The sequence below is a fragment of the Peromyscus maniculatus genome, chromosome 2 (assembly GCF_049852395.1).
Source record: "Peromyscus maniculatus bairdii isolate BWxNUB_F1_BW_parent chromosome 2, HU_Pman_BW_mat_3.1, whole genome shotgun sequence".
Lineage (NCBI taxonomy): Eukaryota > Metazoa > Chordata > Mammalia > Rodentia > Cricetidae > Peromyscus > Peromyscus maniculatus.
This window is the reverse complement of record NC_134853.1, coordinates 12,783,847-12,855,935: the sequence shown is the minus strand read 5'-3', so window position 1 is coordinate 12,855,935 and position 72,089 is coordinate 12,783,847. Positions and strand designations below refer to the sequence as shown.

The 72,089-nt window shown below is 38.6% G+C and overlaps 1 protein-coding gene across 3 annotated transcripts; it reads left to right on the top strand.

Moving 5' to 3' along the window:
• Nucleotides 1-23,512: 23,512 nt before the first annotated feature.
• Pex2 (peroxisomal biogenesis factor 2) lies at nucleotides 23,513-37,702 on the top strand. Of its 3 annotated transcripts, none has more exons than XM_006977897.4 (3): nucleotides 23,513-23,719; nucleotides 34,498-34,608; nucleotides 36,436-37,702. In XM_006977897.4, the coding sequence occupies exon 3, from the start codon at nucleotides 36,453-36,455 to the stop codon at nucleotides 37,368-37,370; it is 918 nt and encodes a 305-aa protein (XP_006977959.1). In that variant the 5' UTR covers nucleotides 23,513-23,719; nucleotides 34,498-34,608; nucleotides 36,436-36,452; the 3' UTR covers nucleotides 37,371-37,702. The 3 variants fall into 3 exon arrangements, with proteins under 3 accessions (XP_006977959.1, XP_015852070.1, XP_076419894.1); XM_015996584.3 differs by lacking the exon at nucleotides 23,513-23,719 and adding an exon at nucleotides 24,028-24,160; XM_076563779.1 differs by lacking the exon at nucleotides 23,513-23,719 and adding an exon at nucleotides 32,108-34,187.
• The last annotated feature ends 34,387 nt before the right edge of the window (nucleotides 37,703-72,089 follow it).

The following is a 72,089-nucleotide window of genomic DNA, read 5'->3' as shown; positions in this document are numbered from 1 at the left end:
GTATTAGGTAAATCTAGATAAAATTCAGGATAAAATCGGGATAAAAATCAGGGAAAATAGCAAGAGAATGAGCAGCGAATGAGAAGAGGTAATAAAATATAGATCCAAAGCTCTCATTCATATAGAAGAATGATATATATTTGGATATATATGAATGATATATATCTTTGGATTAACACCACCATTTTTTGTACTCAGATGCCAAGGAATAGAAAGCTGTTCATTCATAAGCAACAAGTTACTGTCCTGGAACTCAATTTCTCAACTGGGAACACAAAATGTTGGACATTGATCACGGAAAAATGATTCAGATATAAGCCAAGTACCTACCACAGAAAAAGTACATCACTGGCCCATCTGTCCTTTTTCTCAGTTCGATTGTTTGGAGACCAGAGATGAAGAAAATAAGTATAAATAGGATGCCCACTATACGTTCAGCAACATATAGCCTGTCCCACCAGGATCCGACCATTGAGAACTACTTTACATTGGTACTTCCACTGTTGCTTTTACCACTGACTATAGCATCATGCTATGATGCATTACTGGATACGATGGACAGACAGTAAGTATGCAATTGGTGGCCTTGGGCAATAATGGGCAGGCCTGATGACAGGAAGAAAGAAGCAGGAGAAGCTGACTTGAAGAATCATGGCAAGGCAGCACTTCGCTCTCTCAGACCCCTGAGTATATAGTTGGGAAGGAGAGAGTTCACTACTCCTTCTCATCTCATGTATTCCACGAACATCGCTCAAGGTGGTCAGCGGAGGTGAGGGTCTCAGGTTTTCATTAAGAATAACCTGTTACAGTGCACATGTACAGATAGAGAAGGAGAATGCTGTGTGCATGTATGTATGTATGTATGTATGTATGTATGTATATACATAAACATATATATATATATGTATCATATTAGTATTTTCATTGTCATTATTTCACAACAAAACTCCCCCTTCAGTCATGTTGTCCGGTTATTCCATTTTAGGCCAGGTAAACACAGCACTCAAATCTTGTCACCTGGCATTAGTGACCAGAAAACAGGAAGGAGTACTATTTTGGTTCAAAGAACACATGAAGATGGAAATAAGAGTTTTCAGGTTTGGCAGACTAACAGTGACATTACAATATATTGGCAACTAATTTGAATTCTTTAAAGTAGAGACAATAATTATTCCCTGCAACATTTTTTTTCTGACATTGCCAATTAATTATAGACTAACAAGTTTTCCATTACTTACAAAGTTCTATCCACCCACAGCAACCGTCACATAATCACTGACATTTTAGCATTTCAAGTAAAAAAAAAATCCGCATGAAATAGTGTTCTTCAATTATACCATGACTTGTTTATACAGTGTATAAAGATACCAGTATAACAACATTTTAAATGTGATTATCTTAATTCTTTCTTTATTAAGACATGATAATGTCAGCAGGCTTGGATTTGGTTAAAATTCTTATAGCATTCATTTTACAATCTAATTTCTACAATTAATCTAGAAGTTTAAATCCACATTAAAAGTATAGGTTAAACTGAGGATAAAAGGAAATGCCAAATTCTACATAAAAAATATCTATCCCAAACAACTATGACTATTTTTTTAATATAGGGTGTTGCAACAATTACTATTTTCTTCTGTCAATGGATTTCTTTCTTTATTTATGATTTTAGGTTTTCAGGTCGGCAATAGCTGATCTGGGCACAAAATAAACTACAAATGTTTTACCAGCCCTATAAACATAAATGCAGATATATTTCTCATTAGTTCAGAACAACAAGGCAGTCTGTTAGGTAGCTAAGTAGTGAGTTCATTGGAATTGGGCCATAGGTTTTTCAAAGAAACACGTGATGTAACTAAGGACATTCCCTTAATTTGTTAGCTGTCTTCTGTGAAGACATGTGTGAGCTCTTGGTTATTTTATTCTGTGACATATTTGATGCAATTAAACTTCCTGTTCTCTTCCCCTTTCCTTCAATTCCTAGAAGAAAGTATAATCAGTCAGTGGAAGTGTTCTAGGGTCACCAGATTCATACGGTTTTCTTTTTAGTCTATTAGTCTATTATTTTAAAGTGTAGATTTTGAACAAGAAAATAAATGAAGTCATTTAGTGTACTTACTCTATGTACATTTTCATATTTGTGCTTCCTTTTTAGCCAGTTTTTATATTGGAAGTTTATAGAAACTAATAAAATGTCTCCTACTGCTGTAGTAATTTGACCATTTAAAAACAGTTACATTTTATCAGATCAAACAAACTACTGGAATTCCAAAATAAAATTAGAGCTTGAGGGAACAAATAAGCAATGGCTAGACATTTCAAAAGCCAGTGGTAAACCCCAATACAGAATGGAAAAGTAAATGCTTTGTATCATCAGTGAACACTTATTTAATAAATATTTGTATATGCTAAAGAAAGTTAAAGCAGTTCATTTAGATAGCAACAGTCAATGCTTTCTACAATCCACAGAGCAAATTTAGAACTTGTCAGCATTTTGCCATCAGACATACTGAACCTCAGGACGTAAGTCATTGTCCAAGTAGTCCTTCACAGAGCAATGAATGAAATGTAGGCCCTGTGGCTCTATAATTTGAAACTCTAAATTATTCTTCTTTTCCTCAACATTAAAACATAATAAGTGACCTGCATTTTCTTAAAGTCCCTCCTAAATCTCTAAAACATAAAAGAAATTATCTACTGCTTCAGACATCTGGGAAATACTGTGTGTGTGTGTGTGTGTGTGTGTGTGTGTGTGTGTGTGTGTGTGTGTGTGTAATATATTTACTATTGTAATTATATACACATATAAATGTGAATGGCTGATGTTTGGTAAGGCAAACTTTTGTAGAACCTGGGAGTCAAGAGGCTCTGGAATTGCAGAGATGATACTTTACATTGCTGAGAGTTGTTGCTGCTGAGAACATTCACTGAATCATCTAGTTGCATTAGAATAGGTAAAACACTCAAAAGACCCATTAACTATATTCTTCTTACAACTATCAAAGAAGAAGAAGAGAAGGAGGAGGAGGAAGAGTGAGAAGAAGAGGTAGAAGAAGAAGAAAGAGGAGGAGGAGGAGCAGGAGGAGGAAGAGACCTATAATTCTGGCTTCTAATTTCCAGTTTGAGCTGGCAATTGATTCGATAGGAATAAAAATAATACGAATTAGAATAATAACACAAGATGGTAAAACTGCTTGGTGCTCATCTTGATGCTGAGGGAGGTGAAAGGTAATCAGGCTTTTAAATGGTCTTTAATTTGACTAAACTAAAGGGTGAGATGTGTACACAGTATTAAAAGAGGTGTGAAAAGTCCACCTCTCCCACTTTTTAAGGAAGAATGATCCTGTAGTGTCCTGGCTACTGACATCATTTAGTTTTGGTTGTGGTGATGATGGAGATGATACTTGCATGCTGGGGAGTTCCCAGTTGCCGTCCTTTTCTTCTTTTCTATATGTCATAGCAAATGTGGGAAAATGAGAATGTGTTCCTGTCAGGGTTTAGCAAAACAAGTACATGGAAGTTTGACACTGGCCCAGATTTCACTGGTATTTATGTAATGTTGAAAATGTATGAGACAAAAAATAGACTTTCAATCTCAAAAGTGCAAATGTTCAGCTGACAGGACACTGATATTTTGAACCTAGACAAAATGGTCTCCTGAAAGTAGGATGATAAAAAGTCAAAGGGGATAGAGAATTCTATAGCACAAAGCTGATTAAACAAGAACACCAAATAAGGATCAACATGTTAGTGTATTTTCTATACCAAAGTGATGTAAAAACTTCCCAGTCGTCAAAATGGCTTGGTGAGAGACATCTGACCAAGTAGAGTGGCTCTCTCATTGAAGACTGTCCATCTAAGTTAGCAGCAATCACGTCTACAGGCAGAAGTCTGTCTTAAAATATTCAAAGACAGAGCTGCTGTCAAATTGAGCCAATCAGAATTTAAAAGCTACAGAGATAATTTTAGTTTGGCACATCCTGTGGGAGGCCAGCTCCCACTTTTTCCCAGAGTACTCTTGAGGAGAGAGGGATAAGAAATATTTATATAGAAAGATAGTGTGGAGAAGACAGACAGAAACACAGGATAGCTTCGAGAGGACCTGGATCAATGTCTACCGGCCCCTTCTGTCTCTTCAAAGGGGCTGGCTTTTTATAGGAATGCCAAGGGGTGGGGCAAAAGACCTCCCCCCAATATACCCAAATGCAGACCCTTCAAATCACCTGGTCACCATGCACTGTGGTCAAGCTATCCCCTAAGGCAGCCCTGTTGGGTAAAGCAAGCTCAGATCTCACTAGGAAACCTCTGTGGGCCCACACAACATGCCTCACCTCCCACATCATGTCCTTAATATTGGCGCTGAAGTCTGTCATCTCCACTGGAGTGAAATACTATTAGAATTTACTACCTGAGCTAGGACTAATAATTTTATTGATTCCATTGGTCCTTCCCCATTGTTACAGCATTGTTCCAAGAACCCATGGTGGAAATTTAACAAATTCCCTAGTAGCAGAACATTTCTAATTTATACATCAAACACAAACTAACTGGCCATTGGATGTGTTCTTGAACAAGTGTACTCATGGTGGATTGGATGTCAGTCAGGATTCCATATATTCCTATCTCCAGGTAATAGGAAGACATGAATCACTTGAAGGATGAGGAAATTTGACCTCTATTTGGAAAGAGCAGGATTCAGCAGAATGTTAAGGAAGGGGAGTCCTAGTTAGAAAGAGTAGGAACAGTGACAGTTCTTGGTGAGAAAGAGAAGCCCTTTTGGTATTTTCCCTGTAGTAAGGCCTTTCACGGGTCAATGTTAACCATAGCACTAGGTTTTGTAACAACTCAAAACATTGTGCTCACATTTTTTCTTGTTTTTCTGAGGTAATGGCTTTCTTTGTGACTAACCCTGGGTGCTACTAAAATATTATATATACGAATGTAAAAAGTCTTTATGCTTGAAAAAAGGATGAAATGAAGGGAATATAGCTAATATTGAAAGAAGCAAAGGCATAAGAAAGATACTTCAATACTTGCAGGATTTTTTGTATTTAATCTAAGAATGAGAAAGCATAGAAAGGGTTGTCAGGGAAATGACATGGTCATAATTACTTTTTTAAACTATGTCAAGTGGCTGTGTACAGTGGATTGCAGTAAATAAGAATGGATATAGAAAGGCCAGTCAAGAAGTTCTTATGATGCTTTTGAGAATAAAGCAGGCTTGGTATAAGAGGAAGTATAGGAAATAAGAACGACTCAGTGATACACAGTCCTCAAGGGTTTAAGAAAATATAATAATAATAATAATAATAATAATAATAATAATAATAATAATATTGTTTGCAAGCTTTGCCTGAGTTGCTCCTAACACATCATTTTAGCTGATGATAACTGGCAGTAGGAGAAGACTGGAGCAACTAGTGATAGTTAAATTGATATTAGTGATTTGGATGGAAAAAATGGAATCTTGGGTAAATTATATAGTGACTAAGTGGTGTTTTTGGTTTTTATAAGAATGTAAATACCTACCCTTCTAGTATTTGATTAATATTGAGTGGTAGATGGTAAACATTACAAGGAACACCAAAGATCATGGTAAGCTTTGAATCTAGCTTTTAGAAATCTGATTGGAGACAACACAGTTTTGTAAAGGCAGACTGGAAACTAAGCTTCTGCCCCTTGTTCTTATGTCTCACAAAAATTTATGAACAAATAAAGAGATCATCTGAAAGAACATAATGACATTCATATGAGTCATAGCAGGATTCAGAAGTGATCATATTATCCCGAGATTTATTATCTTCATTGTGTGGTGATGGAGTGACCAATGATATTAGACAGGATTTCTCAGAGTAGGCATTGTCTCCAAACAGATAAAGGGTTAAATAGGCCTTCACAGAATAGAGCCAGGATCACAAGATGGGTTTTAACCTACTCCTATAACATAGAGTCACAGAAAATAAGTATCCAAACTATCTTTTGAGTTATTGGAATACAAATCCAAGAGAACAAAGGTATTAGGCAGTGAAGTAAGTTATCACTGTGGGATTAGTTAAGAGCCTGGCTTTGTCAGTCTTCCTAGAGGCAGCAGGCAGGCAGATGGCAAAAGTGTCTGCCTAGGAGCTTGGTCACAGAGTTCTAAATCAGTCTCTGGTTCAGGCAAACTGGTGAGGAAATGTGTTCAGAAGTACAATCAATCACATGTATGCCTTCAAAACACATTGTCTGGTACTACTGCCACTAGCCATGTGTGGTAGCTTGAATGTAATAAGCTCATAGGGAGTGGCATTATTAGGGGGTGTGGCTTTCTTGAAGTAAGTGTGGCCTTGTTGGAGGAAGTATGTCCTTGTGGGAGTAGGCTTTGAGATCTCCTATGCTCAAGCTATGTTCAGTGTAGGGACAGTTCTTTTCCTGTTGCATGTGGATTAAGATGTAGAACTCACAGCTCCTTCGCCAGCACCATGTCTGCCAGCCATGACGATAATGGACTGAACCTCTGACACTGTAAGCCAGCCCCATTTAAATGTTTTTCTTTATAAGAGTTGCTGTGGTCATGGTGTCTATTCACAGTAGTAGAAACCCTAACTAAAAAACCATATATGGCTACTTAAATTTGCAAGTTAATCACTGGTCTGGAGAGAATAGGTAAGTGTGCTTAATGTGATAGCAAGAAGACCCCAGCTCACTTTCCTGACACTCATGTACCTTTAACCCCAATATAAGGGAAGACAGTGGATGGATCCATGCAGCCCATGGAGAGAGCCACAAATCATATGCCAAAAAGTTAGCTGGAACAGGTAAAGGCACCCTGATGATGATCTGCTAGATCTTACTCTAAAAGATACTAACACCTAAAAGTTGTTCTCTGGCCTCTACATGTATGGGTACATACATGTGGTCTTAAAGACATCACACACACACAGAGAGAGAGAGAGAGAGAGAGAGAGAGAGAGAGAGAGAGAGAGAGTCCACCAAATAAAAAACAAAGAAAAATAAAAGTCAATCATTTAAAAATTCAGCTGTTCAGTCACTTAGCCACACTTTAAGTGCTTGATAAGCTACATATGGCTAATAATAATATAAAGGAGCACACAGGCAGAGGATTTCAATCATCAGATAACAGTAAGTGGTATCCTTCCTAAGCTTTCTGTTGTATAAAATATGAAAGTATTTCTTCCCTGTATCATGGAGTTGTGAACTCAAATGTGGTAATGTAGTGTGAAATATGGCTTGAAAAATTATTGCATACTTCCTGAGGTAGGTAGTATATTCATTGCTTAATTTCTGAGCAAATGTGTTTATCAAATACTGTCAAACCAGCACCAACAGTTTATCCAGCAGAAACAAACAATTCCATAGAAATCCTGGCTTTTCTGAAGAAATGCTGTAATGCTGTGGAAGGTGTGAACTGGACAGGGCCTCATGGGACAAAGTGGCATCTATGGGTTCTTAGCAAAGCTGTTGCCTAGAACTCACATCCAAGATGGTAAAGCTACTTTAAAGTCACTTACCACACAACAGAAAGGTGGTCCTGGGCTCCTGGCTTGTCTCTGTGAACAGTGAGGCATCTTGGCCATTTCTGGTCACTATCAACTATTTCTGAACCTCCATGGCCAATCCCTGGCACTTTGGAACAATGTTTGAAGATGACTAAAGGAGTGACTTCAGGGCAGCCTCACTTCTAAATCATCTAATGATCCCAAAGAGTGTCTTATTCAGAGGCACTGGACCTAGGCATTCAATCTTATATTCAAAAAGATTGTGAAAATCATCTTGCATTTTCAATATTTTCCTATTTGAGATTAGTGAAATCCAATAAAAACAATGGAACACACAACATAATCATGGGCAGACATACAAAATGCATGACAACCTCTCCTGTACCCTATTTGCCATTCAGTGTTCATGATGCTCATGAATGTTGTGTGTAGGAGTTCAGATCCTCAAATTAATAACAAGGCAAATATGTTATATCCATACCTTAGTAATCCAAACAGGCTATGCCATGTGTATCAAAATTGGCCTAGCTACTTGACATCTCATCTCATTCCCGCTTTTTTAAAAAAGGGTATCTTATTCTTTGAAAGTTTTAAAAATTTATAACATATATTTAGGTTATATCCTTCTACCATTACCTTCCTCCAATCCTCCCAGTGATCTCACCTCTCCTCTGCTATGGGTTGGTCTGTATGTCAAATAAAACACTGATTGGCCAGTGGCCAGGCAGGAAGTAGGTGCGACAAGGAGAGAAGAGAATTCTGGGAAACGGAAGGCTGAGGCAGAGAGACACTGCCAGCTGCCGCCATGACCAGCAGTATGTGAAGATGCCGGTAAGCCACCAGCCACATGGCAAGGTATAGATTTATGGAAATGGATTAATTTAAGCTATAAGAACAGTTAGCAAGAAGCCTGCCACGGCCATACAGTTTGTATGCAATATAAGTCTCTGTGTTTACTTGGTTGGGTCTGAGCGGCTGTGGGACTGGCGGGTGACAAAGATTTGTCCTGACTGTGGGCAAGGCAGGAAAACTCTAGCTACACTCCTCCCTTGCAGCTTCAAGTCCTCTACCTTTTCTATAATTAATAAGCCCAAATCCAATTAATATTTATGATATGCACAGATGTAGGGCCATTCACTAAGGCATGTGCAACCTACCAGCAGCCATGTCTCCAAAAGAGAATGACTCTCTCACTCTCAGTGATCAACTGTCTGAGCACAGTCCAAGAACAAAGTCTTCTGAGGGGAATTCTAAGTGCTTGTGAGAAAACTTCAAGAAAACAAGACAAGAGTCAAGAAACTCTACGAAAACAACAAGAGTCTTGTGACTTCAGTTTCTTCAAAAAACTCAACTGTTCTTGGAATGTGTTTTCATGCTCCTCCCAGGTGTAGCCGATAGGAGTGAGTTGACTTCAGCTGGTGTTACTCAGGTGCCCCTATAGAAAAACTTGGTTTTGCCACATGTGGCTTGTCCTTGTGATTGAACTCCTTCTTAACCCTCAGTGTATGAATTGCCTGATGCTCTGAATAAAGTTGGCTAGTGCATGAGACTTTAGTTCACTCATTTTTAGACCCTGCTCTCCCAAGTGCATGCTGCCAATCGGGCAGTAAACAACCAACTGCCAATAGCTTCTTCCTCATTCATGTTGCAATTCTGACTGGCTCAATACTGTGTAGCTTTCAGGAACATAAGCTGTGGTGCTGAAAGTTTATGAGTGAGACAGACATGTCATGTCCGGAAGGCAATATCAAACACACACACACACACACACACACACACACACACACACACACACACACACACACACCTTATTCCATCTCTTACATCCTTCCTAACCATCTTCCTTGATGTTCTCTAAACCTTAAACTGAGAAAGTTGATCTACATAAATCAATCACAACTGGGCATTCATGATTACTAACAACTGAGGCCAGCTGTTAATCTCTGCTTTAAACATTTTCCACCATAAAAGAAGATTCTGTGACCAAAGATGAGAGAAACACAAATAGATGGACATAAACATAAATATTTCATTCTGTTAATGCTGAATATTAAAAGGGGATACACACACAGGCAGCAGATCTAAAATTTTAAGACTGTGGACCCACCTCTCCAAAAATGGCAAAACTGTGGCATAGCCTGTTTTTTGAAAGAGCACATAGCTTAGTTAAGGAGAAGATGAATATCAGATTCATGATGCTGGAAATATTTGTGACCTTTTTAACTTCATGATCAGGATAATTTACTTAACCAATATGTGCCTGAGTTTCTTCATATGGAAAAGAGAATTTGGGTAATAATTCTTTTTCCATAGGTGTGTTGTTAAAATTCAATGTAATGATAAATATAGAATACCAACAATAGTCCCTGGCATATTGATACCATATTTGGTACTATAAAATATATGCAACCCTGTGATTTCACAAGAGACAGAGAAATAGTATAATTTTAATTACCTCTGAGTTACTAGTACTATTCTAGTATATATTAGTAGTTTTTAATTATAAATAATAAACTTTTTTTTTTTTTTGGTTTTTCGAGACAGGGTTTCTCTGCATAGCTTTGCGCCTTTCCTGGAGCTCACTTGGTAGCCCAGGCTGGCCTCGAACTCACAGAGATCCGCCTGGCTCTGCCTCCCGAGTGCTGGGATTAAAGGCGTGCGCCACCACCGCCCGGCTATAAATAATAATCTTAGGAATATTTACATTCAACAATTACTATTTAAATATTGATTGACGGGTAAAGGCTTTTTTTTCATTTTACATACCAATCACAGCTCCCCCTCCCTTTCTCCTGCCCCCCCCTTCCCACCCCCATCTACTCCTCAGAGATGGTAAGGCCTCCTATGGAAGTCAACAAAGTCTGGCCTATCAAGTTGAAGGGGGCCCAAGCCTTCACACACACACTTCAAGACTGAGTAAAAGTATCCCTCCATAGGCAACAGGCTCCAAAACGTCAGTTCATGCATCAGGGATAAATCTTGGTCCCACTGCCAGAGGCTCCACAAACAAACCAAGCTACATAACTGTCACCCACATTCAGAGGGCCTAGGTCTCATGCAGGTTCCCCAGCTGTTACTCCAGAGTCCATGAACTCCCAGTAGCTTGGGTCCAGACAGGGGAAGAGGTTTTGATAAGTAAGTATTCATCATGATTTTGATAAAATGTTAAATTTCTGATTATTTTTAGCTGCGACAGCTAAACATTTCCAGACAGTACTTCTGGTAATTGGTCCACCTGTAGATAAGCCTTGTTGCTGCTTTGTGCTTGAATTACAAATACTTGGGGAACAAGAGAAAGTTATAAAATTGTAATCCCTTTTTATTTGCTAATCTATAAATAATATAAAATAATTCATAACAAAGCTAGCTGAAACAGACTTGCCCTGATGCATCTTAGAGATTATGTTTGGACATTCAAATACAAATCACAGTTTATATTGGTATAATTAGAAATTTCAATGCAACAGAGAATATAGCTGGAACTTGAGTAGAACTGTGAAGTAATAATGTCCATAGTAATAAAGTCCTTGCTTATTTCTCTGAATAGCTATGAAACTACCCTATGCTCCAAATCCCCTATGAGTTTTGAATGTAAGATGGAACAGTTCAGCTTCCATAACTAAAAGTAGCACTGCAAGATTTATCTCTAATGAGGGCTTTGTGGGGTGGGAAACAACTATTTCTACATTCTTTAAGAAAGGCAAATTCCCCAAATCACTGCACTAGAAAACCAAAGAATATTGGGTCTCTTCTAGAGTAACTCCCTGATTTTCCAAAATGTGCTGGACACTTGTGTTTGTTTGTTTGTTTGTTTGTTTGTTTGTTTTACTCTTGTTTTCATTTGTTATTTTACTTTATTTCTTCTTCGCATTTTCCTTCTCTCATTGTATGAACTGAGGACAAGCACCTTCTCATTCTGTTTGGATCCTCTCCAAGTGACTAACATGGTGTCGTGTACTTGGGGGCAGAACAAACAAACTCAAAACTCCTCTCATTTTCATCGAATTAAAGCAGTTTAGTTACGCTGTTTTCAATAAATTGATGGTTTTAAGATAGTAGGACTTATAAGTAGATAAACCATGGATTTTTATAATTTTTCTACTCAAAAACTTAGAAATGATTAAATCTTCACATAAGATTAATCTTCACCTAAGAAGTTATGGAACTCTATGTATTATAAGCTTATAGATACCTCTAGTACTTCGTATAAAGTCAGTGTAGAAAACGGCATTATTCTTTGACATACACCATAGTGTCTAATCAATCCAAACCCTCAATAGACATCTGAAAACTTACTCCTAAAAAGCATTAAAGCTTGAAGGCAAAGCTTCCCAATATGTCCAGCCACGTTTCATTTTCTACTTTCTGTATCAATGCATGTGTATGTGTGGTGGTTTGAGAGAAAATGGTCCTCAAAGGGAGTGCCACTATTAGGAGGTGTGGCCTTGTTGGAGGAAGGGTGTCACTGAGGGGGTGGGCTTCAAGATCTCTTTTTCTCACGCTTCCCTCAGTGTGACAATCAGTTGACTTCCTGTTGCCTGCAAGATGTAGCATTCTCAGCTCCAACACCACATCTGCCTGCATGCTGCCATGCTCCCGGCCGTGATGATAACGGACTGAACCTTTGAAGCTGTGATAGGGCCACCCCTCAATTAAATGTTTCATTTATAAGAGTTACCATGGTCATAGCGTCTTTTCACAGCAATAGTAAACCCTAACTAAGACAGTGTGCCCGTTTGTCTTACTTTTTTTTATTATACTAACGAAACCCCTTGACCAAGGCAACTTACAAAAGAAAGCATTTAATTTGAGGGATCATGATTCCAACAGGTTCAAGGTTACAGTCTAAGACCATCATGACAAGGAGCATGGTAGCAGGCAGGCATGGGGCTGGCACAACAACTACAAGCTCATATCTGATCCAGAGACACTAGGCAGAGAAAGGTAACTGGGAATGTCTGGATTTTTGAACCTCAAAACCTACTTCCAGGACACATCTCCTCATACAAGAGCCCACCTCCTAATCCTTCACCAACAGTTTCACCAAGTGGTGAGCAAGTATACAAACATATGAGCTTATGGAGGCCACTCTCATCCAAACCACCACAAGGTTCATACATGTGCACAGTTGTACATGCATATTTATGGAGCTCAGAGGCCAACCTCGGGTGTCCTCCCTCAGATTTCCCTCTTGCATCTCTCACTGGTCTGGAATTGCTAAGCAGGCAAAACTGGCTACCCAGCAAGCCCCAAGAATCTGTTTGTCTCTGCCTCCTAGGCTCTGGGATGATAGGTGTACACCAGCACACACAGCCTTCTGTCATGAATTCTGGGGATTGAACTTAGGTCCTCAGGCACGTGTGGGAAATTACTTACTGAGATGCCTCTATAACTCACCGCATGTACTTCATTTTCATAGAAGATACTGAAACCCCCAAACTATCTAGCTTTTGTTCAGGGGCTCTCCTCTCGGGTTGCATGGTGGGTAAAATTGGTCACATCTTCATGGTAAGCACAGTTCTGACAAATCTACAGCATTATCTTCTTCGACCTTTAGGCCATTTATGTTACCTATTGTGTTATTCTTCTCATTGTAACAAAACAGCTCACAAATAATTTGATAGGGAACTCCCCCCCCCCGCCTTTTTTTTTTCCTTACAGTTTCAGGGAAGTTTCTGTCAACATGGCAGGAATAGAAAGCTTACTATTGGTGCATCTTAGCCTGCCTTGGCAGGATTATGGGGTAGACCACATAGCAGCCAGCCAGGAAAAAGAGGCAGCTAGTCTGTATCTGAGGTAAATAGATACAGCCCTCAAGGTCATCCTTAATGACCAACAGGACCCCCATAATCCAAAAGTTCAACTTCCATAAGCAGCAATAATTGGGTAACAACTATTCATATGCACAAGGCATTTCACATACAAATCATAACACCTGGAGATACTGAGAGGCAATTCTTAGTCCTTACATTTTTCAAAATGAGGAGAAACATACATTTATTAGACACTCAAGTATAGTTCATGCTTCTGGATACTTTTAGACTACTTCAGAAATAAGATGAAATTCAGCTTTACAGTTTTTTATTCTTCTCACTCGTTTTTTATTTTTTATATAATGTATTTTGATCATGTTTCTTCCCTCCCCCCACTCCTCCAAGATCCTCCCCACCTTCCTACCTATTCAACTTTATGCTCTTTCTCTTTCAAAATGAAGCAAAATGAAAACAAAATACAAAAAATAAACCAGATCCTCAGTTTTGGAGGGATATCAGAATAATGATTTAACAGCAGTCCTGAAGCTCTGAAATAATGAGTGACGAGGCCTTGCTGAGAATGTCTCATCCAGGGTTTTTCCTGTCTTTCAGAGGCTTCCTTTTGAAAAAATTCCCTGCCATTTAGAGAGCCTCTAGTCTTCCTGAGTTAGGGGCTCTAGGGGTGTGGACAATGCTAAGCACTGGATGCTGAAGCTGTAAAAGTTAATGGTGTCAGGTTGAAATATTGCAATAGATATGTATATGAATACACACTCATATATATATATATATATATATATATATATATATACTTTATTTCGGTGACTTCTTTTGTTATGCAAGTTAAGATAAGTACAAATAGACACATGCAGAAAGAGAAATGTTCTATGATGAAATTATTTCACACTTATTCTTCTAGAGCAATACAGAATCTACCTGCCTGAGATGAGGAAGGAGTATCCTCTTCTCAATTATTGGACCAAAACTAGCAACGATAGCCAAACTGGAGCTGAGTTAAGGATGAAGAACTTACTAGCTTCTCATATAGTTGTAATTATGTTACTGTAGAAAACCCGCAGACATAAAAAACATGACTTCAAATAATAGGTGCAGACAGCTAAGAGGCCTGCATATTTAAGTACAGACTTGGGTTGAAATGGCAGCCACAAAAAAAAAAAAAAAAAAAAAATGGCCTTTAGAATCCTAATCCATTAAAACAAAAAGGAATCTTAGAGGACATGTCAAACAGATGAGAGATTAAGAAACAAAGGCCCCTGACAGTTAAGAGACCTTTCAAAGGTCACAGAACTGTCAAAGTCAAATCACAGTCAGTCAGGCCTCTTCATGGATTTCATATCTGCAATTGCCTGCTTAGTACTGTTGTGAAGCAGAAGTCCAATCCTTACATTTAAGGTTACAAAAGTCGCTTACATCTACACAGACTAGAATTTTGAGATATAGTAAAGAGACAGCAAGACTAGAGACAACAGGAAAAATACTGTATTTCCTTTGTCCTTGTTCAGTGAGCTCTCCCTTCTTTTGGCTAGACATGAAGCTGTGGAGAGTTTTCCCTGGCTTCATCTATTCCCTAGGAAGGCAGTTCAGTATAGCTTAAGAGAAAAATAACTCCTCTCCAAATAATGATGAATTGTCTAGATTGAAAGCTCACACCATGAACAAATTTGAAAAGCACAGACATCTTACAAAACTAAATTTCCATCTAGTAAATTTGAAATTATTCCTTAGAGAAAAATAGAGCCAAATATTTTAAACACTGTTTCTGTGATCTGCAGTTCTTGTTCCATGTTTAAAGCTCCCTCATTGGTATCTGAAAACACACTCATAATGGTTTTTCTTTATTGTTTTACCATAGTGAAATGTATAATGTTTTGAGTGTAACTACTGGTGCTCCTCTTTCATAAAACACAAAATACCCTTAAGGTTTGGGACTTACTGCATTATATAGACTTTGCTGAAATTAAACACAAACTGATTGTCTTAGTTAGAGTCGTTACAGGTGATTGGTTGTATGTGATGACAAAACACCATGATCAAAACAAATTGAGAGGAAAGAGTTTACTTGGCCAATGTTTCCTCATCATAGCTCAACATCAAGCGAAATTGGGGCAGAAACTCAAGCCATGCAGGAATCTGGAGGAAGGAGCTGAAGGGAGGACATGGAGAAATGCTGCTTCCTGGTTTGCTCAGTCTGCTTTCTTATAAAACCAGGACCATCAGTCCAGGGATGGCCCTACCCACAATGGGCTAGGCCTTCTCCCATCAATCACTATGGTGGTTTGAATAGGAATGGCCCCCATAAACTCATGTGTCTGATGCTCAGCCATAGGGAATTGTCACTATTAGGAGGTGTGGCCTTGTTGGAGTCTGTGTGGCCTTGTTGGAGGAAGTGTGTCACTGTGGAGGCAAGTATCCTCAAGCTATGCCCAGTGAAGCAATTCACTTCCATGTATGCTGCCTTGCCTCCTACCATGATGATAATGGACTAAGCCTTTGAAACTGTAAGTCAGCCCCAGTTAAATGGTTTCCTTTATAAGAGTTACCATGGTCATGGTATCGCTTCATAGCAATAAACCCTAAGTGAATCACTAATTAAAATGTTCAACAGGCTTGCAGGCAAACCCATCTTACAGAGGCATTTTCTTAACTTAGGTTCCCTCCTTTCATATCACTTTAGCTTGTGTCAAGTTGACATAAAACTAGCCAGCACACATATATCTTTAACAAGGTTAGCCTCACAAAATGTCTTGTGTACATTCACACTTTTCTTCTGCACCCCACAGAAACTAAATTTCCTATTTTCAAATAATTGATATGAATGGATTCTCTGAGTATTTCAAACTCATCTGAATGTTATCTTTACAAGTGTCAACTGTACCAGTTAAACTAAGATGTTTGAGAAGCCCAATAACTTGAATTCCAATCTTTTAAATAAAAGTATAATTGAAAATACATTTTTAAACAAGTATAACCAAGCCGAAACTATCTTCTGAGTCTATCTCTTACTTGTTTTCATCCGGTCCCTCTATAGACTCTGCAGTGCTTTCCCATATTTCTTAGGCCCCCAATTTCCACCCAGGTTCTGCTATTTGTTATACACATAGACACATATTTTGCCTTATACATGCTAGGCAAGTACTACACCATCAAACTGCATCCCCAACCCTCTCTGTTTTTTAATAGCTACACCAAATTCCACACCACATTCCAGAAATAGACCAGATGCATTCCAAGTGTCCAATACTAACTTTCCCACCATACCTACCACATTTTGCCTTGTGCTATATGAATTCTGGGAGCAATGAAGTACAATGGTCTTAAGTAAGGGTTCAAGTCATACAACCCGAGATCAAAATCTGTCTGCCATCTATTGACTATAATTCGCTGTCTTTTATCCTTTCTTAGCTGAGTTCATTGTTTTTAATACCTACCAGAATTGCTATAACAACCTAAAGTTATTGTCCAAAGGCAACCTGAAAGAGGAAAGTCATTATTTCATCTTACAGTTTACACTCACAATGAAGAGGAGTCAGAGTAGGAGCTCAAAGGAAGAACCTGGAGGCAGGAACTGAGGTTGAGACAGTAGAAAAATGTTAACTACTGGATTGCTCTCCATGGCTTGCTGAACTTGTTTTGTTTTGTTTTTACAACCCAGGAGAGAGGCTACACTGCTCCTAGTGGGCTCGGATCTAAATTAATCAAGAAAATGATCCCACAGACTTGCATACAGGCCAATCTTATGGAATCATTTCTTCAACCTGAAGTTTCCTCTTCCCCAATGATCTTAGATGATATTAAGCTATCCAAAACTAACCAGCAGTTATAGATTATCTAATATATGCAGTATATCTACATATATGTGTATGTATTTGTCTATTTCTTTGGAAACCCAGCAAGTCTCAATAAATGTAAGTTAATGCCAATATCTAATTTCATCATTATTATCTATAGTCAAAAGAGCTTTCGTTCAGCAAGATGACACAGGAAGTTGATTTATCTTTCAAGTTACTATCCTTTTATTGAAAAAAATAGTATTTTCCTTGGTATTATTTATTGTTGTATATAAAATAAACTCCAAATGTAGTATATTTGAAAAACTTTATTTCATAATTCCAACAGGTTATTAATATGGGTATGGCACATGGCACCCCATCATTTGGGAGACTGCATTTAACATACCCATGGCTAAGAACAGACAAGGATCAAACAAGGGAGGATATGCTTTCATATTATGTTTTGCTGGCTTCTATTTCTTACAAGTTGTTGATCTGTGGACTTTGGTTCATTTACCTTCTATTATTATGATATGCTGATCTATTTATATCATATGGTGGCTTCCTTTGTCAAAGAAAAATGGAAGTCGCAGCTGTTTAGTACCCAATCAGGGATGATCATCTATCACTCTTCTTCCATTAACTGAAAAAGTCAGTCAACCTCACATTTAAAGGAATGAAATTGTACAAGAGTGTGACTGTTGTGGTGAGAGGGTCATCAAGAGTTCTCTTTAAATGCCTCCAAAACCTCATAAGCTTACTCTAGTAATTAAATGGGATTAATGTATCAAAAGTTTAAGAGTATCTTGCCTAGCAGATTATCAACAACAACAAGTTCATATTCCACTTTACGAAAAGTTCTATAAAATGAACACACTGATCATTGTCTCTCAGGAATGGTAGTTCTCTAGTAAGCAGATTTGGCTCTCACCAAACACTGAAGGTTCAAATGATACTAATTACATTTATTCACAATCTATATATTATACCCACTCTCCAAAAGTTCAAATTATATACCTTTCATCTGTGTAAATGTAAAAATAGTGGCCCCCAAAGTTGTCCATATTCCAACCTTTAGAACTTGCACAATTTTTGTAATAACAAAAACAAAACAAACAAAAATAATTTCATAGTTTAAGAAGCACAGAAGATGTAGTCAAGGGTCATGAAATAGAAAACTAGGACTGGAATATCCAGGAGGTTCCAATGAGTACTTAAAAGCAGAGAGGATATCCTAACTATAGTCAGAGAAAGAAGCATAAGGACAGAAGAATGATTAGAGAGATGCAACACTGCAAGCTTGGAAGAAGGAAGGAAGGGACCACGAGTCCATGGACTTCAGACAGCTTCTTGAAGGTAGAAAGCCAGCAAACCAGATTCTAGCCTTGAGGCTCCAAAGCCTCACATTGTTGACAACTTGATGGGATCAGTGTAAGACTCCTGACCTAAAGAACATGCTATTGAACTGATATTGTTTTAAGTCACTATGTTTGTGTCAACTTATTACAACAGCAACATAAAAATAGAACAAAGGGAGAGTATGTCAACTCCTAGTTAAAAAGATTATACACAAATACTTAAAGAGTATACAGGGTCATTATATGTATTAGAGATCATTAAACGTAAACAAATTCTACTTCAACAATCCATTTGTAAATCATGGATCTATTTTAAAAAACAGACTGTACCATAAAAATCATTACTTATCATCAAAAGCAGTAGGAATAGAAAATACCGTTTTTTAATTACAATTATTAATAGAACATTCACTATGTGAAATACAGTTTCAAACATTTTATTAAATCTCTCATTTACTTATTTAACTATAAAAGGAAGTTATTATTATCATTCTGTTTTAAGGTGACAGGGTCAAGGAACTTGCTTAAGATCACACAGATTTTGTAAGGGACAGGGGAAGGATTCAAATGCTCTAGTTCTATAATTTATACATCAAACTACCAGTTATATTTCTTCAACAATCTAAAAATTTATAATAATAAAATAATTATATTTTTCTCCAAAAATCACTTCATAAACTTTTCAGACTTAAGCAACTGAATGATGCTAAGAATTCTGTATTATTTTTCCCAATTTATTTATTCACCAATTACTTACTTTTTCTCGTGCCAATAGGCACATAGGGAAAGAGAAAGAGTTCACAGATTCACAGATTAGTGATGAGACAAAAAGAATAAATAATTTATAGTATGACAAAATAATATGAATAAATATTAATATATTATAAATAAAATAGACTCAAGCAAAACCACTCAAATGAATTCATGATTTATATAAGGAAATAACATGTATAAATAAACACTTGCTTGACATCTTACACACTATACTACCAGTATGTAACTGGTGCCAAAAGGCAGAGAAAGGCTTAATTGACAATGCGAACACTACATGGTTTGGAGGGGTTTATGGAGTTTAGTATTTAGGAAAGACTACTCTGGCAAACAAGTGTGGTGAAGGTAAAGGTAAAGGCCATCAACTTAGTAGTACACATCTGAAAGTATGGGGACAAGAATAAAGGCAAAGACAGCAAGTAGTCAATGAGAAAGTAAGTTTTTAAAAGTGGTATCAGAAGGCATTATGGCCAGGAAACCAAGGTGCCATTGCCCCTTTATCATCCCTTAAGAAACAGGCCTCCTTCAAGGAATGTTAACAGCAAACCAGAAATGTGAGAAGTTACAGTGAATGTTGTTTAAATACCAGGCAAGGGACTATCAGAATGGTATCTGCTGTTCTAAAGAATTTGGGCATTAGCTTAGGGGCAACTACAGTCGGAAGAGTATGTCTCAAGCCCTACAACCTAGGAATATGTTGGGGTCCTGGAGAAGTCCCACAAAAGACCACCATCCACATATGCAATCAACAAGAGTGTTTATTGTTCCAGCATGCTGGGGCCATCCATCCTACACAAAGGCAAAATGGTGATGACTCCCAGAGAAGCTTGCAGGCTTCTTTTAAGCACAGCTAAAAGGAGTTCCTAGAGCAGTTAGGTCATTTCAGATATGATTGGCTTAAGCAAGTGGCAATCATACTAGTGCATTCTAATTGGCTAGGGCTACTCAGATGCTAGTTAAGGCTACAGTTTTTCCATTTTGGGGCAGGCCTGGACAAGTCCCAGGCTTTGTCCTTATTTGGTTATTACCTTGAGCTTATTGACTGTGGATGCTGGCTCAGGCCTAGTATGTGTAGTCCTTACTCCTTGTCCTCGCTGTTGGTGATGCTGGAAATTGATTGTCCTTTGCTCATGGCTCTAACTCAGAAACTGCCTGCTCCATTCTAAGAACCTGGGACCAAGGTCTAGTTCTTAACTGATTTATTAGAGTAGGCTGTCATGATATTTGCCTGGCCCTCTCATTACCATATCATGGTAAAAGGGACTTTGCCAATGTGATTAGTTACAGACTTGACATGAGGTGACTCAACATAATCAAATGGATTTTTCATAAAACAGTGCTTAGAGAGTTGGATAGAGGTAAGAACAGAAGAGTTGGGGGTCTTATCCCTGTTGCTAACTAGAAGATGGGGGAAGACAATGAGAACATGGAGACTCTAAGTGGCTTCCAGACAATGTGAACAGTCATCTGCTAATAACAGTCATGGAGAAAAAAAGAAAATAATGGAAAGAAACTTCAGCCTGACACCAGCAAGAAGCTAAATTTGGCAACCAATCAAACAACCTTTAATGAGCAAAAAGCCCCAGATTCCTCCATTGAGCCTCCAGAAGAAAAGCAGGGCCTGTGTACACCTTGAGTTGAGCCCATTAAGGCCCATCTTGGAATATAAAATAAAAAATAAGGGTTGTTTGGGGTGCTAACTTTGTGGTAATTCATTAAAGCAGCAATAGTAAAATAACAAGATTGTAAGATCAACTTTTTCTTAAAAGATCCAATTATATTGATTTAAGAATAATGTAATATGCTAATATAAATTTAACTTCTTAAAGTCAGCAATTTTAAAATATGTTAGAGGCACAAATCAATGTGTTCTTAACATTTTTATTGTTAAATTCTTTAGAACCTAAAAGTCACTAAAAGGCAAAAGGAGGATATAAGATGCCATTATAATTTAATATTTTCTTTGTACTTAAAGGTAAAAGAATAATCAATTTTTCTTCTTTAAACTTTCATGGTAAATGAATTATATTAATTTTTTCAGTATTTTTTAAAAGACCACAGTCAAGTCTTCACAAGACTATTTCTTGGGACATCTGTATGAATAAATTCTAGGCTTAAAATATTAATGTGTTTAATTTCCAAAAGCAAAAACTACTATGCCTTGCTTATTATCTAGATAAGTCATTGACTTGATCCTTTTTAGCTCCTAGAAACAAAGGCCATGTCTGTCTTCTCTTTGGCTTGTATTCTCATTAACACTGTCTAACAATATTCCTGGCCTAGGCTTTTGTTCAATAAATGAGTGAATATGTTTTTTAAGGTGTTTTAAAATACAGGAAACAAAGTTTCTGGAACTACTAGCTCACTACAAAAACAAACAAATAAATAAAGAAGTATCTATATTGAGAATAAATCTAGAAATTATTTTAAGTATTTTTAGCAGAAATTTTAAATGTTATGCTTGCTTCCTGCATTCTTAACATAATTCAAACATAAAGTCATCTAACATAAATTTCCTGTGAAGTTGGGATCTTTATTATCGAGATACTGTAATGTTCATGGACCTATGAAAACTACTTGAACTGGAGGTGCTTTCTGAAAATGTCTTCTCTATACATTTTTGTCATTGTTTGTGTGTGTTCATATGTTTATATGTAATTGTTTATCCTGTGTGTATGTGTGTGCATGTGTTTATATGTAATTGTTTATTGTATGTGTGTCTACGTGTGTGTATCTGTTTATATGGGACCATCACTGTGCAAGCTTCAGTAAGAGATGCTCTTTCCACCATGTGTGTCTCTGGGATCCAGTTCGACCCTCCTGCTTGGCAGAAAGCACCTTTAATTACTGAACCCTCTCCCTAGTCCTTTTTTTTTCCCACCTTTGTCATTCCCATAAAAATCAAGTGAAACTAGGCAAGATGCTATACAGCTGTCGTCCCAGCACACAGTAGCTGAGACAGAACTGCTGTTGAGGTCAACCCTAGCTACACAGGCGAAAACAGCCTCACAAGGAAACAAAAACTAAGTGAATCCCAGGCTACCTGAGAAGAGCAACACAGACATCTTCCTACACAACTAAGTCAACCTCCTGCTCCTCTTCAAAGATAATCTAATTTTTCGGACACTGTCCAACATAAATATAATGGGAACCATATTATGTAATTTAAAATCTTTGGAACACTTTCAATATAATGATCAATACGTAAAATTGATGAGCCTTTTGTATCTCTTTATGTTGTGTCTTAGAATCATGTCCATCCCTTACAGAGCAGAGTGTATTTCAAACAAGTCACAAGAAGTCAGTGGCCACCAAGGGTACACAGGCTACATCTCTAGAAACCTCCCTCCTGTCCCTGTCTGAACTCCACACCCTACCAACCTGTAGCTTCGACTGTGCCATCTATGGGGTTGGGTCACTTGGTAGAAAAGAATTTGTTTCAAGTCTGCCTTCTTTCTTCTCCGGCCCATTTTGCTCCCAAGATCTCTTTTAATGAACAGTAGTTACACCAGGTGTTAAGGGACAGCAAATGTGTCTTTAATCTCTCAATAAACCAGTACTGTACTGGGTGGATGGTACCGAGGGTTGCTTAGTACTTTCTCCTTTTCCTTGTCCACGTTGCATACTTTGAAAAAGAACTCTGGTGTACAGGGTAATTCAAGAAATAAAATACAAGGAGAGGGTTTGGGGCTAGAGGATAGAATCATATTCTTCTATCAGTACCCCCATCGGCCTGAATCGAGCTGGTGCAGGGTGGGTGCGGGCTTGCGAGCCTTAAAAGGACCTTAAGACTTTTGAGTTGGGCTCGACTTGATTTCATAGGAACCTTACAACCAACCCACCAGTCAAGGCCATTCTACTCCTCGTCACCGGGGTTGCCCCCACCCGGCGGCCTGCAGCCTCTGCTCAGAGGAGCTACCAGATGAGGCCGCAAAGCACGACCTCACATTTGGGGAGCCGGTCGTACTGACACCCGCAGGAGGAGAGGGCACCCTCCTTACAAGGTCATCCCTCAGCTCGCAGGTGCGCAGGCGCCCCGCCACCAGCCGGCGGCGCTTGTCCCGCGGCCCGCGGTGGCGTCCCCAGGCCCCGAGCCCGCCCGCGGAGCCCAGGCGTCCCGCCGGGCCTTGACACGGAAGCCTCTTCCCGCCGGGGCCCGACCCCGCGCTGACCGCTCCGTGACTCTTCCGCCCAACGGAGACGGCTCGGCCGACCAATCGCAGAGCCCGGGGTGTCCCCTTCGGCGACTCGGCCCTTCGGCGGCTCGGCCCTTCGGCTGCTCGGCCCTTCGGCTGCTCGGCTCCTCGGCCTTTTCCGTGACTGGGGCCCCCGTCCGGCTGGCTTGCCTCAGACCCGGGAAGCTTGCTTCGACTGGGTGTCCTTTCCCGAGTGGCCCTGCTTCAGCCACTTCCGGGTCTTCCGTCGTCCCGGAAGCCCGCGAGTCCCGGAAGCGTGGGTCCCCGCGGTTCGGCTAGGAAAAGCCCAGCTTCCCGGAGAATGTTTGAGGCAAGGTTCCGCGGCGCCTGGGCGTGGCGCAGACCCGGCAGGTCAGTGTCCGCCCGGAGCGGGCCCCGCGGCCCGGTGCGCCGGCCCCGCGGTCTCGGAGGACGGCCTTGCGACGCTCGCCCTGGCTGCAGGCCGCGGGGGCTTCCTGTCTTCCTGGAAGGAGCCCTTGTGTCTCTTGGTTTCCGGCAAGGCAATAAAAGACACCCGAACCCCTAGTTTTCCCCTGGCATAGTGCTGTCTGTCACACAAGCAGAGCGACACCGCTAGGAACGAGCCACTGCGGCCCCCGGTGCGACTTTTCAGGCGGCCTCGAAATCGCCTCCTCGCCGGAGTCGATTGCCTTCTTAAGCTCCGATTTAAAAATCTCTCGGGGTCCATAATCAGAATGTTCGTGGAAAAGGTTCTGTTTTCCAACGGGCTGGAGTTTCAACCTTTTTGAGAGCCCATTCACTTAAACTCAGTTTTGGTCTCTGTGGGCAGAGGTACGGAAGGTTTTCTTAGGAAATGGCTTGGGAAGTGCATTGAAATTCATTGGTTTGTTATAAGGAATGTGATAATCATTTCTGGTTTTCTTTGGGGATCCTTGAAAGTTGGTTCACGAAGTTATTTCCGTACCATTTCCCACACAGCAGATACTTAGCAAAAAGACTTGTCACGGACTGAAAATTTTCCAGTCTATCACCTTCAAATATGTTATGGCACCCTTTACCAAATTTTCATGTTGACAGTTTTTTGTAATTATAGGATGACTAAAAGCCCCACCCCCAACCCCCCTTACCAGTTTGTAGTCAAAACACCTTCCAGGAATGTGTGGCCTGTAGTTAAACCTGAACAGAATGAATTTGGAGTGGCTGACTTTTCTTTCTTCTTTCTTTTTACTGATTTGATCTCTTTTGTATTACCAATTACTTGTATCCAGAACGATTACAGTTGAAAGACCACGAGCCAGGGGATTTGAAAAAGGAGTCAGTAGAATTACTTAGAAAAAAGAACTTCATTTTTTTTTTCTTTAAAAAGTAAAACAACAGAACATAATAGACCACTAAAATGAAAAGAATTAGGTTCTAGTCCTGATTATAGTTTGCCCCTGCCCAACTTTACCTTTTGGCCTAATTCTCTTTTTCAGTAATTAGAGGTAGCACTCAATCTGTGGTTTTAAAATTGTTCCATAAAAGAACTTTTGTAGAAATTTCCTGGAGCCATGCAGAGGAGAGACAAAGCAAGCCGACTGTCAGCTGTACTTTAACAAGCACAGCTATTTATGTGTTCTTTTATAACAGTGTTCCTGTTAAGATTTAATTCATATCTTGGACCAGATGATCTGCCTTTCCTTTTAGCATGAAAATTCTCTTTCTTAGGACAATTGAACATTTGTATTCAGTATGCATTCATTTGGTTATTCTGGCTTTCTAAAATTATGTATTCATAGTTTCTAAAAGCTACAAACATGGTAATGCTCTTTAATTTTTACAAAATACTTGTTTCAAGATTAATTCTGTCTTTATGATTGATCATAATTCCTAGTTTCTCCTCCTTTCGGGTATTCTTGTTTTTTAATTGTAATTAAAGTGTTGCCTTAAATTGATGATCATAAAAGTCCTTACCATAATTTTCTGTTTGACTGATTCGATTGCTGAGCCTTAAAGTTACGTGCACGCTTGCTGGTCATCTCTTCTCTAATAAAATTAGGAGTCTAGCACCGTGTGTTCCTCAGGGCATCAAGTCATTTTCATGTTCCTACAGTACAGGGGAAGTGTGAGCCATGTCGGATTTTATATCTGAACCAAAATTCACTTGAGATCCCCCCCTCACCCCAGTCGGACAACCAGAATGTAGGTTACATGTCCCTCTCTTTGCTGTGAAGTAAAAGTAGCATCTAAGGACGCTGTCCCGCTTTCATTCCTTCAGAATATGAGGGAAACCTTGGAAGAAAAGCCTCCACTGTTCCATTTTCCCCATGACTGCGAGCCTGGCACCGTCCCTTTAAGCACAATACTATGGTTTTTATATGTGGTAGTGGAGATAGGGACAAGGACTATGCATCCTCTGGCCTTACCAGTATGGCCCTTTTGTCTTTCCAGCCTATTTCCTTCAATACAGTCAAAAAGTCCCCTTCTACATTGTTTTTTTTTCTCTCTCTCTATTTAATATGTATTCCTTTTTATCAGAGCTCAGATTTCTTTCCTGAGTAAGATAAAATGCCATTCAAGTTGTCTTTTCTTTCTTATTAAAACACAAAAGCCAGGAGCTCAAAAGGCATTCTGTCTCTATCGTGGTTAACCCCTGTGTTCAGTGGGTGTGTTGGCAGAGCATCCACCATACATATAAATCTGTATTCATAATAAATGATCATGCCACAGTTTTCACCCATATAAGTCTCTTTGTTTAGATTTGACAGTCAATCCCTTTGACTGATTCTCTGACCGCATGTATAGGGAAGGGAATGTGGATGAGAGCATGGGTGATTTACCACATTCCTTTAATTTTTTTCTCCATCTGTAGTTCTGAGAGCTTGGTTATGAATTTGGTCTATTGAATGATCCCGAAGAGCAAAAACTTGCTTTTCATTTTGTGGAATTACATTTGATTCAAGCTTACCAGCTCCCCATCCATTCTAAGTTTATATGTTCTACAATTTTGTAGTGATTTCCTGAAATTTACTGTTACCTTGACCTTAAATTATTTTTGTCTTAAAGGAGAAATTATAACAGCTACTGTGTTATAAGGGTTCCAGTATATAATATAAAGGAAATAGTATATGGTACAGTTATGTATCACATAATTTCTCTTGTTCCATGATTGATACCTCTTTGTTTGGGGGTATTTTTCCATTCTATTTTGCCCTAAAAATTGCAATTAAATCTATGTTCTAATAACTTTCAAGTGATTTGAAATTCTTCTCTTAAGCAGTTTAATTCTACAAATCCCTGAATTTATAGAGTGGTTTGAAGCTGTATTTCATCTGGCGGTTGGTACATGCTTGAATTATAAGTTTGCTGTAGTTGGCATCCCTGCACTTAATGCTTAGCCTTTGAAAATACTCCCTTCAGTGTGTCTCCTGGTGCCACCTTAAAGTATTTATACCTCTAGGCCATCATCACCTTGTCCATAGAAGGCACAAGTACCGAGCATGGCTCTGCCACTTCTAGTCCTGTGACTTAATAGTAGTTACTAATCTTTCTGTGTCCCAATTTTTATTTTTTCTATTACTCTCTCTTTATCATGTATCCTGCTCTTTTTTCAGTGTTTCCCAATGTCAGTGTTTGCTCTTACAATGTCCTGATTTCCTCTTCCTTCCAAGCTTTGCTAAAACACTTCCTGTAAATTACCATTTTTGTTTACAATTGTTTGTTTCCCCAGCTGATGAAGAATATGGTGTGGTAAAATGACTTGTCCAGAGTCTCTTTGGCATGTCTTTTTCTGTTTGCACTCAAACACCTCTTTAATGTTGCAGTATGCTCTCTGTATGATGCAGAAATAGTAGGTTTCTGGAAGAAAAGAATATGCAAACCTTGGTGCTTTCTTTTTAAAACAAAAAAAGGTGAGGTTAGGTTAAGGTGTTGGAAACTTTGTTTTAAGGTCCTAAAATAGTGTTTTGGTTAACTTTAGATAGTGAAACATGTACCCAGTAGCCTTCAGGTAGGTGTGTGTGTGTGGGGGGGGGGGGGGGGTTGTGTAATATGCATTCTAGTCTTGAAAATTTTATCATTTGCTTTTGGTTTCTTCCTATTTCCTAATGGGAATAAAATACATTTTCCTCTCTGGTAAGGAGCTTATCCCTGCATTCCTTTTTTGAGAACTCTGTACTGTTTTTATTTTTCATACGATTTTAGAAAAATTAAGAAAATATTTACCAGAATTTTGATAAGAACTGTGTTCAAGTTAAAAAGAATTTGGAGACTTACTGTCCGCAGTTTGAATACTTGGTGTGTCTTGGATGTATCCAAATGAGTATTATTGTGATTTATCACACTGTCTCTGTGAAATATTAAAACTGAATCTATCTTTGATGGAGGGAGGAACGACAGAATAGTGGCAGTTCATATAACAAGTTTGGCGGAAGTGGGATTTGAACTTACAAATTGTTGGTTTTTAGACCTGTTCACGGTGCTAGAGGTCAGGGTATTATAATGAATCTCAGCATAGCTTTACTCTTTTACCTGTGTTTGAAGTGTGCTCTGGGAATCCAGTTAAGTCCCTCTCTGATGCATGTCCCATTTGCTAGTATTGATTTCAGTACAATGGACAGTAAATCTATCTGACTGAACAAAAAAGGTAAAATAGTAGAGCATAGATTCAAAACTTAAGATCTACACTTACAGATTATTCACATAACCTCCAGGAATGAAGTTTTAGCCTTAAACTTATAAAAACCTAGAGAGAAAGAAAACGGAGTTCCAGTTGCATCCATTTGGAATAGTGGAATTCCTCAGACAGTACAGCAGTCCTGGGAAGGCTGAGTTCTCTGTTGTAAAGCCGCAAAAGAAGCTGGCAGAGGGAGTGGGCATGTGTGATAACGTAGAGATTAATCGGAACTCAGAGGTTTCTGCTGACAAAGTTTACAGGACTGTAAATTTAAATGTAGAATTTCTGTAGGCAGTATGCATTGACAAATATGTTTAATGGTAATACATCTAGTCCTGAGAATCCCAGAACAGGTCAATAATAATGTGTGTATTGATAGCAGCAATGTAGGAGATGTTACTTGGTATTATGGCTAAAATCCATGGTATCCTCTTAATCATAATTACATTAATATTGACAGGCCCTTGACAATACCCACATTATTATTGATAGATTTCTGTCAATAACGTGTTTTTAAATAAAATATATTCATTCATAATTTGCACCACACTCAATAAAAGCTCTAAAGTACATCCTGAAAATTTCCTTCTTCCTCAATGAGATAAAATCACTTGCTATAGTTTTTTAATGTGATGTTGATAATGAAGAGTTTTTTTGAAAATGAAAATCAGGAAGAAAACAGGAGTCATCTAAGGCATAAGGTTATATGTTGCTGTTCTTCAAAAACCTGTTTTCAGGATTTTTTTTTTTTTTTTTTTTTTTTATCTGAAAGAAAAGCAGTGTGGGCATGTCCCCTGATAAAATGTCAGCAGGAGACCTTTTTAACAGTTCTTAGTGCTGGGTCATTTGGTCTTAAACATATTTATGTGACAACTTAGTTTAATTACCTTAACCCTAGTAGGTTTTATACTTTTTATCTGCTCCTAACTTTGCCTTCAGCATCTTTTTCATGTATCCTTAAAGTACTGTAATCAGTCTTTAATGGTAATATTTATGTCACAGATTATAATTTTAATCACATTTATGTGACTGTTTGCCTGCATAATAAGTATTTGTTAAGATTCGCATGATTTAGAGAGTGAGGGAGAAGTGTGTCAGGGTTAGGTATTAAAAGGTGGAATAGGATGAAACTTGTCTGGGCACTTTGAAAAAGTATTAATGTAGTATTGTTTTAATTCAGAATAACTTCAGTTTACAAAAAAGATTAACAGGTTGACTTGTATTTTTCTGAAGTCTTCAAGTTTGAGCCAACATTTATGAAACTAAGTAGCAGTGTAAAAAAAAAACAAAAAAAATGGAAATTGTAAAGTTTACTTCAGTTCTTGAAAGTAAACTACCTATACACAGATGGGTGGTTGAGCATTGGTATTAGCAATCACTGTAAAAAAGAGCCAGGAAAGTACTAGCTTACCAAAAATAGTTGAATTTTTTTTTTTAATCCAAAAATATGATAACTGAAACCTCCTTTCTTATTTACAAGTTCTTATTGAAAATAAATTATATTCTCTAAAACTTTGTTCCCATCTTGGTCAACCCTTGGATTGCAGAAGTCCTGTAACTGTTCTCTTGCAAAGCACTTGACTTACTCAGTGAATTCTGCTATCAGGCTGACCTTCTAAAACATATACCGTGTTATGGCTCTTTTGGGTGATTATTATGCCTACAGCATGAGTGCAGCATCCCTAACAGCCTAGGTGTTGCATGGCCTTCGGTCCATCTCTCTTGAAAGGCCTCTCTGCTTTCATCATAGCAGATGACTTACCTCTTTGCAGCCAGGTGACATATGAAAACACACTGATTAACTAACCAAGGCTACATTCCAGCAGCTCCTGCTGAAATTGATCTCCAGGAGTCCCAGTGAGACTGTAGCCAGTTCACATCACAGGCCTTTTGCACAGCCTGTCTCTTTGTCCTAAGTAAGAAAGATACTTACCTTTTCATCTGAGGAGTTTTGTGGCCCCTTTCAGTATTTTCACATTTTGAGATCCATTTATTGATGCAAAGATCCATGGCCAGTTCTGATTTTACTAAAACTCTGTTGGGTTAAATGTGTGGGGAAAAAAAAAAGGAAGTTCACTGATAATAAATATTTAGATCAAATCCCTGCTACCTAGGAGATTGCCTGGCATTTATATGCCCAATGAATATTAGTTAAATTGAGTAAGTATTTGTCAGAGAATTAGAAGTCACTAAAACACAGACTACTTCCATTATGTTGAGAATGATTTTATGTGATTTAAAGGCATTTATGGCATTTTTCTGTACTTCACGCCTATTACGGGACAAATCTTATTACGTTGCAGTGGAAGGAAGAGGATTCTATAATCAGATTAATTGAACATCCAATTATATTTATTTCATCGGTTTCCTCTCCTGGGCACTGCCCTTCTCTAGAGCTAGAATTCTGAAAGATCTGTGCCTGCCAGAATAGGGAGTGGAGTGGATTTGGGCAAGAGGAAGAACTGAATATTATATTTGCTTGATAAACCGAGGGTTGAATACTTGGACTGACTGTGCCCTGCCCTGAGGGACAAAGTAACCCAGAAGAAGATAGTATCCACATGTTCCCTGGGGTTTCTCCATTTCCTAGTCACAGGCCCAACCCTGATGGGGTTAAATTGCTGAGTGTATTAGTAGTGATGGAAGGCAACGCCATTCTCCAGGAATCCTCTTATGTGATCTTTCAGACAAGACACAAACTATATATGGCTAAGCCTTATGTCAGGCTTTCTTGCCTGGCTCTCGCATAAGCACATATAATGGTGATATCATGTTTGCAATTTCTTTGCCACAATTACATTTTAATGACATGGTCAATATTTCCTGGAAACAAATTCTTTTGACACAGGTTAAGGCATTATTGTGGGTAATAATGAAGATTGCAGACTTTCAAAGGAGATTTACCGAAATCAACTTGTAGTCTTTTTCTTTTATGCCCATCCTTAGCCAAGGTAATAACGATGTGGTAATAAGGCTTCTTTATAGTTTCCAAGCCACTTTTGTAGCATTATCTAGTTTAATCTCAACAACCCATTGAAGTAGCTGTTAGTTCTTTTTAGAAGAATCTGAGGCTAATGAAGTTTTTGATGACATAGCAAGTAGGAGACCCAGCTAGAACTGGAGCACAGGCAGATTTGACTTTAACCTTGCTTTCCTCAGTCTGTCCTGGTTGTCTAAAAGGGGGTGTAGAGTATAGGGGAGGCATTCCATGCTGACAAACTGTGGTGTGTAATGGACAGTGTTTGTTCTAGGTTTATGGCTAAAACAAGTCACAAAACTATTAAAGTCTGGAAATAAACCCTAAAACAAAACCCAGAGAAACAAATTATTCATCTGGGGAAGCGAAGTTTGAAGAGTGGTTGAATAATAAGTCTTTTGGTCTACGAAAGAGCCTTACTGAGGGAGGAGAGGGAGCCCAGCTGTTCCTAATCTACACTGGGGCCAGGCCTAGGGAGGAAAAAAAGCAAAGAAAAAAATGTTAAACTATAACAGAAGGAATAAGAAAGAATTTTTTATAGTATTGTTAAATATTGGATCTGTTAGACTGTGTTAAGTCTTAAGTCTCCTTTCCTGGCAGTCATTAAAAATTCCTCTTTACTGCATGGTCTCAAGTATGATTCCTCTAGAAAGAAGGATTTTGAAAAAGATTATGTGTCTGAAAAGCTATTCACTGACTGCTCACTAAATCCCAGTTAAGAACTGGAGCAGAGGTAGCTTGCCTTACTCTCCAGTTAGGTGTGTTCTCCTAGTGCATTGACTGGCTACCGCCTCCCGCCGACCCCCATCTCATACAACTTCACAGTTGTTCATTCCTGAGCAGCTCCTGTAAGCAGCCAGTCTTTGTGGGGAATTCTAGAGCTGTAGATTAAGATATTTATGTACTCCAATCTGGAACTTTCACAGTCCCATATTTAGAGATACGTAAATTAGCACCATTGACCTCATAAAGCAAGCCTGGCATCTCATTTGCTCCTTGGCTAGGAATGCTATCTGTCTAGTTCAGCACTGGGACCAGGTATGTGGGGCTCACATTGATGACTTGAATTGGACAAGTAATCATGTAGGATTGTGTTAGCTAATCAAATAATGTTTTAGTGTTTTTCCCCCTTCTGTTAATACATAATGTTACTACATTAGGAAAATGTCACCAAGTTCTATTTATTTGTTTGTTTTTCCTTCTGTTAATACATAATGTTACTACATTAGGAAAAATATCATCCAGTTCTATTTATTTGCTTGCCTCCCTTTTTCAGCCTTGTATGATATCCTTATGTGAGAGCCAGGACACGTCTTTTTCTCTGAATTCCAAGATCCAGTAAGGATCAGGATTTTTGTGGAATCAACAATGACCTTGAATTTCACGAGGACTAATTAATAGAAAGAGCCATGCTGAGGTGTATACCAGCTTTTATAGATGAAGTGATGAAAACCAGCTAGAAATGAGTGACGGGAAGAGCATGTGGTATTGAGGTGTACAGGTGATAGCATGGGGAAAAAAAGGTGAATTTTGCTTTGAATCTGACTAAACCAAAAGTTCTCCAAATCATAGAGCACTTGTGAGAAACGTGAACTCTTGAGGTCCCATCACGTTTCTAATAAATCAGAATTCTTAAGAGTGAAGCTTAGCAATCTAACACATCCTGGGAGGGATTCTGATAAGCTCTCAGATTGGAACATCACTAGATTAGAGGGACAGTGAAGGGATAGAATGTGTAGAAATACAAAGATATATGTATCATTCTTATACCTAGTTATAGTTTTTTATCAATTGAAAAATATGAAAATGAGATCATTGTTATAGAGAGAGCTGAATTCATTGTGAGGAGATATAGACCACCAGAAGTTTGGATCACTGCCTTCCTCATTTAATATTTAACTAGATAATATAAATTTTATCAGAAATGACTGGACTTGTAAAAATCTGTACCCAAATTCCCAGTCCCATGTTTACAGGTTGGCCACCAAGGCATCTCATAGAAACCTTGACTTTGAAAATTGTCAAAGCATATATTCATGTATTTCCCATGTTAGCGCACTGGGTCTCCATCCAGTCATTTACTCCAGTCAGTTATTTTTGTTTAATTCTTGTCAAATAGTGTTAGCTCTCCCACCTCACTGTAGATTTCAACATTCTTTTTTCCTTTGTCCCCACTGATAAGTGTATAATTTACACCACCACTAGCTTCTCACTAGATCAACCTAACAGCCTGTTAAATGGTCAGTGTGCATCCAGCCTTCTCACAGCTAGCAGAAAGCTATTGTGAAGAGTGGCCAGAGCAAGTGTCTACAGAGCATATCTGATTAGCGTTTTGCTTAGGAGTGTTCACTGAATCCTGTTACCTTCCTGGTGAAAACCCACCTCCTCACCTGAGCGTCTAACCTGGAGCCTGTAGGATCTGTCTCTTGCTTTCCTTTCAGTCTTCTACTTGTCCTTCGCTCTGGCTCTTCATATTGCTCCTGCTTAGTTGTTTTTAGTTTCATCACCATATTGACCCTGCTGCTCCTCCCCAGGACCTGCTTAGATAGCTCCTCACCAGGTACCTCTCTCTAGATGGGGTTAAAGGCATAGTGCCCCGAATTTCCCCTTGAAAATCAATTTCTCCATCTCATTGTATTTGCCTGTTTGTCTTATATATCATGCTCTTACAGCCCCCCTCTTTTAGCCTAGGTAAACTGTAGGCTCTACCATGCTCACAACTGTCTTTCATTCTATTATATCAGTATCTCCAGCACAGCTGGTAAGTAGTAGATGGACCACAAACATGGTTAAGTAAATAAGAACCAATATTTGTATGGCACTTGGAAATAATTTTAAAGGTTACTGGATCAAATTTATGTTTGCTACCCTAAACTTTCATTCTGCTCATTTATCCATTTATCAAGTAATTATAAAATACCTTTGTGTACCAGGAATTACGATAGATGCCCTGATTCAACTCTGATAATACCCAGGTAGACTTAGCATCAGTGCTTATCATGTTGTACAGAAAATAAACGATTAAAAAGTACATTCTGTCCGAAGTATAGAGGCCAAGAAAGGAAGATGGGATGCTAAGGGAACCCCAGAAAGGCAGCCAAGCCACATTTTAGAGCCAGGAGGAAGTGATACGTCAGCCAGTACTTAATTTTTCAGTTGAAGAATGGAGACACATGCTCCATGCAAAAGAAGAAAAAAATATATATATACTTTATAAAGTGACAGGGGTACTTGAAGAAGGAACTGGGGGCACCGGGCACTGGATTAGAGAGACTTGTGTTCTAGACTGGTTACCAGGTGGACAGTTTTTGATGGGCCAGAAGGGAGATAAAGCAACTAGAAGGAATCCCAGCAGAGGGGAGAGCTTCCAGACTTCTTTGGGAGATGGTTTGTAGTAGTTAGAAAGTGATGAATGCATGAGGAAAATGTATTTTGGACAAAAGAGCTGACAGTTGGCAATAGATTAGATTAGATTAGATTAGTAGACTGAGGGAAGGGATCTCTTCTCTCTTTTTAATCCCATTTTCTTTACTGCAGCTCCTGGCAAGTATGAGGCAAGGATTTCTTGAAGCAGAATTGCAGCAGAGCTCTCCACCACCTTGTGGATAGGCTGCTGAGTCCTGAAGGGATCACAGGAACAGGGAAAAGGTGAGTGCTGCCTCCGAAGGGGATTGGCATTTGTATGGGAGAATCGTTCCTCATGTCTGGTTTAGTGGAAGACGTCACCAAGCAACCTGTATTATTCAAGGGTCATTTTTGTTTCCTGTGTTTGAACTTGTTAAGCAGAAGGTCTCTGCCACTAATTCAATCTAGAACACATAACCAGCATTAAAATTCACTTCTTGAAAATGTCTTGTGTTGCCAGAGATAGTCCTAATGTCAAGAAGTACAAATTCATTTTAGGATATTTTCAGTTCTGTTACTGTTTAATAGATAACATTTAACATCTACCTTTAAATAAATTTCATAAGATAATAGAATTTGAAAGGAATTGAAGCGTCATTTTTGTCTCTAGCCTTGTGTTTTGCATGGTGAGATACCCAAGGTGGAAGGAGGATCAGATGAAAACCCTCCTTTATGATCTACTAGCAGGAGCTGATGTCCACAGGATCCATACCTTTAGTGGGAGCCTGGGTTCTGGATGGTACTGTTAGGGGCCTCTCAAAGGCTCGAGATCATGTTTAAGTTTAGTGTGCTGAAAATTCATTTTACTATCTTTATTTTTCCCTTAGTCTTATTGTTAAGTAATTGAAAAGGATTAGATTATGAATATATATGAATATATATATGCATATATGTGTGTGTATACATACATATACACATTGTAAGATAAGTACCCCTATTAAACAAACAGCCATTACAACTCATCAAGTGTGTGTGTGTGTGTGTGTGTGTGTGTGTGTGTGTGTGTGTGTATCTTAGCCAGCTTCAAACAGGCATGCTGACTTATTAACTATAGTAGCCATGGTGTACAAATAGTCTCCAGAATTTACTCATCTTACCGCATCTTGCATTTGCGGACAAGGTCTCCCCATTTTTGTTATTACATTCTATTACATTGTAATCACAAGTTTGCCTTCAGCTTCCTGGAGTTCCACATGTTTAGATTCTCTGTGAAAGTAGATCAAGCAAAGGACCCACTGAGAACTAAAGATAATGTGGGTCATGGTTTGAGTTTGATGGTTCATTTGTAAGATGTAACCAATCTCCACTGATCTGTCTATCAACTGCTGCAGTGACGGGTTTGCATTGCTGTGGTTTGAAATCTTAAATTACTTCTGAGGCATGCATACTGAGCTAACATTCATTAACTTTTTAGATTTACTTGTTGTTTTTAGTCTCCTTTAGCATCTATTTCTTTCCTTGTGTATTTATGAAATTATTATAGTATGTATCTTTACTCATGCTTTTTCTTGAATACTTTATCGTATGTGTATCCAAAATACACATTAGTATTTCGGTAATGAAATGTAAGTAAAGTATATTTGAGAAAGATTAAGTGACTGCTTGAAAAACATACCCTTGAATCCCACTGAAGCACTGGAAATCACAGTGAGGTCTTGATTTAACCATCTATTACCGTGTTCTGAGCAATCCATCCTTCTCTATTTGCTGTGTTATTGTGCCTCATTGGCAGTTTCAAAATTTGTATCTGTCTGACAGAATATCCAGCCAGGGAACATTTTGTAGAGGTATATTTTTGGAATCAGTAACTAGCTGCCCTCCCTCTCTCTTCACCTCCTACCCATGATTCCATTGCTGAGAGGGGCTAAGGGGGCTGGATAAGGGGGCGGGAGTGGGGGACAAGAAGCATGATGTAAAGAAAGTAAGAAGAAAAGAAAGAGAGGTTCCAATTAAGAAGAGATTGTTTGCTGTCTTTACGCTGTAAATAGCTCATCTTCTGTGTGTCCAGGCAGCTGAGGCAGTAATAGAAGATTGCCGCTGCTTGATGGTCCCTAATTGTGTTTTTCCTAGACAACTTCAGAGAAGACATGGCTGGCAGAGAGGAGAAGACGGGGAGTGCAAACAGAGTGCTGAGGATAAGTCAGCTGGATGCACTTGAACTGAACAAGGCTCTGGAGCAGCTCGTGTGGTCTCAGTTTACTCAGTGCTTTCATGGATTTAAGCCAGGACTGTTGGCTCGATTTGAACCAGAAGTGAAAGCATGTCTGTGGCTTTTCCTGTGGAGGTTCACCATCTACTCCAAAAATGCCACTGTGGGGCAGTCAGTTTTGAATATTCAGTACAAAAATGATTTTTCTTCCAACCCAAGATACCAGCCCCCAAGTAAAAATCAAAAACTGTGGTATGCTGTGTGCACCATTGGGGGGAGATGGTTAGAAGAACGATGTTATGATTTGTTTCGAAATCGTCATTTAGCATCTTTCGGGAAAGTCAAACAGGGCATGAATTTTGTGGTTGGACTTTTAAAATTAGGTGAGTTGATAAACTTCTTGATTTTCCTGCAAAAGGGAAAATTTGCTACTTTGACAGAACGCCTCCTTGGCATCCACTCTGTATTTTGCAAGCCCCAGAACATGCGTGAGGTTGGCTTTGAGTACATGAATAGGGAACTTCTCTGGCACGGCTTTGCTGAGTTTCTGATTTTTCTTTTACCACTCATCAATATCCAGAAGTTGAAAGCCAAGTTGTCTTCCTGGTGCATACCCCTTACTGGCACTGCTAGTAGTGACAGTGCCCTGGCCTGCAGTGGCAGAGAATGTGCGCTCTGTGGAGAGTGGCCCACAATGCCTCACACCATTGGATGTGAACACGTGTTCTGTTATTACTGTGTTAAAAGTAGCTTCCTATTTGACATGTACTTTACCTGTCCTAAGTGTGGCATAGAAGTGCACAGTGTGCAGCCACTGAAATCAGGAATTGAAATGTCAGAAGTGAATGCTCTTTAGAAACCAAATTGTTTCCTCTGAGGGAAAAGGTATTGTGTCCAAGTCCTTGGTATTAGTCATCCTCAATATCATAGGTAGGTGTCTTTGAAAAGGCATGTGCTGCTCAGCCACTGTTCTCTTCTTTTCTAAGCACAACTCAATTCTAATCACTGGAAACTAAATGATACAAGAGACTCTTATAAATGCTCGTGTTATTTTTTTAAATCAGCTATTACATTTTTAATGTCAAGAATAATGGAAAATTTTTGTCAGATGAATACTAAGAATGACTAAGAGTGCTTCTTCATAGAAAAAGGTCGGACTCTAAAAATAAAAGATTTTTGAGACTCTGGGATGAGTGTGCATTTATTTTCAGAAATGACAGAACATCATAAGCCAACATCATAAGACCTTGTTGTGTTAAACCTCAAGTTCTATAGTCTTGCTCATAACTAAGCTTTCCCCTGAAGCCAGTTTTCAAGAGGCTCAGTCCATAGCTGTCAGACTCCTTCAGAGTTGATTTCTTATATTCAGAATGTAAAAAGTGCTTCAGGCAGCCAGAAGTGAGATCTGGGGACTATGGTACAGCTAGTGTGAAGAACACTGTTTCCTAAGTCTATGTCCTGGATCAGAGCCCATGTTCTCACCAAGGGTATTGCTAATTTTATGAAATACTGGAAGTCTTCTATATAGTAATACTTAGAGCAATTCATATCAAGTCTCTTTTCTCTGCAGATTTCACTAAATGAACCCTTTGTTAAATAATATGAAAATACTGGGACTGTTTTTAATCACTTCACCAAAATAATAGCACTGATTTTTAAACAGTGTCAATTTTTGTGCCTTCATAATATGTTAATCTAATTAGTTCACACGTTAAATAGTATCTGCACTTTTTTTATATTCAGGAAATATAACAAATTAACTTATGTTGATCAGTCTCAGGTCTTCATTAGAATATACTGATAGATGGTTTTTAAAGAACAAACCTAGAAACATGAGTATATGATGTGGTAGACCATTGTCCATCTGTGTTCATATTTCACGCAACACTTAGGATGCTGATGCAGCTGGAGATAGAGCGGTGCCAAATACAGTTATGCCCATTGCTATGCCTAGCTTTGGGGTATGTGCACATTCCTAAGCCAGTCACGATGGGGTAGACTCCCAGTTATGTGGGTGACAGGCCCTCATTTATACCTTGTGAACATAAAGAAGTGCAGTGAGCAGGCTGGCCACTCCAAGAAACTAAAATGCTCTTAGGAGGAGGATGAGCCTTGGGCAGGAAGAAACAGCATTTCTTCAGCTTTCTGGTATGACAACATTGAAAGTGACTGGATGTCTTAGAATACAAGATAGAAGCTAGAAAAGATGGAAGTCAGTATGAGTCATACACTAATATCTTGTTATATTGTTGTTTTGATATGCTGGGTATAAACTTTAAGAAGCAACTCTTATTGTCATAATGAAAACAGTACTTTATACATATGTTAGCAAATACAGCTGACAGTACTTGGACATGATAATTTTTCTGTAGACATAGCACTATAAAATACATATTTTTTTTAATTGTGAAGTTTGCTCTGTTGCCCATTACTCCTGGGCACTCAGGCAATCCTCCTGCTTGCCTCAACCAATCCAGTAGTTCTGGCTGTTTGTGTGCGTATGTGTGTGTATGTGAATATGTGTGTGTATGTATGTGTCTATGTGTGTTTATGTCTGTGTGTGTGTGTGTGTGTTTTGCAGATTTTGTTTGTTTTACCATCTATCCCCTACTAGATGGAAATTCCAGTGGTTAGAGATCCTGATGTTTGTTCTTTATCAGACAATCAAAGCCTTTTATTTCTATTCTGTCTTCAAGGAAATGCTGTTAGCTCAACACAGTGTCACAGATTAGATTGTTTAGCATCAGATGCTAAAGGTGGATGAAGTCTAAGAAATACATACAGTCATCTCTTGATATTCTGGAGAGTTTGGTGGCAGCCTCTTTGTGGGTATACTGAAATCTGCTGATGTTCAGATGTATGCCTTACAGAGGGTAGGCTGGTATTTACATGTAACAACGTGCATCCTGCTATACATGAAATTGGCATAGATTCTTTATAATACCCGGAACAGCAGGAGTGCTGTATAAATAATCACTGTTGCTTTGTTAATAATGACAAGGACGAAGCTGTACACGATCAGTACAGATGTGACTTTTTAGAAGTCTGTTGAATTCACAGATTCAGAGCCCGTGGCACTCACTGCAGGCTGCTGTGTATATTAGAGGTCCACATTTGTGGAAGGTGTGGACAATAAAGCAGAAACAGACAGAAATGGCAACTCCAACTCCAAGGGCAGCACTAGCACTTCCTAGTCCCTAGATGTGGGCTTCTCTGCGGAGGAAGGCGCTGGAAGTACAGCTGTTCCCTCCAGCTGAAGCTGATGCTTGAGGCAGTCTGCTCCCACCATCAAGACTGACCTTGATAGAATAGCTCGGTAGCATGTCTTAATATAGATAATATATAGTGTTATCTTAACATTTTAAATATAGTTGGTTTTTTTTCTCACTTAAGGGATACTTGACCTACAACAAGCTAATGGCATGGCAGGTAATCAATGGATTTATGAGTGACTGACACACTCAAATGCTTGCTCCAGGAGCTCTGCTTGCTGTAGACGGCTAGGCCTCCTGGCCAAGTTCTATGGCAGTCTCAGAGGTTTCTATTAGGCCCTGTCTCCCTAGGCACTGCCAGATTTGTTTGAATGTGAAGCAACAGTCTTTACTCCCCAGTGGCTCCAGAGCTCAACATTCAGGAAAACTGGATCATATTTGTTATGTGATACATCTCTACTTTAGCCTTAAGAACTCAGCTACCAGTTATTAATGATTTCCCTTTGTCAAAAAAAATTTTACACAGATTTTCTTCTCTCTTCCATGCAACTTGTTGTCAAGTCAGGGTCTCCCCTGTGTGTTACCTGTGAGGGTCCAGTGATGCATCTTAGTCACTGATGTGTCAGAGCTAGCCCTGTGTATGCCAAACTCCTCTGCATGCAACGGTGAGTGTGTTTGAACAAATGTATTTAACCTCTTTCACATTGAATGTGTTCCCCTGCAAAATAGGCATTTGATATCCACCTCTTTGTAATAGGAAATAAATGAATCACTTTCTCAAAAACTGTTTACCAGCCCCTGCAGTCATTCTTCAGTACTCAGAATGTATTTGGGAAGAAACCAAAAGCCTGCTCTCATGGCGTTTACATTCTTGGAGGTGTGCTAGGCAGAAGAGGCTTGCAGGAGAGAGCCCTGGTGTGAGAAGTCCACTGCAGAAAATAACCTGCTGAAGAATGCAGCAAGGGTGCTTGCTATATTGGCTCTGCGTCCAAGGAGCAAAAGGTGTAGGAAATGAGGTGAGTGAGGTGCTGGGCCAGGCCTGGCTGTGGCCACCTATGGAAGCCATGGGTAAAGTGTCTCAGCATAGGCCCTAGGTTCCAAAAAGTCAGCTCATGCACCAAGGACAGGTCCCGGTCCCACTGCCTGGGGGCCTCCTAAACAGTTCAAGCTCATCAACTGTCTAACTTATCCAGAGGGCCCGGTCCAGTTCCATGGGAGCTCCTCAGCTATTGGTTCACAGTTCATGTGTTTCCACTAGTTTGGCTATTTGTCCCTGTGTTTTTTCCAGTCATGTGCAGGGAGGAGGGGACTGGACCTGCCTCAGCTGAATCTACCAGGCTGGGCTGAATCCCCAGGGAGACCCTTGAATCCCCTTGGAGGAGGTGGGAATGGGGGTGGATTGAGGGGGAAGGCCAGGGGGTGGGAGGAGGGAGGACAGGGGAATCTGTGGCTGATATGTAAAATTAAATTAATTATAAAATAAAAATATTTATTAAAAAAAGAAAAGAAAATCAACCACTGCCTTTTATAAAATTAACATAAAAAAGAAGCCATGGGTGAAAATCTGGATATATTTGAAGCACGAGAAAGTCATAGGAAGATTTGAAGCAAAGAAATGAGATGAACAAGTCTGCATTTTTAAGGGATTACTCTGGATAATTTGTGGGGAAGCAAAACTAACAGCAAGAAATTCCATACAATAATCATTGTGAGCTATGTGTGTTATTTCATTTGTGTTTGTGAAAGGCATCACCCATATCACAGCCTTGGGAAAACTCAGTAGGTTGTCAGAATCCATTCAGAAAGGCCTACTCCTGGGACAATTCCTCAGGACCCCATTCAAAGTCTACTATCATTTGAATAGAGTTCTAATGAACTTTCACCAGCAGACTAAAAATAACAGAAAAGGGAAGAAGGAAAACTGGTCTTACAGAAACATGTAATAGTGGGCAGCCTTATATCAAAGGAAGAAATTCTTTCTTTATATATAAAAAAAAAAGCCTATAATCTAGCAGCAGCGTAGGAAGAGACGGCTCTGAGGCCTAACAGTGAATAGCAATTGTGGTTTAAAAAATGGCCTCGGATCATCAATAACAGCTACTTTTTGTTCTGTATAATTTGGTTAAGAAGACAGGGAAATTAGTATTGCTATATTTGAAGAAGCCTTCAAACTTGGCACTGAAAGGCAAAAACTTGATTTATTTGAAACATTCTCTTTTTAACCAAAAGCTGCTTTTCTTAATAGTACTCAATAAGAGACATGTCTTAAAAGGATATTTTCAGCAACAGAACAATTCTAAATGTTCTTTTCAACCAAACAAGTTGGCCAAATTCTCTATAGACTGATGGACTTTGGTTATCTGAAACTATACCTAGTTCTTTCTGTTTATATAAACCAGTATGAACTGTGCATTTACCTTCATGAACACCAGTAAGTAAACAAGTGTCTTGTGTGTGTGCACTCGCATGCTTCAAAGAGTATGTAAAATGTGAAATAACAGATTTTGTTTTTCTTTTTGTTTCCAGGTAACTTTCTGTTTTCTTCAAGGAAAAGCTTACAGTTTTAAACTTAAAAAATAAAATAAAATGCAAGCACCATTTTGCACAATGTCCCTCATTGACTCTCTTGAGTTATTGTTTTGGCAACTGTAATGAGTCAAACAAGGTTAGAGCCACTTACTCCTAAAGCCAGGAGATCCAAAAAGGATTCTATTCTTCTCCTCATTAACTTTCTTTTTTATTAATCATAGAATAATATGTTCTTCTTAACATGTTTAACGGGCCTTTTCTAAACCACAGAGCCAAAAAACATAAATCTTTTGAGTTAAGTAACACTGACTTTCAAAATCCAGCTGATGTGGACATATTTCTTTCCATCAAAATCAACATTGATCAGAAGAAAATTTATGTATTATGGGAATAGATTTATTGAAAATATGTTCAGTGCAGTGCACTGTTCACAACAAAGACGCAAAACCTCAACTAAATGAAAGAGTAAAGCTGTTTAACTAAATAAAACAACGTTGCATCAATACCATGGGAAAGAATGCTCTATGAAAATAAGGATGAATCACTTTAAACCGTTCACCATGTAATGTTAAGGTTTCAGAGGTAAGATACTCAATTAAGTGTAATATGGTCTCAACTAGAGAAGAATGAACATTAACATTAAACACCTCTCAGTGGGACTCAGTTTTGATTTTCTTTGCATGTTTTTCTATTTCTCAGGGTTTCTACAATTAGCATGTCGTATTTTTTAATTAATACAGAGAAATCTATTTCTTAAAGAGCTCTCTGTCCGTTACATTTCACTATAGTTGCCCTCCTGAGTATGAGTGGGGAGGGGACACTTTCACTTTACTGAGGGCAAGTTACTAGTGGGTATACCACTGGGAAATACGACTGTCCTTCCCCAGCAACCATTAACTGCCCATAGCTCCTCAGAGAAGGATGCGGCCTTGTGAATCCCTCCCTGGCCATGATGGAATGTTGATGGGGCCCAGGCTCCTCAAACAAACTGAAAAAAATTAAAAGGACGTGAAAGCAGAAAGTACTTGATGGGAAGAAGAAAGGTTTCAGTTGAAGCAGATAAGAGAACCTCTCCTGTGCTTTGGGGGATTCAGAAGACTAATGGGACATAGGGATACAATCAAAGTACTCAGTGTGTGTGTGTGTGTGTGTGTGTGTGTGTGTGTGTGTGTGTGTGTGTGTGTGTGTAAGTGCAAAGGAATAAACACATTTAAAATATTTTATCGTCACTTTGTTGCAGTTGGATCTAAAGACAAAACATCTGCACAGCTAGTAAGCACATCTTTTATAGAAGTAAGCATTTTGGAGATTGTCTTAGGGTTTCTATTGCTGCAACAAAACACAAGGACCAAAAACCAAGTTGGGAAGGAAAGGGTTTACTTGACTTATACTTTTATCTTGCTGTTCTTTGAAGGAAGTTAGAACAGGAACTCAAACAGGGCAGGAACCTGGAGGCAGGAGCTGATGCAGAGGCCATGGAGGAGAGCTGCTTACTGACTTGCTTCCCCTGGCTTGCTCAGGCTGCTTTTTTATAGAACCCAGGACCACCACCCTAGGGATGGCACCACAGTGGGCTGGACCCTATCTCATTAATAACTAATTAAGAAAATTCTTTACAGGGGATCTTATGGAGGCATTTTCTTCATTAAGTTTCCCTCCTTTCAGATACCTGTAGTTTGTGTGTCAAGTTGACATAAGACTAGCTAGCACAGAGACACAGATTCTAAGTTACTAGAATCCTGATTTTTCTGCATAAAGATTAAGTCTGCCTTTATAGTAACTACAACTTTAAAACTGTCAACTCTTTTGTGCCTTCTTAATTACATATGAATTGTCAAAATGTAAAATTTCCCATTCCCTTTTCCAAAAGCACTTGTATAGTATGCACATAAATACAAGTATTGTAAAATAAAATAGTGCTTGTTTTTTTACTTTAAGATAAAATTTTTGTTTACTTTAAAATATCTAGAATGAATACACTGGGTTAGAACACTTCAAGTAACCATTTTATGTTATCAGTTGCCCAGACCTACAAAATTCCTGTTCATCCTCTACTAAGAGTCAAGATCCAGAGTATGATCTGGGATTTTCTACTCTTTCCAGACGTGAACATATTGACACTGACATTTCTACATGTGATGGTTAGGCTGCCAGTAAGAGATGATGCAGACTTGAAGTTCAGCTGAGACTTGATGTCTGTCATCCCAATCCTGAACTAATGGATCCAGAGTCTCCCCTGTGCTTCTGAGTGATTCAGAATGGTTCCCTGGGACCCATGGCATTCGTAAATGCCACCTGTTATTGCCAGCCTCCATGCTTCAACAGGCATCTACTTGAGGACGTGCCCTTCTAGCCAGCAAAAATATAAAATAACATAAAAGTGGAAAATATTACATTTAAAAAAATATGATACATTGTATTTAAAACATTCATTTCCATATCAAATGTGCAGGGTAGATAAGTTATTGAGAACAAAGATTTCTACCCACCATTGTCTGTGTTCCAGTTATTGCCCATTCTCAGATCTGGTAGAATTCTTCCCACTTTCTACTGGGTCATTCTGTCAAATAACAAGACAGTCTACGGTGTCAGGAGGAACAGAAATTCCATTTTTAGAACAATACCACCAACACCTGTCACAATGTAGATGCTCTCTGAAAGTCAGAAGAAGTTGAGAGTTTGGGGTTTCATTGTCAGATCCCTTACAGTGTAATACAGGTGATGGTTACAGTGCAAGAAGACTTCCATAGGCATGCCTGCAGGGATGCAGAGAGCCCAGTGGTCCCAGTGTTTCTGTTGTGTGTCTGAGGAGTGCCATTTTTTAAATTTGCAATGTTCTCTGGCATCCTTGCTTTGAGAAAAAATGCAGCTGGAAAACAGGGGCTAAATAAGAGAATTAATAACTTTTCTTTGAAAATACATGTAATTTTGGAGATGTCAATTTCAGCTATATCTCTTTAAATACTTTTTCTACTAGAATACAACTGGGTAGATGAGATTTCGTTTTTTGTTGTTGTTGTTTTTTAAATTCCATTATAAAAGTAATAGCCCTGTTTGGGTGTTTTGTAAGCAGATAATATTCTACTGGTGACTGTCTTTGCAGTAATGCATTGCTCTGAATTCTGAATTCTATTATTTTACATCTACTACAGCTTAAAGTGTATTTTTTTTATAAATAGCAAACTTCGCCTCATAAAAATTCATTACATAAGGGCATAAACAAGTGCCTTTTCTTCCAGTCATTGGCAGTAAGTGATTCATCAGTTTTCCACCAAAAAAGAAAAAAAAAAACAAAAACAGAAAACAATTTCATTGCAGATGTTCTGTAATTTCCAGGCTCCCTGAGCTGGAGAACTGTATCATTCAAAACCAATGCAAGGAATGTAAGGAGTTTGCTGAAGGCCTGCGTGTGGGCTCTTTAATAGGACTGAATATCACTTGCTGTCTCATTAGTTGTAGTTTCATAAATAATAAATAAATAAATAAATAAATAAATAAATAAATAAATAAATAAATAAATAAATAAATAAATGAAATAGAAAAAGACCAAGAAATCGATTTCTTATTCTTCCTTTCTTTCCATGTGTTTACTCCACACATGGGTGGAAAATGGTCGAAAAATTCAAAACCTACAGATTCCTGGATGTCTGAAAACACAATTGCTCCTTTTGCTTAGATCTTAGCATAAATACCAAGAGAAATAATTTTTCCAATTCTAAATGTGTCTCTTTTTTCTACATAATATTTTTCTTTACCCTTTCCAACTCCAGAGTGGTTAGGGGATGGGACTGGTGAAAACTCAATAAATCTCCATCTTCCAGTGAACAATGGACTCCTGGGAGTTAGCCCTGGATACCTGACTTCCACAGATAACTTGAGTTAATTTTGTCCACTTTTTCAATGCTGAGGAATGGAAAATAGAATTAAAAAAAAAAAAACATAGAGATTCGAAGAGGAGAGAAGCCACGAGTCTCACTGATGATCTACTCAAAACTGTATGTGCTACATGAGCACTTTTCCAAAATGCTGAAAAGGGAAACACTGTCTCCTGAAAGCAAAAGAAAATTAAAGTCAGTCCTTTTAAGAGATCCTCAACCCTGGGCCTCAGGTTTTGAATCCAAGTGTGATAATTAAGTTTATTAAAAATACCAGTTATGAGGTCTTGCAAGGGTGGACCGGTAGATTTTTGAGATCGTGAATACTAAACTGGAGTTTTGTAACCCCTCTGCTTTCCTGCGACTCTTCCACATATATTTTCTTTAATAAATTATATGAGCCTGGCCTTGGATCTCTGCATTTGCCTCCATCAGTCACTGGACAAAGGCTCTATGATGACAGCTAGGTTATTTGCTAGGCCAGTCACCAGAGAAGACCAGGCTGAGCTCCAGGAATCCAATTGATGAGAGTGAGGAGGGATTCTGCAGGCGAGGGACTTCGAGATCATGATGGGAGGATGTGCAGAAATGACGGGCCACATTAAAGGAAGCCCATGAACTGTGGACTGGTGGCTGTGGAGCCCCCATGGGACTGGACTAGGCCCTCTGGATACGGAAGAGGGTTGTTTGGCTTGAAATGTTTGGGGAGCACCCAGACCATGAGGATTAGGATCAGTCCCTGGTGCATGGGCAGGCTTCTGGGAATCCGGTGCCTGTGGTGTGACACCTTGCACAACCTTAGTGCAGTGGGAAGGGGCTTGGACCTGACTAGGCTCAGTGGGCTGGGCTCTGCTGACTCCCCATGGGAGACCTCGATTTGGGGGATGTGAGGAGGCGGCGTGGCTTGGGAAAGAGGTCTGGGGGTGGGAGGAGGGAGGAGGGGGGATCTGTGGATGGTATGTGGAGTGAGTAGAAAATTTCTTAATAAAGAAAAATGACAAAATAAATAAAGTATATGAGCAATGCTCAGAAACTTGCCTCATCTGCACAGTCCTCAAGCAGAGGTTTCCAAGCAGAAATATCCATCCGTACGTTAGTCTGGCTAGGTGCTTAGATTTCTTCTTCTTGTTGTTGTCAATGGAAAGGAATATAAAGGCAAAACTTAATCTATGATGGGGCCATTTGCAGGCACCTGGCAGGAATTAGAAGCATCTGAGGATGGCAAAAGTAGGTCCTGTGCACCCATTTAAACATTATGAGTTAAAAAAAATCATTACTTGTTCATGCCTCTTATTTGCCAATCATTACACGGTGAACTTGGGTATCTGGAAGAAAAAGCACACACCTGTGTTAAAGTTTTCACAATTATTATTGTGGAGAATTGGACTCTTACAGATCCTGTGCAGAATTAGCATAAACTATCTTTAGTCTCCTTAAAAACTATAGCCCACCTCATGACTGGCTTAATAATCCCAACGATTATCAGGTGCAATGTTTTAGAATATAATAACTAATAAACACTTGATTACCAACCCCAAAGCTAATAATGTCATCAGATAGCATTCAAAAGCTACACAGAGATTCCCTCACTTTGTTACAAATTGCTTCTCTGGTGCTCCCACCAATATACATACAAAGTGCCTTGATTTTAACTTCCATCTTCTATAACTATAAAAACTTCTTGAAATTGTTTCCATATTGAAACATGATATTCAGGGTAGCCTAATTCCATGTTTCTGGGCCATAGTCTCTAAAGTTGGTTCCAGAACAAACTTATCTCTTATTCCCTTTGAGGTGAGGACTATGTTTTGCATGGAAAACAGCCTACATCCCTTTTTACTTACTGCCCTGTAAATTTGTTTTAATGTGGTTTCTCCTTTAAGTAAACTGAAATTTAAAGTCATGCCAACAATTAAGCCTCCCCCCTCTCCCCATTCAATTCAGACAAACATCTTTGTACGCTCTCCTTATTGTATGGGGCATTAAGAACCTGAAGGGACAGGGAAGACCAGAACCAACAGGTGAGAACAGGGTCAGAGTAAATAGGGTGCTTAGAGAGCATGGAGGTCAGTGACATTCCATGAAGGACCTACAACTCACGCTCAGAGACAGTGGTATTTGAATCAATCTTTCTTGTAGGATACCTTCAGGTGAAAAGGTGGGGAAAAGTCCTCTTCAGACTTAATGTATGAACCTTTAATATCCGAGTTCAGACAAATGGCCATTCACCAGATAACTAAGACTCTATAATGTGGCACCAATGTGAGCAGAAAGGATTCAATGACAGACACAGGACAGTGTATACATTCTGTCCTGAAGGAACTCAGTTTTTTAAAAAACGAATCATCAACATGGCAAACAGGGTTTGGTTAGAGCTGGGTTTTCTGAGAGAACAAGATGAGCACAAAGTGTTATGGGACATGACAAAATATAGTTGGGCTAGCAATCCCAATTGAGATCATCCTCAGAAGTCTAGGGGCAGGAACAATGTAAGGCTATCGAAATGGAACTAGCAAACTATATTTCTGCCAGACGCCTTTGGAGCTAGAGAGATGGCTCAGCATTCAGGCGCAAGCACTGCTTTTACAGAGGAACCCAGTTTGGGTCCCAGCACACATACATACTTCGGGCAGCTCACAACCTCCTCTACTACAGCTCCAGAGACTTCCATGTGTTTTGTATTCTGTAGGCTCCCGCACTCACACTGGAACATCCTCACACATATACACATAATTAAAACGTAAAAATCTTTCAGAAACAGACGTTTTTGGGTAGAAAAAAAAAGCAAAAATCCTTAGCACTACTCAGAAGCTACCCTCTTCTAGAACTTTTGTTCTGTGAGGTCTTACAAAGCCACACTTCACAAAAGAGACCACTGGATGTTTTGTATAACACCTAGCAATTGTGAGAACTAAGGTATTTCTCATTTGTGTTTTATATTCCAGATCACAGTGCAATTTCATTTCATATGTTCAAGTGGCTTGCCTGTACCCTCTGCTTTTACTGATGTTAACAAAAATCAGAAATATATCAGAAGAAAGGAAGGAAAGAAAAAAATTCTCAGGTAAAACTGCCCTTTGGAGGAGAGGCAATGTTAGAACAGAAAAGGGCTAGGATATCCTTGGTAAGTATGGCTTGACAAGTAGGCAAGATGTGCTCTGTTATGCTTGAAATGGCTAAGCACTGTAAATGACTCTAGAGACATAAGAAGAAGCACTTCTATCGAGAGTTCTTTTGGATCGGAGGGTGGAGGTAATGATCTGGGGGGGGGGGGTAGCTACTGCTTTTCTTGGAATTTATCATGGCACCTGGTCTATAGCAGTATTCAGTGATCACTTGTTGAATAAACAGAAGAACGAATGAGAAAGGAAAATAAAATACCACTGAATGTTCATTTTAACATTGGCCACTTAGATTATTTTTCGTACTCCTGTTTTTACTTAATAACAACAAATTTAACTTATAGAGAAATTAGAGTCTATGTTACCATAGTATGATAAACCAATTTTTTAAGAAAAGATTGATCTGTGCATCAGAAATTTTTAAATATATTTCTATCCATAAGAAGTATTCATTTGGAGCCAGGTGGTGGTGGCACATGCCTTTAATCGCAGCACTAGAAAGGCAGAGCCAGGTGGATCTCTGTGAGTTTCAGGCCAGCCTGGGCTACAGAGCAAGATCCAGGACAGGCTCCAAAACTACACGAAGAAACCTTGTTACAAAAAAACAAACAAACAAATATTAAAAAAATAAATATTCATTTCTTTTGTTGGTACTCATGGGAGACCTGCCCTTTCCTAAACAGAAACAGAGGAGGATTGGATTGGGGGGTGAAAACAGAGGTGGCTGGGAGGTAGGGACTAGGAGGAGAGGAAGGAGGGGAAACTGTGGCTGTGATATAAAATAAGTAAATATATAAGTTTACTTTTTAAAAAAGAAATTGTTATTCTATAGTTTAATACTGCTAATATAGATTTGTTTAAGATGTTATCTATATGCTTATTAAAATTGTTAACAATAAAAAACTCTAATAGCATATGTTAAAAGAATCATATAGAAAAGAACAACACACAAATGTGTGTGTGTGTGTGTGTGTGTGTGTGTGTGTGTGTGTGTGTGTGTGTATGTAAGCCAGTAACAAAAGACTAGAGTGATTTATTGTAAACATTGGCAATAGCTGCCTTAGAGATTTTCGTAATTTAGATTTTTTCCATGTGATTGTATTTTTCCAATTTTCTATAGTACATACATCTCAGAAAACATATACCTCATAAGAATGAAAATGAGGGGCTGTGGATGTAGCTCAGTTGGTGAGGTGTTCTCAAAGAGCACACAGAGCCTTAGACTTGCTCATCAGCAACACCTACAACTCAGTGAGGTCGTGCACACCTATAATCTCAACCCTCTGGAGGTAGAGGTAGCAGTATCAGATGTTCAAGGCTACACAGTACATTAGAGGACAGCCTGGGGTACATGGAAAATTATTTTAATAAGTTATGTGAAAAAATTTCCAATTACATGAATAATAAAGGGATACTCTCCATCCTTTTCCTAAAAGAAAAATACGTGAAAAGATGCTTGCTATTAAACAAAATACACGTTGATGGTAAATTTATGCACTATGTAATACAGGGTTAGCATTTGAAAAAATGTGAATTAGAACAGCAAGAATCTCTGGATATGAATACTAGGGATAGATACAGCTGAGAAAAGCAGCAATGACGTCCAGAAGAGGAAGCTTTGAGTAGCTTGTAACTTTTTGACCAATATATTACTTCTCAATATGTGTCCCAGGAAAGCTATCAGAAATGAGGACAATGATTTATGTAAAATAAGCATGTTTACTCTAGGATTCCTATAGGTATGTGCCCACGTAATTGATTCCGTAAATCTTAAGGAGTGAATGTATTTAGACCTTGAGGTGTTTTGACTAAGGCCAAAGGTGAAGGGAAAGGATTTACACTTTGGGACTAAGACAAAGACACAAAGAGAGAGGCACAGTGCAATGGTGTGGTGCTGGGTGACCTGCCCAGCCTGTATCTCCCTACTTCTCTAGAGAAAGAACCAATGGGATATTATAGATTATACCTCCAGTGTGTATACTACATTACTATGCTAGGATTGATCATTAGAAGAGAAATAATGTATCCCCGAGATAGTTAGAGACTTGAGAGAAAAGGCTTCCATCATGACTGGTTTTGTTTACACAAAAATGGAGATAGGGGAAATAAATGTGGATTTTATAGGTTTATTAAAAAAACATGTTCCACTTGGCTAGAAATCATAGAATGTGAATTATAATAATAATGTAATTTATGAACATGCATTTTTATGGAACCAATGATTACTCAAATGAGAAAAGCAATGTGACATTCTGAATTAAAGAATTCATAGCTGTTGACCTAGATGTGTATGCATACACACACACACACACACACACACACACACACACACACACACACACGGATAGGAAAAAATTCTTTTTCTTGGGGGAGGCCACTTTTGTTCTATTCAGGCCTTCAACTGAATAGAAGAAATTGGCTACCTACTTTCTCAAGGGCAATATGATTTATTTAAAGATTATTTGAGACATTCAAAATTTAATTTTATCCAAAACACCCAAACAGAAATGCCTTGGGAAATGCTGTCCAGATATGTAATCATTTAGTAGCCCAGCTAAGTTGCCATGGAAGTTTGTGAGGGAGGGACAAACATTAGAAGATGGAGGCCTCCAGGCAGTGGAGCTAGACCTGTCCTTGGTGCATGGCCTGGCTTTTTGGAGCCTGGGGCCTATGCTGGGACACTTTGCTCAGCCTTGGTGTAGGTAGGAGGGGACTGGACCTGCCTGGGCTGAATCTGCCAGGCTGGGCTGACTCCCTAGGGGAGACTTTGCCTTGGAGGAGGTGGGAGTGGGGGTGGATTGGAGGGGAAGTTGGGGGTGGGATGAGGGAGGATGGGGGAATCCGTGGCTGATATGTGGAATTAAGTTAATTATAAAATAAAAATACTATTTAAAAAAAAGGCAGAAAAAAAAAAGAAGAAGATGGAGGGCTTCTTCTCGGAAGTTCTTGCGGGGTAATACCATGATGACATGAGGTGACCTCAGGAATAAAAGCTGGCCAGAGGGGAGGAAGAGGCTTTCTCCCACACTTCTCAGCAGACAATACAAAAGTCTGACACACTGAGTGCTTACCTTATACCTAAGGGTCTATAGCCCACCAGTCTGACAAGCAAGATTCATTCAAAAGTGGCAGTTTATTACATAGAAATAGATAAATGTTACAATACTCCCTTTGAATGTTACAGCTGATTACTGATTGCACTCAGGCCAAAGGACAACAAACTATGAAAAATTGGCACCTAAACATGAATATACTTTGATTTTTTTTTATTTTGTATGTTAACTTAATACTTTGAGTTAACTAACAAAAATGCTTAAATTCAATGAACTTAGTGTACCATGAAGATGTGTATTCCTAGTCTTTAATACGTACTATCTGATTTGAAATATTGTTTCAGTATTGGAGGAAGCCAACAATAATGACATAATGGGACAGAGAGCCATGGCTGCTGCTGCTGCTGTCACCACCACTGTTTTGGTTTGACAGTATCTTTTTTTTGTCTTAGCTCCCTGTCACATGCTAGGCATTCTACATGTGAATTTGGGGGATCCCATTAATTAAATCAGGATCATTCTCCAACAATAAGTAATTTCAGTTTCACTGTATTTATTTGCGTTATCACTCATCTTTCCAAAGCTGAGTTTCTTCTGTTTCTCCCAAGCCTGATTAAATTGCTATCATGTAGGTATTTTTTGTACATAATTGCTCAACCCAATGTTCTATTTTGCTAAAGCCATTAACTCCTAGGCACTGATAAGTTGGAACCTGTTTGGGATCTCCTATCAGGGTTGAGTTGGAAAGTAGAAAGTGTGCCAAGATGCCCCAGCAACATCCTGACCAGGAAAGAAGCTCTCTATCTTCAAGATCTTCCACTTTCCCTTTGAAAAGACAAAGGCATAGTGTGCTGCTGACCTACCTGCACAACGAGCTTCCCTTCCCCTGGCCCTTGCTTTTATCCATTTCCTGTTCATATTCACTACAAATGAAGTATTTAACTAATAGTTGGTTTCTATCAACTTACATTGTTTGCAAAAACAGAATCTAGTTTTCTTAAATTTGTTGCCAGTTTAAGAGTAAATGAAAATAGGAATTTGATAATAATTATATTTCTTGAATTTTAGTTTAAACATACTTTATACCTTTGCTTTAAAGTCAGATTTTGCTTTAAAAGTTAGATCATATTCAAGATACCTGCTGTGAAGTAAAAATGATGTCCTAAATGTAAAGGCTATGAAATCAAGGCAATTAAATTTACAAATAGAAAAGCAATGTTACCTATGAAGTCACCTGCATGAAGAAATCTGAGAAAAGCATACATATTTTCTTGCCAAAGGTCTATCAGGATTTTTATCTATGATGCTTCATTTTCAAGGAAGATTTTTAAGCTAAAGCTATTTTTTGCCTATAATAAAAATAACTAACTATGTTAGACAGGTTCACAAATATGAGAAGTCATAAGTTTTAAGAGGCTGTTACTTTCTTAAGTATTTTTTAGATAATATTCTTTTTACAGAAATGGGCATGTCCTACCTCTTCCATTCCACAGTTTGCTCTGAACATAAACACTTACTTGTCAATTGTGCATAAAGTGACAGGCTTGAAAAGGAATTTTTAAATGTTCCCCTTTCTTTTATATGTGTGTGTGTGTCAGACATCCTGAGACTGGAATTACAGACAGTTGTGAACTGCCATGTGGTTGATGAGAATCAAACCCCCAGTCCTCTTGAAGAGCAGCCAGTGCTCTTAACTGCTGAACCATCTCACTAGTCCTTGAAAGATATTTTTGAAGAATGAGTGTATAGTCTTTACCAATTAGGTGCTCAAAATCCATTTTATAGGTTGCAATAAGCAGATTCACTATTTTACTACAGAAAAACAGTATACCTTCAAACAATTTTATTTAGCTAAAATATTTACTTGTATTTTTAAAATAGTTGCCTACTCATCAGAATTCTGCCCCATAAAGTCACTAGGAAAGTCTCAGCTCCTGACCCACAGCCAAACAATAAGTAGAGCTCAGGAAATCCTACAGGAGAGGGGGAGGAAGGATTGTAGGAACCAGAGGTGTCAAGGACACCACACCAAAACTGCCCACAGAATCAACTAACCAGGACTAAGAGGGGCCCACAGAGACTGAATTGACATTAAGGGAGCCTGTATGGGTCTGATCCAGGTTCTCTGCATATATGTTACAGTTTTGTAACTTGGTGTTCCTGTTGGACTCCTAACAGTGGAAGTGGGGGTTGTCTCTGATTCTTTTGCCTGCTTTGGGGACTTTTTTACTCCCACTGGGTTGCCTCGTCCAGCCTTACTATGAGGGTTTGTGCCTAGTCTTATTATAACTTGATATGCTATATTTGGTTGATATCCCTGGGAGGCCTGCCCTTTTCTTGGGGGAAAGGTAGAGGAGTGTATCTGGGGGAGAGGTGAGGTATGGAGAGGGGGACTGGGAGGACAGAAGCGTGGAGGGTGAGGAGAACTGTGGTTAGGATGTAATATACAAGAGAACAATAAAGAAAAGGGGAAAAAGAAATGTCTTAGCTTCTTTCTGCTAGAGAATCTTTTACAAAACATGGTTGTCTTCCTTAACTTGTGCCTTGTCATCCTTGCTGTGGTCTTCCATTCTCCTAGCATTGATGTTCACAGCCTCATACTGCAAAAGGAAACTGAGTCATTGGGTTGAGTGGGCAAACTCTACGCATTAAATGTTGCACATGGAAATGTGCCCCAGATAGGACTCTATAGCTATCTTTATACTTTCAGAAAATTCCATCACTTCCACCTGCCATGCTTTCTACTAATTGCCTTTTCATTCACCTTATCTCAAAAGACTCCTTCTTGTTGAGACTATGGCATCATATAAGTTAGGAGACCTGTAAAATTTTGTATTTTTATCACCATGTCACCATCACTAGGTGATTTAAGATTCATTGCACTGAAACTAGTTTTTCTTAAAAGTGATATATTAATAAGCAATAGATTGTGTCTTATCACCATTTTTATCATTCCATGATTTTATGTTTCAAAACTTTTTGTTTTGTTTTTTTGAGACAGGATTTCTATGTGTAGTTTTGGTGCTTGTCGTGGATCTCACTCTGTAGACCAGGCTGGCCTCAAACTCACAGAGATCCGCCTGGCTCTGCCTCCCGAGTGCTGGGATTAAAGGCATGTGCCACCACTGCCTGGGTGATTTTATGCTTCAGAACTTTTGCTCATTTACTTTAGCAATGATGAACACTTAACCTATTTTTCAAAGACCCTTACAGATTAGTTCTTACTTGAAAGTGTAACCCAACAGGTTAAAATATAACTGATTTATACTGTCCTCAAATCCATGTTTTTTGCTACATTCTTTTAATTATACCATCATATATCTAATGTCTGAGAACAGAAATCTGCAATTATTTCTGGCTTCTCTTCTCCTCTTACTCTTACATTTACTTCAGTTAGCTTCCCACTCCTGTTAATTCTCCATTTGCAGAGTTTTGCTGAGCATTTATCCCACTACTCTCCATTTCCACTCCTCTGGCCTAGTCTTTATTGTTCTACTCCAGATTAATCTTTTATTTATACTTGATCTATACTACTTTGAGTGTGTTTGAGAGTTTCCAACTTAGTTCACGGAAAAACCTCCAATGAGTTTGGCATCCATTCAGGAGCCTTTTTGATTATTTCCTTACTTGCTTTCCATGGTAGAACATCAAGACTTCCAGGGCTTTCTTTATCGGATCATCTCACTTCTTTATAACTCTGATTCTCCTTACTCTTCATAAGTCTGAGGGATCATGGCTATGAGAACTAATCGTCTTTGCTTCTAGTTCACGTCAATTTTCAGTATATATAATCACTCTTCATACTATCGACAGAAAGTAGTAGTCTAGGTTGATTTAGAGCAGATGAACTAAATCCCCTAAATATTGTATGTATGCACATATATATTTAAATATATTGTGAATATATTATGATATGCTTTGTAGAAATATAGATAGATAGACAGACAGGTAGGTAGATACATGGTACTTCATCTGGCCCAGGCAACCCTTGAACTCATGATTTTCCTGTCCTAACCTGTCAAGCACTGAGATTTCAGGCATATGTCACCATGCCAAGCATGAAATTTTGTAATAGTCTTGGTCTGTTTTCCCATCCTTATCTGTGTGACACAAACATAAATCCAACTCGTGGTAGACTCTACTCTGTAAATGGCAGTAGCATAGGTGTGTGTTTGTGTTCTTTCCATGTTATCTAGCACCTTGTAAACTTTATACGCTTTCTTGCTGGTATAACTCTTCTATGCCTGCTCTGCAAGTACACACAATATGGATTCTTCACATTAGAACATGATCACACACTTTAAACTATATTGACTGAAACAGTTACTGATCATTTCTCCCCTATATAAGTAACATCATGGGTTTGTAACTTGTGAAGTAGCTGGGCCTGAATCTGTTTTAAATTTACTCCTGCTATGTTATGTTGAAGTATCATAATGTTTTGATGAAAAAAATTAAATAAAAGTTCTTATCAGCAGAAAGCTTTCTTAGTTGCATGTCATCAAGCCTTCTTGACAGTTCAAGTAGAGACAGAGGAGACAAAAAGTCTCCTAATGCTTTAAAATAATCTGAAACTCACAGATGGAAGGCTATGGTATGATAGATCTAAAACTAAGATACACCATAATACCCAGATCTCCTACATTTTCTAGATGTGATAGAGATCTGTGGTCCCACCAAGTCTCCAGACCTTCTTGCTTGAGTGAGGTATTATGTAAAAATAAGCAACTAATCAAAGCCTTCTTTTAGAAAGAGCTTAAGTATTTGAGATAGTTGACAGGTCAGTTTTTCTGGGTTTTTCTTAGGAGGTTCCTTTTCAGTAGGAATGGTAGCTGGATAGGTAGACAGGGCAGGATTCATAGGCAGAAACTGTAGAAAGGTGTGATATGAGGGTAAAAGTTGGAAACCTAGACTGAAGAGGACACTGTGTGAAGCTGAAGTGGAATCAAGCCTTTACTTGGTGACATCCCAGACCAAGGAGAAAAGAAACATGATCATCATACAATTGCTGTTTCCTTTATCTATCCTTTGTATAGGAAGATACTTAATATTTATTCTTCATTAGTCGTATTTGTCCCTTCTTGAAAAGACAATTCTCAGACATTGGTTCTTTTTGTTGCCAATCAATGAGGTCACTGAGCCATATTTTAGCTACCTAAGAAGACAACAGAATAGTCAAATTCTGATTATGCTGAACCATATCTCCAAGATCTTTGCAAACCTAATTCAATTCATCTGTTTTTAATGGCAAGCATCACATTACCTTATCTAAACTCTGGTATTCTTTATAAGGATGTTTTTCAAACTATCAATCAGAGTCCACTAGGGTTAATTAATTCACTTAAGAAGGTTGAACCACTGGTTTTGAAAGATGAAATAAAGATACAATGAGACAAAAGATGAAGGAAGATGTGTTATACAGGTAACCAAATATGCAGCTTGATCTCTAAACAGTATCAATGTAAAAAAAATGGCCTTTATACTTGTCAGAGGACAATGTAGTTTAGATGGGCCTTTGCCTTACACACTTGCCATCTGGAAATAGCAATATTCATGTCAGGAGCCAACCAAGCAGAAAAGAGAAAATGAGTGTGGTACAAGACCTGAATTAAGTCAAGGCCTAGCGACAGTTTGAATCACATCTGCCCATATCACATGGGTCACCATGTGGTTGTGTGGGCCCAATTTAACTGTACGGAAGGCTATCTTTTTGTCGATATAAAAAAGAAAATGGAAATACATTGTGTCTGTTTCCTAAGACTTATGTCCATTCTTCAACTGTATTGAATGTTTCTGTGATCCTGTTGGATAGATAATTTAGATCATCTGACAGATACCTCACCTTTCTAGTGATAGTAAGTGTAACATTTTTGTTTTTTGGAAAACAACATGTGTTCTATTAACATGGATGTAATTATCCAAGTTTATTTTTACATATTTAGATTTTCTTAGGAAATCAGTTCAGTTGACATTTTTTGAACATCTAGAGTGGGTAAGGCCTTTTACACACTCAAAGATGCATGGAATGGTCATCTTCTGTTTCCCTTCCATATCCATCTAGCTTATCAGTAACTTTCAAGCTATATGCTCCCAACAAGGTCTACTGAAAGGCTAGGTGACCATAGTTTAAAACTGTCCTTTTATGAAAATATCAGAAATTTGGAATTTTTTTCCCTTCTAGAAATGAAAAGCCTTCTTTTGAAGAATTTCAATCCTTGTTTATAATTCCAGGTGACCTAGATTACCAGTAGGAATGTCTGTTTTGTTTTATTCAGTCTCCACTCAGAGTTGAATATTAAGTGTCCCATAAAATAATTTATGGGTGGAACATATAATCTCCAACTGGCAGATCCAATCATTAAGAGGTAATTGGATCATGAAGGTTCTGATCTAATCAATGGATGAATTCACTGACCTAGTCATAGCTTGACAGTATGATTTCAAGGTGACAGAAACTAAAAGATAGGGTCCAGGTGAAGGAACTAAGTCACTCGGGACAAACTTTGCCCTGTCTCACCGCTGACCCAGCATAACGGTCCCATGTGACTGTGAAACAAAGGCCTTCTAAACAGTGGACTAGTATACATCTTTCTTCCTTTTGAGTATCTCCCCTTTAGGTATTTTGTCACAGTGATTAAAAATAATAATAAATAATAAACTAATTCAGCCTTCTAAACCCATTATCTGTATGTAGGTCTTTACAAGTCTTTTGCTTCTAGAGTCTAGATTCTGCTGTGTGAACTGACCAGAGTCCTTCCTACTTCATAAGGTAAAACCCAAATCTCCAACATGACTTCATTTAGAGAAAGATGCTTTTAAAATAATTAAGGTTAAATGGGCTTTTGAGGGTATAATCTTCATTTTGTAGCTTTGGTGGCTTTATACAAAGGGGTCTTTCTTTCTATTTACACATGGACAAAAAGTCATGTGAGGACACATGAGAAAAAGGCTATCTGCTTGTCAGGAAGAAACACCACTAGAGCCCAGCCAAGCAAGGGCTATGGTATTTCTTAGACTTCCAGCCATTCGAACTGTAACGACTATATCACGTTATTTATGACAACAGTCTAAGGTGCTTTGTTACAGTACCCTGACTGGACTAAGATAGACACTTATCTGTAATATTATAATTACATGTAGATATTAAATGTTTCCTCTGTGAAATTTCTTCTTACTTATCATAGCTGGCTTCATCTCTCACCTTTCCCTGTGTATATCACACGCTCAGCTGTCATTTTAAGTAAACACAGCAAGTCACAGACTAACTATGAAAGTACTTGGAGAAAAAGGAAAATGCCTAATCCTGTGTGCACACAAAGTAAGTGTGGGATGTTACATCAATCTGACAAACAGTCATTTATTAAATACCATATTAAGTGATTTATGCATGTTATCTAAATTAATAGTTCCATTAGCCATAAGAGGCAGACATTATATCACCATTTTTCAAGTAAGAAAGCAAGATCAAACAGCTCTGTAATATTACTCAAGGAAGCAGGGAAGCTGGCATTTGAACCAATATATGTGTATCCAACATTCCTTTCAATATTACCTATTAATCTCTTGTCATCTCTTTTCCCTGTTTTGACAAGCTTTTGGAGTTGGTTGTTAGACCCTAGCTCAACCTTAAGTTCTAAGTCTCCTTTAGGCCTTATCTACTTCCACATTTTCCCATCTTCTCTATCCGCTACATTTCCTCAGCTTCTTTTGCCCCAGATCCTGAACATACTGTCATCTGCATTACTGGGGTTCATATTCTAATTAAACCATGCACTAGTATAATTTTGGGGGCCTATACACTTTATCCACTTTCTTTAGTGGCCTATTCATTATAGCTACTTAATTACATTTTCTTTTAAAATTGTAAATCTAATTTTTTTTTACCATATTTATTGCTGCAAAAGACATAAGCTAAATCTTTTGTTAGTTGCTTAAAACCATTGACTCTATGCTGTCAGGAGCAAACATTTGCCATTATAATTTTCAATCTCTTTCTCACCCTTAGAAGACACTCATAAGTGATACATAATCTAAATTTCTAAAAAAAAAAAAAAGAGCAATAAAACAGCAGGCTCCTTGAAAGTGAACATTTTGATGACTTAGATAACGTGCAGCAGTATAAATAGATGAAGAAAGTAAAGAATGATCCATACTCATTCTCTAGTACAACTGACTTGCATGATGCCATACTAAGGCAAAAGAAACCCCTGTAGCAGAAAGTTTATATATGCCCTTAAAAAGAAGCCTGCCATTTAAATGGATTGGCTGTCCTAATGTATTTGGCCTTAAAATATGTATGAGTTATTTTCAGTTGAACGCAGCTCGTAGCAAAGTCATATTGGTTTTTGTTTGTTTGTTTGTTTTGTTTTTGTTTTTCAGGACAGGGTCTCTTTGTGTAGCTTTGGAGCCTGTCCTGGATCTCACTCTGTAGACCAGGCTAGCCTCGAACTCACAGAGATCTGCCTGGCTCTGCCTCCCGAGTGCTGGGATTAAAGGCATGTGCCACCATCGCCTGGCCATATTGGTTTTTAAAAGCATACTAAAATAATATTACTAATAACCCCAACTACTGTTTCATATCAGTTCTTATCATGATTAATAACAATGTTAATTCTCACTCTTTGCATCACTTTTATTTAATTAAATATAAATGTTTGCGAAAATATATTCCTACCACTATAAGTTAATAGCCTATTGTTGAATTATTGGAACTATACAGCGTAAATTGGAGCCATCATTTTAATTAACCTTTTCTCTATTTTGACTTGAAAGTATTTTCCCTCCAAGAATTTGAGATCAGGCTTTTGATGGTAACATAATCAAAATCCCAAAATGTGCCAGACCATCCTCCTGGATACATTCATTTTGTTTGAGAGTGTTCTGAATAGAGAGAAAAATACAGAATACTGTAATGGGACTTGGATATCAGCCTGGTCCCATTGATTCTAGGGTTCAAGTTTGTTTTGTTGTTGTTGTTGTTTTTTAAAGAATGAATATAAAAGTACTGGCATCATTATTGACTTCTATTTAAGTTTTATAAGGGTTGTTAGTCCATAGCCAATTGCCTCTTAATTGTTCAGCAAGGTCTTGAGTGGCTATCAGCTCAACCTATGTGTTCTAATGGAATCTAACCTAATTGCAAGTATTGGTTAACCATGAATCATGTAACTCTCGTTCCATGGAAAGCCACATGTGGATTTCTCCCACTAGGGATGTATTCATCCCAATTATCTGCTATTCTAGATTGTTCACACTATTTCTCTTATGCACTTAAAATATATGTTTATATATATATATCAGATGGTTTCTGGGTTTAGAATGAGAAAAGCAAAGTGAAAAGACATCATTTGCACCATCAATAAGCCTAATGAATGGCAAACAGTATATGCGTGTATTAGCACACACTTTCAGTATTATGTATTTTGAGCCTCATAATAACTATTATGTAATGTGAATGTCACCAATTCCCATTTTGTAGATGAGACAATCATAATAATAAGTCCAAAGTTAAAGAGCTGATTAAGTTTCAGACTTTCCATTTATATTAAAGATAGTTCTATCTAGTTCTAAAACTACGGTCTTATTTTCCTCTGTACTCCCTAGTCATTTAAATATCTGAAGTTTACTAAACTTAATTTTTTTAATGTGTTTTATAGCCACATGTTGTGGTGCTCACTTTAGGGGCTGAGGCAGGGGGTTTGCACATTTGAAGTCAGCCTGGTATACATAGGTGCTTACTCTAGGAGCTAAGACAGCCTGATATACAGAGATTGTATCACAAAAGTTTTTGAAGTCTTTATCATAATTAATGTTTATATTTTCCTATCTAGAATTTTCCATTTTAAATATATTTTATTGCCATAGGAAAATACTATCTTAGGATATTTTTGATACTAAGATAACATCCAAGAGCTCATATTAGAACTAAACTTTGAGTTCCTACATATGCAGAAACCATTTATCATCAACACCTTCCTTTGAGCCAGGCTCCCTTAAGGAGTGTGATCTGTCTGTCATGAAGAAGCCAGACTTAAGAAGGGCCAAGAAGAACTCAGCTATCCTCAAATTTAAGGAGTGGTTTTTAACAGGCCAGGAAGAAGTGAGTCAACAAAGAAGAATGTAAATCAAAAGGGTGCATGTAAAAGGAAAAACACAATCACTTTTATGTAAATTGAAATATTTGCTTTTGCCCAAAAGGAAATTCTGGGAAAGATCTGCCCTGAACATCAGCCAAGTGCAGGCAAGGTCCCCCTGCTTTCATCCCTCTGTCAGGAACAATTTTCCCAGACCAGTGGGCATGTAGGACAAGAATGGAAATGAGATAGACTCGGTGTGTCTCTGCTGTGAAATCAGAGGAATGGCTGCTGATGACTTGTGCCGGCCTCTCCTCTGCTGCTTGTTTAGTTGGTTTTCTTTTCCTTTTTAAAAATTAAATCATCTCCAGCCCCATTGCTTTGAACAGTTTTCAAGACTCTAACCTGGGACTACGACTATGTGATTTAGGAAGATTTCTAAATTTACATAGCAGACTGGAATCTGCTATTTAATTTTTTTTTTAATTGAGGTTAGTCAATTTTTATTTTGTGAAATTCTATGCCGTGGAAAAGGACTTCAGTTTTGTTACATCTAAACCTATGTGTTTATTTATTAAAATGTTGTTTTTATGTGATGTTTTTTTCTTTATGCAAGGTTACTAATTTATGGAAATAATGTTTGCACTAATTGTCAAATGGTTATCTTACATTTCACATACCACACAGCTTCTATTTCAATACACATGATTTAAAACTTTGCACTTTCAAGTAATCTTATGGAAATACAGTTTTCTTAAAAATAGATCACTGGGCATTTTTGAAAAGCAAAAAAGCATTTTTTCAGTACTCTCCGATCCCTAAATATTTACAATATTTTCCCTAAAATTCCCTTTTAGTACATTGTTTGAATGGCTGAAATTATCTCTCCAGGGCGCCTGTATTAGAGTTTCCTTGCTGCTGCAACAAATCACTGTAAACACTGTGGTCTAATGCCACATAAATCTTTCTCATAGTTCTGTGGGTCAAAAGTTCACTGCAGGTTTTCAAGGATTGCCAGCCTGGACTCCTATCAACACCGAGGAGAGTATGTGTCCTCTCCACACAGCTCTAACCAGAATCCAGCACCACAGAGTAATAGAACTGAGATCTTTGTTTCCTTGTAGGCTGTCAGCTGGATCATTTAACTTCTAGAAGCTTCTCTCTGATCTTTGCACCTGGTGGCTACATCCTAAAAGCCTAGCTCGAGGGTATCAGCTCCGTCTCATACTACCATCTCTCTTGATCACAGCTGGAAAAGGGTCTCAGTTTTTAAGGCCTTGAGGAATTAGACTGGGCCCACAGAGATAATCCGGGATATTTTCACAACTTTAAGCCCTTTAAACTTCATCCCATCTGCAATGTCTCTTTTGCCTTGTAAGGTAATATTTTCATAAGCTATGGGGTTTAAAGCATGGACATATTAGGAGAAAGGGCATTATATTGCCTACAGTGTCTCTTCCTTTACCACAGTGAAAACCTACCTCTCTGCAGAAGATCCAGCCTTCCAGGAACTCAACTAGTTTCCCAGATGTACAATGTTTAAGAAGCAGAACCCAACTTACTCAGGTTTTTTTCCTATCCCTCTATTTACCTGAATCCATTATTATTTGCATTTTGTTTAATTTGTTATTTTAACTTCCCTTCATAATTATGATGTTGAAAGCACACCAGGTTGCACCTAGCATTGCTTAGGCTACACCTAATACTCAATTATCACATTTCCTGGATCATAAGGAACAATCTGCTCTCTTCTCCCCTTAGTGGAGCAATGCTTGGGCAGCTATGTTATTTGGAATTATTTCCTCTGAGTACTAAACCCTAAACACTTACTTTCCTACAATGGCTGGTAAACTTTTTTGTAAAATTCTTCCTGCACTCTCACTGTGTCCCCTTCACTACAGAGTTTTCTCAGGACTCACCATCTACATATATTCAGTTAATTCCATTAAGTGCATGGCCATGCTATTTAAAGGCCACCCTGAGCTAGCTACTGCTATTGGGAGATGTAGAGTTTATAGAGAATATTCCAGTTATTCCTGATGTCTCCAAGTTAACAGTCGGTTTTCATTCCTCTCTGTATGCAGTTCAACCCCCAACAGTGAAAAAGTTTCAATAATTTTTTCTCACAGTGCCTGACTTAGTTCAGATTTCCCCAAAACATAGTTTTTATATTTGTCTAATGAGGCCAAATAATCATTAGGAGATTGAATATGTAAAACATAGGCAAACCTTAGAATCTACTTACCTTTGGAAGCCTCGACTTTCTAAATGAGGCAATCAGAGAAGAATAATGTGCCCAGACGTAATTTATTTGATGACTAAGAAATAATATGTATGTGCCTTTTCTTGTCTTTTTACCTTTATTTAGTTTTTTTATGATTAATTCAATAGGGTCACTCACTATTCTGTTCTATAGTGACTTTTTTAAAAAAAAAATTTATTTTTTTAAGATTTGTTTTCTGGGGTGTGTGTGTGTATGTGTGTGTGTGTGTGTGTGTGTGTGTGTGTGTGTGTGTGTGTGTGTGTATGTATGTAGATGTGTGTACATTAGTGCAGTGACCACAGTGGGCAAAAGAGAATGTCAGCTCTCTATAGCTAGAGTTATAGGCAGTTACAATCTACAGGATATGGATGCTGGGAATTGAACCTAGGTCCTTTGGAAGCAGGATATGCCCATTTATCTTCTGAGCCATTCTTCCAGAGACTTTTGTTCTTTTTATAAGCTATCCATATCTTTCTAAAACCTTACCCTATCATAGATGCCCCATGATACATGGAAATCGCCCAAGCTTAGACTTCCTCAGTTTATAACTCTCTTTCAAACGTTGTCATGATATCAGCCTCTCTTTTCTAGGGTGACTCTGAACCCACTTTGAACTGTAAGGACAATGCTGCTTCCCATACGCTCTGATCAGTTATTGTTTCTTAGAAAATTGGGAATCAATCTCCCCCAAGATCCAGCTATACCACTCCAGGGCATATACCCAAGAAATGCTCAATCATACCACAAGAGCACTTGCTCAGCTATGTTCATATCAAGATTGTTTGTAATAGCCAAAACCTGGAAACAACCTAGATGCCCTTCAACTGAAGAATGGATAAATAAATTGTGGCACATATACACAATGGAATACTACTCAGCAGAGAAAAACAATGACATCATGCGACTTGCAGGCAAATGGATGGATCTAGAAAAAATCATCCTGAGTGAGGCAACCCAGACTCAGAAAGAAAAATATGGTATGTACTCACTCATAGGAAGATGCTAGATGTGGAACAAGGATGACTGGACTGCTACTCACATCACCAGTGAGGCTACCTGGAAAATGAGACCCCCAAAAAGACACGGAGAAATGGATGAGATCAACATGAACAGCCTGGTCATGAGTGGGAGCAATGAAGGGCGACGGTCGAGGGAAAGAGAGTGGGAGATCCTAGCTGGATCAAGAAAAGAGAGGGAGATCAAGGAATAGGAGACCATGGTAAATGAAGACCACATGAGAAGGGGTGGAAGCAGAGAGCTAGGGAGGCCCACGGAGATCCACAAAGATACCCCCGCAAAAGACTGCTGGCAATGGTTTTGAGACGGCAGGAACTGACCTACTCTGGTGATGGGATGGCCAAACACCCTGATAGTTGTGCCATAAACCCCATCTAAGGACTGAGGAATCTGGATGCAGACATCCACGGCTGGGCCCCTGGTGGAGCACTGGGAGTCTAATTAGTGAGAAAGAGGAGGGTTTATATGAGCGAGAATTATGCACATGTTCTTGAATCTTCTATAGCTTTGACAGCCTCTGCTACAAACCTGTTTGTTTCCTATGGTAATAAAAATGTTTCCTTCTATTCCTTTTACTTGCTTAACATTTTTTTTTCAGAATAATGTTCTTTTCTTGAAAACTCCAACTTCTTCTATCTCATTTCTTTAAAAGTTCTCTTTAAGATCTTATCACTTCCCCTAAAATATCACAGCAAAAGCCGTTTAGCAGATCATTTACACTGTTTTGGTCACTTCTCAATCCTCAACTAGCTTGACCTCTCCATAAAATGTTGCTATTAATTATTCTTCTATTCCTTTTTTATTTGAACCTCTCTCATCTGACTTCCTAGACATACCTTCTACTGTTCTGACTGCTCATATAAGCAGCAGCCCTGCATTTCAGATTGTTCTGTCTAAGAATCATTTGTCTACTCCAAGCCTAAACCATTTTTTATAGACCTGGACGTGGTATACAGTGAACCACCTCTGTAACTGCCATGGCGCTACAGATCACTTCCACATTGAATATCCTCAGGCTTTGTATGAAGTCTTGATCTAGGGTTTGCATATGCTAAGAAAATACCTTGCCTCTGAGCAAGTTCTCTGGCTGCACCCACTTGAGATGCCCCATGTAGACGATTTAAATAGGCCTTCTCTCAGCCTTAACAGAGCTTGTCTCAAGCGTAGTAAGAGATGCTGGCAGGCCATCTCTCTACAGATTTTAAAACATAAATGAAGTCAACAAATTGTCAAGTAAAATATACTCAGTGCTGCTATTCTGAAAACTTTATGACTCCGTAACAATCTAGAAAGTGGATGTCATGGCTGGGATTATATAGTGTGCTTGCAACCTCCTTTGTTGAAGGATTTGTTCAGAGCTGATGGTGGTGGCTGTAGTTGTAGTTGTAGGAAGTGGGCCATCAGTGTTGGGGAAGCAGTGCTTTTAAAGGACATATTTTCCCTAGATCTCTTATTCTCTGCTTGTCTGCCATTAGGAGAGCTGTTTTGTTCCATCATATTCTCCCTGCTGTGATGCTGAAACTTATCAGAGGCCACAGTAATGGAGCTGGCTTACCATAGACTGAAATTTGTGAAATCATGATCTGAGTAGTCTTTTCTCCTTTAATTGTTGTGGAGATTTGAATGAGCCCCATAGGCTCACATATTTGAATACTTGGAACTGTTTGGGAAGGATTAGGAGGTGTGGTCTTGTTTGAGGAGGAATGTAACAGGAGGCAGGCTTGAGGCTGCCAAAGACTTGTGGTATCCTAGTGAGCTCTTCCTCCTGGTTGTGGATCATGATGTGACCTCTCAGCTGTTCCTGACACCATGCCTTACTCTATCATCCCAGTCTCCAACCCTCTGAAACTGTAAACTTAATGAAATGCTTTCTTTCATAATTTCTTGGTTGTGGTGTTTTATCATTACAATAGAAAAGTAACTGAGACAGAAGCCATTACTGGGCAGTGGGCATTACTATGACAGATCTGACAAACTGGGACTCTAGAGGAATGGGGAGAAGACTGTGGGCCTTTGGACTAGAATAGTAGTAGGGTGCTATGTGCAAAATTAATGAGCCTTCTATTAGAAGCTTAGAAGATAATAGTGCTGAGAGCAATGTGGACTATAGATGTTCACCTAAAGAGGTTTTAGGGGGAACAATATTAGCAACTGGGGCAGAACCCATTCTTGTGATAGTTTGGGGGGGGGAAAAAGCAGATGCTTTCTGCACTCATCCTAAGAATTTTCATGAGGTTAAATTGAAAAGTGGTGAAGTCGTTTCTTTGGTGGAAGAGATGTCAAGACAGACATACTGACTCGTGGCACAATTATTTGTCATCACTATTTTACAACTCTACAATGAAAAAAAGCAAGTGGGGCACAAAGAAATGCAGACGTTACACTTTGAAGAGAAAAGGAGCACCAGGAAATTGAATTGGGAGCCAAGGCTTGTCCTGAACGAGATTACAAGATTAAGGAGATGCCTGATCTGCAATGAAATACAGGGAGGGGTGCCCTCAGGGACAGACCCCCAACCAACGAGGCTTCCAACTTATGAAAATGAAATGCTGAGGAATTCTCTGCTCCTAAAAGGCAACAACACACAAAAGCCACTGCAGATGTGATTCAAGGGAGTCAAGCTCCATCCCCAGTAGGCAGCAAAACTTGGCAATGTTGTCCAGTTGGTTCTGGTTTTTGAGTTCTGGAGAATACGTGAAAGGGTAATGGAACTTTCCTTCCTCTGCAGTTAACAGGAGCCACTGAGACCAGGGAATGTATGACAGAGAACATCCTGTGTAGAGGCCCAGAGAAGCCACTGAGTGAAGCTGTGAAAGTGAATGTAAGGGTTTCTTCTGGGGGGTGGAGGGAGAGGAGGGCATGAAGTTGTCCTGCATGCAAGGAAACATGCTGACATGCTGAGCAGATGCAGCGCAGGCTGGCAGGCAACCTACTCCATGTGGGCATGGCAGCAAGGCGGCAGGTGTACATTCATGATCCACATGCTACATCCACGCAGAAATGGTTTATTATAATGGAGGGACAAAGCAAAGATAGGAAAGAAGAGAGAGAGGAAGGAAGAGGGGGGGATCTAGGGGTGCACACCTCATGAGAGTGGAGGGGGAGGAGTGAAAGAGGGGCAGAGTTTTTCCTTAAGAAGAGGCTTCCACATAAGGACACAAAGTGGTCCCAAGGGGCGGGATCAGAATATTAACAGTGAAACCTGAATAATGTGGAAGATTGAAAGATACTAGAGGTGCCTAAGCTGTGGGACACTTGCCAAGAAGAGCTGCATACAGGAAGTGTAACCAGCCAGAGAAGTGTGTTGCAGGCATCAAAGCTGAAAGGAACTCCAGAGGCCTCGAACCAATCCAATGACTCATAGCAATGAACACTTACAAATAAAGATGACTGGACTAAGGAGTGAACTGTGCAACTTATTGGGCCGCACTACAGCTTCCACCATGAGATACTTCCTCTCTATATATCTGTCTGTCTATCTTTCTATCTATCTATCTATCTATCTATCTATCTATCTATCTATCTATCTATCTATCTATCTATCTATCTATCTCTCAGACCAGGAGATAAGTGGGACTGGGATGCATTACATGAAATCCACCAAGAATCAATAAAAGTTAAAGGAATTTAAAAGAAATGCTGAGAGACAAAGAGAACTTTGGAAGCCCTTTGAGATCGGACACGGGGTCAAAGATTTGGAGTCTACACTGCTGGGTTTTAATCTTTCTTTGGTCCAGTATTTACTCATTATGCCTCAATTCCTCCCTTTTTGAATAGTACTATGTATTATGTGCCACTGTGTATTGGAAGTATATAATTTGCATTTTAATCTTACAGGGGCTTATATGAAGAGTTTGCCTGAATCTCAGAATAGACTTTGGACTTTTTTTTTTTTTTTTTGGTTTTTCGAGACAGGGTTTCTCTGTGTAGCTTTGCGCCTTTCCTGGAACTCACTTGGTAGCCCAGGCTGGCCTCGAACTCACAGAGATCCGCCTGGCTCTGCCTCCCGAGTGCTGGGATTAAAGGCGTGCGCCACCACCGCCCGGCTGAGACTTTGGACTTTTAAACAGTATGGAGACTGAAAGACTATGGGGACTTTGGAAGCTGGACTTCATGCATTTTGCATTATGGTATGGCAGCAAGCTTATGGGGGCCAGGGAGTGGAACCTCAGGGCTTGAAGGAGAATGCCCCCCACAGGCTCATATACTTGAATGCTTGGTCACCAATAATATGTCTTATTTACATTTTTAGGTTTCAAGTGCCAGGATAAGTTACTTATGTTCTGATGTTTAACTTCAATATTGTTGACTCTTCACCAGTCATTATTTTCTTCCTGTATAAAATAAATTACCTGTCAAATCTGGAACATTTGTGTTTATTTAATATTAAACTTAATACAAAAGTTATTAGGTTAAGGTCTTGGATAATTGTTTCCAAAATAAAAGGTTTGCCTTACTTCCTACTCATAAGAGAATAAAGATACAGTCAGCTCATAGTGTGTTTTTGTCATTATCCATGAACAAAAGGCTTTCTTCTGTTTTCCTATGACTTGTTAATGTTCCTTTTGCCAAAATTTGAAACTGTCTTAACTGAAAGCATAAAGAAAATCTAGAAAGTTTATTTTCCCAGAAGTCACGAATTTGAGTCTATGTCAATTTAATCCCAAAAGAATGCTGAAAGTTGATGGCTCCATCAATCTTAATAGCAAATTGGTTTTGAGCTTAATTTGATCAGCTTGTACAATTACCAGTGAGCTGTGTTTGCATGTGAATCTTACCTTTCTGAAACATTACATCCATGCTAAGCTGAACTGAAAGACGTGAGTAAAGTCTTTTAAAAATATTCTGCTGGCTCATCTTCTCCAGCCATAGTTTTCAACACAAAGTGCTTTGCAAAATGCTGTTCTGTCTATTTCTTATCCTTATTATCTGATTCCTCCTCACTAACAAAATTGTCTACTGCAGGAAATGCCTGTTTAACATCTTTAAAGCAGAGTTGTAAGTAATATTTTGCAAATTGCATGGTTGATATCAAAGATTGAGAAGCATCACATTTGTATTTGAGTTCTGCTGAAACTTTTTTCCTTTGGTTAATTCATGAGTAGATTCATGCAGAGGATAGTCTGTGTTTATTTCCTTCCAAGTGAACATGTCTCTAAAGCACATCACAGACAAATGAAGCAGGCAGTTTTTGTTATAACATCCATGACAGGAAATCAAAATCAGCTTTATCTACTGAGTAAGTAAGTATTTGATCCCATGTCCAAGACTCTGCTCTGTTCTTTCTCTTTTTGTATCCTCTTACATTTTCATGATGTTGCATGCTAGTGAAGACTTTCTATAATGTACATTTTAGTGTTTGCGTTAAGGACTCATAGTCCATATGGGGCTACTTCATTTCCTGAAGTTCTAAATTCAAGAAGTTATATTACTGTCATTACCTATGGTACATGGACTGAAAAGAGAAAGCCTTGAATAAAACGGCTGGTGAAAATTGACTTTAAATTACTACTTCACAAATAAGACAATAATTAGAAATATCATTCATATTTTGCACATATTTTACTGAAGTCTTTTTTTGTCTAATGAAGTTGGATATATCTTATCAATGATGGGATTTTACTAGACTCTCTGTTCTAAAATGCAAAAGTCCTGCTCATCCAGTGGGTAAGTTACAGGAATCATGGGACAAGTAAAAACAAACAATGTTTGAACACCACTAACATCTGCTATGAGAACCCCAAATGCTAGTGGAGATGCACTCTACAACACAGCCATGCCCATCCCAGCGGCTCTCAGATGACAGAGCAATTTGTGGAGCTTGGAGACAGTGAGAATCAAATTTTTCTCCAGTGTATATCAGAAATTTCATATTAGTCAAAGCTCTTTGCCTCTTTTAGCCTCAGTTCTTATATCTGTAAAATGAGAATGAGACTACACATGGCAGGCCTCAAAAGCTGTGGCTGCTTAATCAAAGTCAATAATTGGCACAATGCACATCATAAGTATAAAATAAAAGTGGCCATTATTATGTAGTACATTGAAAGTTGCACTTCATGTTAATGAGTTTATACATTATCTATATCTAAAACAAAATGACCAGAAGACCTAAACACTAAGTGACAAATATTGTTAGAAAGACATAAAACACATTTTAAAAAAGTTACTATCAATGATCATAACATTGGATTCAAGAGAAATAATAACTGAGACAAAGGAGATTCCTAGTTTGACGTTCCTTTTGAAAGAATAATTGTAGTTGTTAGAATAGCCTATAATAGAATAAGTGTAAACAGGGAGATGATGGCAAGTTTTTTTGTTTTGTTTTGTTTTCTCTTATATCAAAAGAAGCCTAGAGGTAAGCAGATAAGGGCTGTGGTGCAGATCTCATAAGGCATAAGAAGCCCAAGTTTCTTTTGCTATACAATTCT

Excerpts from the sequence above, each read along its gene's own strand:
- Pex2 (XM_006977897.4), top strand. The coding sequence starts at position 36,453 with ATGGCTGGCAGAGAGGAGAAGACGGGGAGTGCAAACAGAGTGCTGAGG.